Source organism: Lissotriton vulgaris, chromosome 5 (assembly GCF_964263255.1).
Source record: "Lissotriton vulgaris chromosome 5, aLisVul1.2, whole genome shotgun sequence".
Lineage (NCBI taxonomy): Eukaryota > Metazoa > Chordata > Amphibia > Caudata > Salamandridae > Lissotriton > Lissotriton vulgaris.
Genome location: NC_141693.1, coordinates 110,754,212 through 110,826,300, shown reverse-complemented (window position 1 = coordinate 110,826,300; position 72,089 = coordinate 110,754,212).

The following is a 72,089-nucleotide window of genomic DNA, read 5'->3' as shown; positions in this document are numbered from 1 at the left end:
TCTATAAACAAATGTACCCCTGCCATGTGTCCTCCACACCCCTTCCCTGCAGAATTGCCCTTGATGCTACCTCCCTTGCTGGCACTGAGGAGTACACAAAATGCCCTGCCTAACTTATCTCAAGGAAGCGCGAGAAGACTACCCCGCCAGAGGAAGATGAAGGCCATTTAAGAAAAAGTGCTACTCCTTCCTGACCCGAGGGATGGAATTTGCATTTTACAGTGACCAAAATCAGTTCCCCAAACTCAGCCTTGGATAGATGCTCGTATTCAGCCCTCATCCTTGATTGGCTGGCTCCTAAATCGTTGAAGCGTACTGCAGACAGCTGGAGCCAGGCCCACATACAGATGCCACATGAAACTGAATATGTGTTCTGCTCCTTTAAGCCAATACTTTCAGGAGCTAAAACAACCTGGATTGCATGGGCCTGCAGTATGCTGGATGCAGGAGCAGGAATTTTCCATCGTTTCACTGATGGGATCAAGTTTAGTTCATCACAAGAGGTCAGGCTACAGACAGTGTCTGCCTGCCACCAACAGGAAGCCCACCAGAGGACCCTTGCAGTACATGTGAATGATACCCCAGTAGTATTTAACAAAGCACATTGTGGTGACACTTCCCGGGAAGATATACTTTTAAGAACCAACAAACCTTTCGTCTGCCTCCACTTCCAGTACGACATTTCATTCCCTCAATCTCAGCTTTGGGACCAAATGCCATGGGCTGCTAAAGATGGTCAAGCACACCTTGAGGGTCCTTCCACCATCCTTCCTGGCTGTACCAAGGTAAGCAACTGTCCAGCACTGTATCTTGGCATTGTAAACACAACAATGAGATTGTAAGGCTCAACTCTCACTGTTGACCAATCCAACTGCAGATTACATTTGCCTACCAGAGGATCGGGCACCAGAACATCCCTCCCCCGCGCAACAACTTCAGCTACAAACCTCCATCAGTCTCAAGCTTTAGAGGCCCAATTACTAAAAGACAGACATCTTGGATCAGGCAAGTGCCTGTGAGATTCTCAAATGCCAACCAGTTTTTGAAACATTATATGCAAATTTAGTCTTTGTTGAACCCATTAGACAACTCGCGAATATGTGATGTGATGTTACAACGTGATCAAAATGATCGCAGAACGTTACATCGCAGTTTTTACACCGCAAGTTGTTACAAAGACTCGGGCTGGAGGGCGCTGGAATTAGGAATAGTATGGTTTACTATTCCAACACCAGTCTACGTACAGTAGGGAAGGTGTTGGAATAGTAAATCATACTATTCCTTTGGTAATAGCGCCATCCAGCGCAAGTCGTTGTAACAACTTGCATTGTAATACCCGCGATGTAAAGGCATTGCTATACAATGCCCGCGTGGTACTGGATGTTTCCCGTCTGTATCCCATGGTGAGGCCCGCTCTAGCCATAAGGTTCTAGGCATTTCGGGTACTAGCAAGAGGCCATCACTTTTTCACGGTAGCAAATGGGAACTGGAATCAATTGTTTCATAGTCACTTTTCATGTAAAACTATTGAACTTGGGCTTATTTCACACAATAAAAACCAGGTGAGAATTGTACTTGCCATCAGAATCTGCCCCACTTGGAATTGAGCTGCCTGTCTTCATGGTTCCAGACACAGCTCCGTGTTTAAATCTTTCAGCACCAGGGACAGCTCCACAGCGATCGGTGGGTCTGAGCTTTCATAGGCGAACAATGGTATATGTTGTCATGCCAGAGTTGCTTAGATTAAATGGTCTGCAGAAAAATCTGAATCAAGCTGTGACTCAACACCACAGAACAAAGACCTAATATGAAACTTGGTGTCCTTAACATATCTTACTCATCCCCCCTCCTCCTCCCCAATTCTCATCCCAAACCTTCTCCTACTTCTATGATCTCCAAACAAACACTTTCTAGACTCTTCCCTCTTCTATCCTGCCACTATCATTTTCAATCCAACTAAAAAACTCACATGTCCACCACTCAAATTAATTTCATATTTCCCTATACTAATTCACCACTAATCCTGGTTAGGTTCCGGTAGCGTGCTACTTGCAGATAAGCGATTTGATGCCTCATCAGGGGTAGCAAGCGCCATATAAATGTAAACCCTTCCCTCTTTTATCCCTCCACTATCCTTTTTCAAACCAAATAACAGACTCACATGTCCACCACTCAAATTCATTTCAGATTTTCCTATACTTATTGATCACTAATCCTTTTTGGGCTCCGGAGTAGCGTGCTACTGGTCGAGAGCACACAATTACAATCTGTTAAAAGTTGTGGATAGAGACCTAATTGGTCAATACCGTTTGGCCCCACAGCCTGTGACAGTGCAATTTAGTGCTGAACCTGTGAATTCTAACTCTGTGTTAGATTGTTTACAATTACTTTGAATCTATTGATTGTAACACCCATCAGTGAAATTCTGCCACTGCGTCAATGGAATCAGGTCCCTTACCCATTAGTTTAACACTGTTTCAGCGCATTGTGATAATTCTAATTTAAAACATTTCTAAAGCGCAGCGTACACCATGCGGTTTCTTGGCGCTAGTGGGCAGGATCGGCAGCTGAGGGAAAAGACCGGAGTGATAGGAATGAAGAGCTAAGCGGGGAAAGCCTGATTGAAGAGGAAGGTTTTTAAATCTTTGCGAAAGGAGAGGTACTGGGTAGCAGAACGGAGATGGTCAGGAAGGGAGTTCCAGAATGTTGGAGCCAAGGTGGAGAAGTTGGCCCCACCCCACTTTTTACGTGTGAAGCGGGGGATCTGAAGAAGGGACTTAGAGGAAGACCGGAGCTCTCTTGTGGGAACATATGGTTTTATTAAAGAAGAGATAAAGGCGGGGGCAGTGCCCTGGCGGGCCTGGAAGACCATGCAGCCAGTCTTGAAAAGGGAGCGTTCTTTTACGGGAAGCCAGTGAAGCTCCCTAAGAAGGGGGGTGGAGTGATGATAGCGTGGGAGGCCGTAAACCAGCCGGGCCGCCTGGTTCTGGATCGACTGGAGTCTTCGCAGGCTGTAAGCTGGAATGCCATGATAGAGGGCGTTGGCATAATCCAGCCTTGATATCACCAGGGCGGCCATGATAATCTTGAGTGCCAGAGGGGAGAAGAATCGGGAAACAGAGCGGATGGTGTGGAGAGTGAGGAAACAAGAGGAGACCACGGAGCTGATTTGTGAGTGGAGAGTGAGCTGATTATTCATTTTGACACCCAGTGTTTTGACAGTGGTTGAGGGGGAAGGTGCGGGCCCAAGAGAGGCGGGCCAGAAGAGGGAGTTCCAGGGGCTGGATGAACCACCGGTGAGAACCAATTCGGTTTTATCCGGGTTCAGCTTAAGGTGGTTGTGGTTCATCCAGTCCCTGATGAATGTCATTGTAGACTGGAAGTTAGAGACAGAAAGGGGAGAGGAGGACAGATCGAAGATGAGCTGGAGATCATCCGCGTAGTTGTACATGGTGACCTCCAGCTGCTGGAGCGCGAAGATAAGAGGGAAGATATAGAGATTGAAAAGCAGGGGGGAAAGAGAGGATCCCTGGGGAACACCACAAGTGACAGGGAGGGGAGTGGTAGAGAAGTCGCCTAGCCGCACTGCCTGGGTGCGGTCCCTCAGAAAGGAGGAGAGCCAAACCAGGGCTGATCCCCCAATTCCAGCCGCCCTGACACGGGACAGTAAGATGGTATGGTCCACCGTGTCAAAGGCGGCGGACAAGTCAAGGAGGACCAGTGCCTGGTGTTTGTTATCATCCATACCCTTTCTGAGGTTATCTAGGACTGAGACCACAACCGATTCGGTCGAGTGTCTGGGACGGAAACCGGCCTGGCGAGATGCCAGCCCCCCATTGGTCTCAATATGGGCGCTGAGTACCGCGGTGACGTGGCGTTCCATCACCTTGCCCAAGAAGGGCAGCAGGGAGATGGGGCGATAGTTGGCCGAGATGGAAGGGTCCGCGCCAGGTTTCTTCAAGATGGGTACTATAGTGGCTGCCTTTAGCGCGGGGGTCACTACACCCTGTGCTAGGGAGCTGTTGAGGAAAGCGATGGGGGGTTCAGAACAGCAGGAGTAAATTTGCTGCAGGATACGTGCCGGGCAGACATCCGCCGGAGACCCCGACTTCACTTTGGGAAGAATCTCCAGAAATGATTCCTGAGTAAGGGGGGGAATAGAGGTGAGAGGGCATTGAACGGTGGGGGGGGAAGGATCAACAAATGCAAGTGAAGGTGGTGGAATGTTGGCCTTGATGGTAACGATCTTATCCAGGAAATAGGCGTTGAGTTGATCACAAAGAAGCTGGGAGGGAGGGATTTGGGGTGAGGTTCGATCTGAGAATGCCAGGTCATTCACTATGCCAAAAATTTCCCTGGGTTTATTTTCAGCGGACGTTATTTTTGCAGAGAAATGGGTGGTTTTTGCGGCGAGGATTGCTGTTTTATATTTGGCCAGTGATGTGAGGAAGTGAGTTTTTGACAAAGGACAGTAGTTTTTCCTCCATTGCCTCTCCGCCCGTCGGACGCTCAGTTTAAGCTCTTTTAGGTGGTCGTTAAAACATCTGTTGGAGTCCTTAGGTCGACGGATGGAAATGCGACGTAGGGGAGCCACTGAATCACAGCCACCAGCCAGCCAGGTGTTTATGGCCTTGGCTTGAGAGGCAGATGATAAGCCAGAGAGGGTGGGAGTGGAGTTTCGAAGCAGGGAGGTCAGGGAGGGAAAATCCAGTCTGTTCCAGTTCCGCGCCCAGGTGTTTTTGGCATGCGGGGTTTTTGATACCGGGTTGCGGGGAATGGAGAGGGAGATGAGGGCATGGTCGGACCAGGGGCAGGGAGAGACTGCCGCCGAAGCCACTGGGAGGTTGAGGGACCAGACCTGGTCGAGTATGTGCCCATGGGAGTGAGTAGGGACAGTTATATGCGGTGCAAAGTTGAGAGACAGGAGAGATTCTGTGAATTCTTTTGAGGCCGTACACTCATGTGGGTCTGAGGGCCAGTAATTGAAGTCCCCCAGCACCAAGACGGAGGCGTAGTTGACCACCAAGTTGGCCAACAGATCTTGAAATGCCGGTAGGAATGAGGGCGAAGGCTGAGGAGGGCGGTACATTAAGAGGCAAGTGATAGGAGGGGAGGATAAAAGAGAACGGACTACCAAAAAGTCAGCAGGGGGGATAGGGGGAAAGGGGAGTGATTGGAAGTTCAATTCCGACCGAGCGATTAAGGCGACCCCACCACCAGCCCTACCTGCTGGGCGGTCGGCACGTAAGGCCACATAGGAGTGGGGTAGGGTGGCCAGGAGAACCGGGAAGGAGGAATCGCAATACCAGGTTTCGGTCAAGAGCAGTAGGTCAGGTTTCTCTGAATCGAGAAGGACGAACAGCTCGTGGTGGTGCTTGACCGCTGACCTGGTGTTGAGTAGGAATACAGACAAAGGCGGAGTGATGGGGTGAGGGTCGTGTGGGGGGGGACAAGGTGACGGGGGGGTATGCGACGGAGGGTGTGGAGTCGTGGGGGAGGAAGAGGAAGAAGCGAGGCCTAATGAGGAGACGAGCCTGCGGGTGGGATCGGGAAGTGGCCAGTGGCCTTGGAGGGCGATGAGTTCCTGTGAGGAATAAGATATCATTTTGGTATAGTGTCGTGCCCCTAGCCCCGTCCGGCTGCGGACGGGCGCAGACGGGCTTGCCTTAGGCGCGCCTTCGGCGCGCAAACGTCGCGCCCGCTACGCTCATCCGCTGCGCTTCCTACCCAGACACATGCTTTATGCCGGTGGGTCAGGAGGTTGGAGGGGGCGTGGCCAGCCGAGGGGGCGTGTCTCGCCTCGCCCTCGGGAATGGCGGCTGGAGGAAGGGGATCGTTGCAGCGAGTAGCGCTGTTTCTGGGAAGCCAAGAGATGCTGGTAGGTGGAGATGAGAGTTTAAAAACACAGTATTATATCACCAAAATTTTTAAAAAGTAGTTTGCCCCCGCTCCCGGCTTTTCGCCTCAGGAGCCAATCGTGAATGCGGCGCCTAGCGTCGGCGCGCTCTATTTGTAGGTTTGGCGGGGGGGCGTGGCCAGCCGAGGGGGCGTGTCTCGCCTCGCCCTCGGGAATGGCGGCTGGAGGAAGGGGATCGTTGCAGCGAGTAGCGCTGTTTCTGGGAAGCCAAGAGATGCTGGTAGGTGGAGATGAGAGTTTAAAAACACAGTATTATATCTCCAAAATTTTTAAAAAGTAGTTTGCCCCCGCTCCCGGCTTTTCGCCTCAGGAGCCAATCGTGAATGCGGCGCCTAGCGTCGGCGCGCTCTATTTGTAGGTTTGGCGGGGGGGCGTGGCCAGCCAAGGGGGCGTGTCTCGCCTCGCCCTCGGTAATGGCGGCTGGAGGAAGGGGATCGTTGCAGCGAGTAGCGCTGTTTCTGGGAAGCCAAGAGATGCTGGTAGGCGGAGATGAGAGTTTAAAAACACAGTATTATATCACCAACATTTTTAAAAAGTAGTTTGCCCCCGCTCCCGGCTTTTCGCCTCAGGAGCCAATCGTGAATGCGGCGCCTAGCGTCGGCGCGCTCTATTTGTAGGTTTGGCGGGGGGGCGTGGCCAGCCGAGGGGGCGTGTCTTGCCTCGCCCTCGGGAATGGTGGCTGGAGGAAGGGGATCGTTGCAGCGAGTAGCGCTGTTTCTGGGAAGCCAAGAGATGCTGGTAGGTGGAGATGAGAGTTTAAAAACACAGTATTATATCACCAAAATTTTTAAAAAGTAGTTTGCCCCCGCTCCCGGCTTTTCGCCTCAGGAGCCAATCGTGAATAGTGTTTGGGTTCATTCTTACCATGTATCAGTGCGTCCCATCATGTATCTGGCTATTCTGACAATGTATCAGGGCATTCCAACCGTGTATCCGTGTATTCTAATGACATATGGGGCATTGCGATACTGCTTTGGTTCATTCTAACCATGTATTAGTGCATTCTAACCATGCATTGATTCATTGTGAAACTGTTTGCATTCATTCTAACCATGTATCAGTACATTCTAATCATGCATTGCAATACTGTTTGGTTCATTCTAACCATGTATCAGTAGATTCTAACCATACATCGATGCATCTGAGCAAAACCACTAACCTGGTCAGTCTGACTGCCCTCCCCCTGAGCAGCTCCACCACTGAGTACTGTCCCTTGAACCCTGAACACTCTGTTGCAGTGTGTTCGAGGCCTTCCTCCTCCCGCAGGCTCCTGCCTGCACCTCATCCCTGGTTGTCCAGTGGGAGAGCACTTTGCTCTTCTGCTGTTCTTCCTCTCTTGCCTCTTTCCTCTTTTTATCTTTCCTACTCTGCCTCTTTTCTCTGTGCCCTCTTTTTCTCTTCCTTCTGTTTCTTTTTCCCTCTTCTTGTGCCGTTTTTCCCAATGCTTTTCCCCTGCCGCTGCTGCCCCCGCAACTCTTCTTTCTCCAGTGTATCCTTCACGTCTCCCGCCTCCCAACTGACCCGCCCTCCCCCGACCCCTGATGAATGACAGCTGCTGCCGAGCTGCGCCTCTGGCATGCCAAAGGTAGCCAGTCTGCGACCCGACCACAACCCGACCAACGCCAGGGACCTGTGTCCTCCGACCTGCCTCCACTACAACTCCAGCCGCCTCAACGATCTCAACCCCGGACGCATCAATAACTGCCAGCTCTCAATGCCCAACAACACCCAAGGCCCTCTCTCCTGTCTACACTGAGCGGCACCATCACCCACCTCTGCACCCCAGTGGCATCTCCCAGCCTACCGGACACCATCACTCACAAATCATTCTACTACATCCCCCCCAATGTGCGTTCCCTACACAAGCACACCGAAGAAATCTGGGACCTTTTCAACACTGACTCGTCCTAGGTCGCCTTCCTCACAGAAGCCTGGAGCCATCTCTGCACCCGACATCACCATCGCCATTTCTGACGGATATAAAATTCTGCGCAATGACCACCCCACCCGTCCTGGAGGAGGCATCACTATGATCTACAAAAGCATCCTCTGCTTGACCACCATCCTAGACGACACAGCGATCCTCATAGAGCACCTCCACTTCCAGATCCTAAAATGACGCACCGCGGGACCCTCATCTACATGCCACCCGGTCCCCACTCTTCCTTAACCGACACCATCACCTACCTCATCGCACCCCATGCCCTCACCTCAACAGACTACATCCTACTCGGAGACCTAAACTTCCACTTGGACAGCCACAACGACTCAAACAACGCCTTCCTCCTACAAAACTTGGCCAACATAGGACTGAAACAACTAGTCACCGCCCCCATCCAGACAGCGGGGGACACACTCAACCCCATCTTCACCGAATGAAACAGCGTCTCCTACAGCCACACCATGTAACTCCTCTGGACAGATCACCACTGCATCCACTTCTCCTTCAAAAAACCCACCGTACACAAGCATGACCACCGCCTAGCCCGCAGAAACTAGAGCAAGGTCACCAAAGACCAGCTCATCTCCGCACTCATCAGCACCCCACCTCCGACTACACCAGATGCAAACCCCGCAGCACACAACCTCTACCGCTTGATCACGAATTGCTCCAACACACTCACCCCCCTTCAAGAAAGCCACAGGAAGACACATCAAAAAAGCAAGCCGGTTCACTCCTGCACTGCAAGAATCCAAACGCTCCTGCAGATGACTCAAAAAGACATGGAGGAACAACAAAGCCCCAGAAACATACACTGCCTACAAAGCAGCCCCCACCACACACCACCATCTCATCAAATCCACATAGAAGAAATACCTCCAAGACAGAATCCTCAGCAACGCTCACAACACCAAAGAACTCTTCTCCATCATCAAGGAATTTGCCAACCCATGCAGCAAAACAACAGATGTCCCACCCTACCAAGATCTTTGCTGCAGACTCTGCACCTTCTTCCACCTTAAGATTAAGATGATCTATAACAACGAAGACCTCCTCACCGCACCAGCCCCCCCTCGATGCAATGCCATCTAAAAGACCCTGCTCAAATGGACCCCACTCATGACAGAATACACCTTGAAGACCATGAAAAGCATCTACTCCAGGGCACACTCAAAACCCCTGCCCACACCCGTTTTCCATAGAGCTGTCTCCGCCATCACACGAGAATTACGTCAGACGATCATCTGCTCCTTAGAGACCGCCACCTTACCTGAAAACTGGAAATACACCAAAGTCAACCCTCTTCTGAAGAAACCCTCTGCAGACCCAACGGACCTCAAAAACTTGAGGCCCATCTCCCTGCTTCATTTCTCAGCCAAGGTCATTGAAAAGGCTGTCAACACCCAGCTTGCAAATTCATCAAAGCTAACAACGCCCTGGACATTTCCCAATCCGGATTCTGCAGTAACCACAGCACCAAGACCGCCATACTGTAGTTCCGTAGTCTGTGGGTGAGGTTCGGTGGTTCCGAACCCGTTCAATAAAGATCGTCGGAAATAGACGATTTTGGTGTCAGCAGACCGCAAATCACGAGTGTAGTATGTTTGAGTGTTTTCGCATAAATCGATCAATGAGAACACTACGTATTTAGGGATTCCGTTTGAACCTTTGGGTTCCATTTTGTGTACGGCAGCCATTTTGTGTGGTTGCCCTCACATAGGCCGATGACTGTGGCGGAACACGTCTTTGGGACACGTACACCTTAGCTGACTTCTGAGTGACCTGGCCGAACTGACTCCCTGGCCCGAGGCTGACCTCGCTGAGCCAGTTCCTTGTTAAACAGCTGGTCAGATAAAGATCAAAGAGTAGGACATGGCGAAATTTATGGTACACTGCTCCACCCTTTCTATCTCACTTCCAATCTGTTTCTGCTCCTTCCTTTACGACATAATCACTGATTTGGGTTGAGGGTTTTATGATGGGTTTGTCCGGCCTGATCGAACAAGAATATTGGAATGTGCTTGGTCATTTCTGTTGGGCTGGACAACGGAAAGTGGGATTGTCGTCATATGCTACTTTCAAAATGTCACATTTCTATTGGTCAGTTTGTATGAACCCAATGCTAATTTGGAATGTTGCCTGAGGCTTGATTTTTGGCATAAAAGACCATGCTCTGCTCATTGAATTTGTGCAGTCTCTAGCGAACCACCCGTGTGTGCTTCGTAGACCTCTGTTCCTGGTTGCAGCCAATAAACTTTGGTCTTTGACGTCATCAAGAAGTGTCCCGTGTCTCTGTTTGCCAAGGCAGGGGAACTCGAAGGCATCGGGCGGTTTCCCTGACGCCGCTGGGTTCTAAAACCCGGTCCTTCAGTTGGCGCCCAACGTGGGGCGACTTCAGTGGTACCGGTCCAAGCCCGAAGATCGTGGAGAGCTTCGTGTGAAAATTCTGGAGGAAGGCCAACCACTTCATCGACCCCTGTATGTCGTCGTGGTCCAAAAGTCTTTGCTGCGAGGTTCCCCGCTTTCCGACGGCTACGAGGGACTGCTGCCCTGACTGTCGCCCTGTCTTGGAGCCTTAGACGTTTGTAGAGCGAGACGATTGACGGGTCTTCTAGTGACGCCATCGACATTTCAGTTAAGTATGAGTGGAGCGTCTCCTAGTCCTTAGTTTGTTTTAGTATCCCTTTAGTGGATCGCTTTGATTTGGTACCTGCAGGCCCCAAAGCCAAGGGACTCGTGTATTCGCGAGATTATCGTTTTGAGATTTCCCTTGTAGTTTGAAGCTAGACTAGTGAGCAAGATGCCTGGTCTTAGCAGACTTGGAAAGATATTTGGTTGTGGTTGTTCTAAGGATTCTCGGTTAGAGGATTCGTGTCCGGTTCCTCCAATTGGAACTCCTACATATGAATTGTACGTGAAACATAGTGTGGGCCCTATTAGTTATAATGAGATCTGGGTAAAGTATACGAGAAAAGACGGTGTCCTACAGTGGCCCCGTTACGGTAGTTTTGAAGCTGAGATTTTAGACAATCTCGAAGTGAAGTTGTTCAAGAAGAAAGCCCGGCCGGCAATGTTTGACTCTTTCCGCATATGGCGCAAAGAAGCCAAACAGAAAGAAATTAAATTAGCGAAGAAGAATAAACGAGAACGAGGTATGTCCATGGTACAAGCTGCTATTGCGTATAGGGATAATGAGGAAGAGCAAGAGAGCGAACAGATGCTTAGGGTGAAGAAGTTAGCGGTAGATAGATGCTACCCAGTTTTGCCGCTTAAAGAGCAGGACGAAAAGAAAGATCTTGCGAAAGATCCTTTAATGTCGCACCTATTGAGTTCGCCACCCCCTTATGCACAGAATACTACGGCACCACCGCCACCAGTTGTGGCTGTGCAACATCCAGTTGTTGTGCCACCTGTGATTCCTCCACAGCCAGCTCCTCTTCCGTTGGCTACTGTTCCTTTGGCACAGCCTCCTCAGGGGCCGCCAACTTTGCCTTCCCCTTTGTCTGCTACTCCTACGCCTGTCTATAATACTCCTTCTGTTCCGATTTTGGATTCTTCTACTATTGTTCCGTCTTCCCTTATTCTTCCATCTTCTCCTTCTACTAGACAGCGAATGACTGCTGCTGTTTCTGGTTTCTTTTCTCCTTTGTTGGGACAATTGGGTATGTCTCCTGTGAATGAGCAAAGACAATCACGTAGTCAATTGCCCGATACAGATGAGCATACAGTTTTGGATCACATGGCACGTAGATGGGTTACGTATACCTCCCAGTATGATCTTGAGGGTATTATGGATGTTTTCCGGCAATGGAAAGCACCGACACAACGGTACGTCTTTGAAATGATGTGTGTGTTCCTCCATGAACAATGGATTGACGAAGTAGGTAAAGCTCCTGAAGAATTGTATCATGTACGTTCCGAGTTTGTGAAAGGGACGATTGTGAGCCTTCTCCACATTGAGAGAGCAGTTGCGACGTTGTTGTCGTTCAGTAAAATAATGCTCCTTCTGAGCGATTGTTTGAGCCTGATTCGTCAGTTAGGAGACAAGCGCGTCAGTATCCGATGCGTGAGGTTCCTCCGGTGTGGAAGGAAGCAGTTCAGGCTAATGCTGCGTTGGGTATTGTAGCTGCGCCTGCGCACTTTCAGCAAGTATGGGTACATGTTCCTTGGAAGCGTGTTGAAGTTTTAGCAACTAAGCAGACTTTACCTGATCCGCGCAAAAATCAGGCGGGATATTATAAAGAGCTCACTCAAACTGTGGGTTCGTGCATCATGAATTTAGCTGATATAGACATGTTGTTTGGCAATGTTGTTCCACAGCCTATCTGGAATGTGATTCGACATACGGATCATGATAATGAATTGGGTGATACATGGGTTAATATTGTTGCTGCAAATGATAGACAAGTTGGAGGTGCTAAGCCTGAATATTTGATTGCTCAACTCCCTGGTAGAATTATTAACTATATGAAGACTTTGATGCCCGAAGTGCGTGTTCATTGGGACAAGTTGTCTGCATGTAAGCAGAAGACAGACGAGACTGTGTCTGACTTTTTCACGCGGTTTGAAGAGACTTTTGTAGATCATAGTGGTCAGGATATGGCTACCGAGGGTGGCCAGAGATTGTTCGTTGACAAGTTTGTGCATAATTTGCTTCCCGAATTGTGCACTAAGTTAAAGGATTCCGAGAGTGCTTGGGCCGTTTCCACGCAGCGCAGATTTTAGCTACGGCCCAGTACTATGAAAATAGGCGCAAAGATGAGTTAGAGAAAGCGGATAAGAAGACTAAGGAATTGAAGACTAAAGTTCTTCTACAACAAGCTTATCCACCCCGTACTAATAGTCAGCGCGATTATCAGCAACCTCAGCAATATTCGAGAAACTCGCAAAGGAACGAGCTTTCTCAACAGCGTTTTCCGTATGGGCCTAATCAGTGTGCATATTGCAAAGAAGAGGGCCATTACAAGAATAGTTGTCCGGTTCTGTTACAGTGTACGAATGGTGCTTCTGGTGTACGAGGCAGAGGTGCTCAACAAGCGCCTAGAGGTAGAGGTCGCGGACAGAACGTACGTTCTTTGCCTCCACAGAACTCGATGAATAGTTTTGATCAACAGCAAGGTTCGTCTTGTAGGACAGCACAGTACTATATGGATGATTACTATGTTGAAGGCGACAAAGTGAATGGTAATGATTGTTAGGACAGCCACGGACAAAAAGAGGGAGTTGTTTCAGTTCCAGTAGATCAGAGTGGACCCTATGTTAAAGTGATTGCATCAGGTGTGTCAGAACCTTTTTTGCTAGATACTGGTGCTACAAAGTGTTCTATTATGCACTCTAAACTCCCTGGCGCACCTTTGTCTGGCTTTGATAATGTTTCTGTAGGTTTTTCTGGCGCCCCCGTTACAAATCCGATTTCTGCTCCATTGTCTCTTTCTGTTGGACCTCGTAAGTTCAAAGCACCCCTTCTTTTGACTACAGGTTGTAATGAGAATCTGTTGGGATTGGATTTATTGAAGAGATTGTATGCGACACTGTATTGTTCTCCGTCAGTAGTACATCTTACCTTGGGTGAGAGAATGATCTCTCCGATGTACATATCGAAAGATAGTCTTCCACTTGAATTGTCTTCTTTGCCAGATTCATTGTGGGCTACTGGTCCGAATGATGTGTGCCTACTGGAAATTCCCCCATATGTTGTGACACTGAAGGCGAATGCTAAGTTACCACGCATTCCACAGTACCGTATCTCGAGTGATGGTGAGCGTGCACTTTTAGAAATTATTTATGATCTGATCGAAAAGGGTGTCATCGAGGAAACGAGAGGTAATGTGTGCAATAGTCCTGTTTTGCCTGTTCTGAAGAGAACTGATTCTTCACAGCCTCCTGTATATAGGTTTATCATTGATCTTCGCGAAGTGAACAAGATTGTTGTTCCACAATTTCCTGTTGTGCCTGATATTACTGCCTTGTTGACTCTGATTCCGGCTACTGCCACATGGTTTTTGGTGATTGACTTAAAGAATGCTTTCTTCAGTATTCCGATTGCCATGGAGAGTAGGGATATTTTGGGATTCTCTTTAGGAGGACGAAGTTTCCGCTTTAAGCGCGCTCCTCAAGGCTATTGCGAGAGTCCATCGATCTATAGTCAAGCTTTGAAGACACAACTTGATCTGTTGGTTTTACCTGATGGTGCAGCCCTTATTCAATATGTTGATGACTTGCTAGTGGCCGCTGATACTGAGGAGATTTGTAGGGAAGCCACTTTGTCATTGTTACGCCACTTGTCTGATTTTCATCACAAAGTTTCTCTCTCCAAGTTGCAATATTGTCGGCAAGAAGTAACCTACTTAGGTCACCTCTTATCGAAGGAGGGAAGGAAACTGACCCCAGAGAGAATTCAAGCTATTGCGCAAATGAGTGTGCCTACGACACAGAGAGAAGTACGTGCGTTTTTGGGTATTACGTCGTACTGTAGACAGTGGATCCCTAATTTTTCGTTGTTAGCGAAACCTTTGATAGCTCTTACTGTTAAGGTTACTCCAAATCCTATTCCTTGGACTGATGAATGTCAAAAGAGCTTTTCTGAATTACGCAATGCGTTGTGTTCGGCTCCTGTGTTGGGTACTCCCGACTACAGTAAGCCTTTCACATTGTATGTCCACGAGAGAGAGGGATGTGCATTGTCAGTGTTGACTCAGCAGTTTGGCGATAAGCAACGTCCATGTGCTTACTTTTCATCGACCTTAGATCCGGTAGCTAGAGCGTTGCCGAGTTGCTTGAGAGCTAGGTCGGCAGCGGCTGTTTCAATTCGACAGTCTGCTGGTTTGGTTATGGACAACACGTTAGTGGTAATGGTTCCACATGCAGTGGATGCTTTGTTGAACCGTACGAAGACACAGCATGTAACTAGTGCTCGGTTGTCGGGTTACGAGTTGACGTTATTAGCGAGACATGTGCACATTAAACGTTGCAACACGTTGAATCCAGCCACGTTGTTGCCAATTTCAGTTGAGACAGATATGGAAGAACAACATGATTGTTTTCTGAGAACTGAAGAAGAAACGAAAGGGAGAGTAGACTTAAGAGAAACTCCTCTTCTAGAGTGTGATGGTACTTTGTGGGTTGATGGTTCGTGCTTTAAGTTGCCGAATGGTGATACGACTGCGGCATATGCTGTTACGACTTTGCATACGACTGTTGAAGCTGCACGTATTCCACATAATTCAGCACAAGCAGCGGAGTTGATTGCATTAACGAGAGCATGTGTGTTGGCGAAAGGAAAACGGGTGAATGTGTATACTGACAGCCAATATGCCTTTGGCGTGGCTCATAGCTTTGGGCGTTTGTGGCGTGAACATGGGTTCTTGACTTCGCATGGAACGAAGATACAGCATGGGCAGTTGGTGAACGAACTTCTTGAATCTCTTACTTTGCCATTGCAAGTAGCAATTGTGAAATGTAGTGCCCATAAGAAAGTTACGGATGATGTTGGCCGCGGAAATGCGTTTGCGGATGAAGTCGCGAAAGAAACTGCGAGGAATGTGATGAGTCGAATGTATGTTGCAGGTCCGGTGAGATGGGTTCCAGAGAAGAGTATGTGTGAAGATACGAATGAGAGCGAGAAATCCATTCAAGCTGAAGCTACTGAGAAAGAGTTGAATGAATGGAGAGAAAGTAAGGGTATATTGGATTCGAATGGTTGTTGGACTGATTTGTCCGAACATCAGAGATGGTTGTTGCCTGACACATATGTGCTCCCAGTTGTTACAATGGCTCATGGCATGGCACATATTAGCGTAAGAGGAATTTGTAAGTTGTTGGCTCCGGTTTGGCAGAATGCGGGAATTCCAAAATGTGCAGAGAATTTGGTTAAGAACTGTATGGTGTGCTTGATGTATAATCCTGGTAAGGGAACTCCAACACCAGCTGGTCATTTTGCTCCTCCTACGTATCCGTTCGAGGCTTTGTAGCTAGATTTTATCCACATGGAGAGATGCAACAACTTGAAATATGTTTTAGTGGTTGTTTGCTCCTTTTCTAGATGGGTAGAAGCTTATCCCCTTAAGGACAATACTGCCTTGTCCACAGCGAAAGTCCTGATAAAATAATGTTTCCCTAGATTTGAAATGCCGGAAATTATCTGGAGTGACAATGGGAGTGAATTTGTGGGTCAAGTCATGAAGAGAGTATGTGAGGGACTAGGTATCCGGCAGAAGTTCCATGCTGCAAATCATCCCCAATCAGCTGGTTTAGTCGAGTGCTATAATGGCACTTTAAAGCTAAAGTTAGCTAAAATCCAAGCGAGCACTGGTTTACAATGGCGAGATGCTTTGCCTTTAGCGCTTTTGCCCACAAGAATGACTGTGCATTCAAGAATGGGTCTGAGTCCATATGAGGTGGTCTTTGGCCGCCCAGCGAATGTTTGGGGTGTACCAAGACCAACCAGGTTTAGCGAAATTGAGTACCCTGTGTTGCTTGATTACTTGCGCGAACTGACGACTAAATTGCGTGTTTTACACCAACAGGTGCATGATAGCCTACCACAAGCTTCTGAGGATCCAGGCCACGCTATTGAACCTGGAAGTTGGGTGTTTGTCAAGAATTTTCAGCAGGGCAAGAACGATCAGTCCCGCTGGACAGGACCCTATCAAGTGCTATTGTCCACACGTTCTGCAGTTCGAGTGCAAGGCAAGAAAAACTGGATCCACGGCGTACACTGTAAGCGAGCACCATTGCCCTTACCGTACGATCAGTGGGTCCAGGAGGGACTTCCAGACTCTGAAACCGAAACTGTTCCACGATTTTTGCCATTCAGTGATGCTCGTCTGATTGGTACGAACTCTGAGAGACAAAGTGACGATCTTTTACAAGAAGCTGTGCCTCCTTTGAATCGATTGAACACTACTGAGCCTGAACTCTTGTTTAAAGATCAAGAATTGCCTGGAAGAAGCCGCTATAATTTGCGACCGAGAGTCATGGACAAATAAAAATAAATAAAGTTTTTATGATTTTCTGTTTGCAGGTTAACTCTCCACCGAGGATCTACTCATTTTTGTTTTTCGAACCGCCATCCGGGTTCAGCTGTAGGGTCGCGGTTGCCGAAAGTCTGTGGAGTGCAAAACTGAGACACTAGGTCGAAGGTTCTGGTTGACCTAAGGGAGTTGCCCTGGGTTGACAGAGGCATTCCTTAGCATAGAACACCCTACCATTGCGAGCAGCATAATTAGTTAGGATGGATTTCTTCGAGTTGGAGAGACCTGCAAGGACAATGGTTTTTAGAAAGAAGATATGCAAACTGATTTCAAAAAAGAGTTTTTTAATACTGTGTTTATTTTTGTTATTGAGTTTAATGATATTTATAATTGGTTATGTGACATTCTCTTTTAAAGTGACGTTTGTTCCCACTGTGCAACCTACACCTCCACCTACTATTTCTTCTCATTCTTTTCATCCTTTGCCTGAACATGAGGTAGTTAGACGACTGGAATTTGCCAATAATTCCTTTATTCAACTTTTGCACCAACACAAGTTAGTGATGAACACGACAAACTGTTGGATCTGTGGTCTAATGCCCCATACAACTGATAAGGGTATTCCATACTTAGTTTTGCCTTTTAGTTTAAATGGTTTGATTTGGGCTTACAGAACAATGTTTATTTATGCCCATAGTGTCTATCCCCAACGTTCACCGAAGGACAATCCGAAGAATAGTGCTGTTGCTAGAGGCATAGTCGACATGGTTAAAGGGACTAATGCCGTTGAAACTATTCCAATAGATGAGAAGCAACCGTATAGTGGTTGGGATATTACTGGGTATGGAGTTAGTCTGAGTGTTAACCAGCGAGCGAAAAGTTCTCCACCAATTTGGATAGTGCCCCATCAGGGTCGCTATTGTCTGCAGGGTAATGGCAAGAATCCGAGAGCTCAGTTAGGGAAGAGCGTTTGTACTGATACTTACGTATTTACGTCCCAGTCTTCCCCAGCATTTTTAGTTGCTAAGTGTACCTACTTTGTTTGCTATGACAAAGCGAATACCTGGTTGCCCCCTGATTTTTCGGGCACATGTTTTGTTTCTTTCCTGTGGCCTCCCACTTTTACAGCTGCGGCAGATTACCATAAGACTAGAGTTGCTAGAGGTGTCTTTAGTCAAGAAGACACTGCAGGGCAAGATTTGGGAGATTTCTTTAAGGGTTTTCTGCCGTTCTGGGGACCAATGGCCAACATCAGGAATATTCGCCAGTTGACGAGAGTGGTTGAGTCCACCATAGTCGAAACTGCCGGTGCCCTTAGTAATTTGACTGCTGAGCTCCAGTCGGATAGACTTATGACACTGCAAAATAGAGTTTCCCTTGATATCATACTAGCAGATCGAGGTGGAGTATGTAAACTGATTCAATCGAGCTGCTGCGTTTTCATTCCAGACAACGCTCCGTCAGTCTTCCAGGCCATTTCCAAGCTACATAAGATCTCCGATTCTGTCCATTTGGACAAAGGAGATTGGTCGTTGATGGAATGGTTATGGGGATTGATATCCACCTGGGGTTGGAAGATTTTGATGGTCATTGGGATGGTCTTAGCTATCCTTTTCCTGTTCTGTCTTTGTGTACAGTGTGCTCCTGCTATTTGTGGCCTCTGTGCTACTTCGTGTGCAAGGAGACCTGTCCAGAGAGAGGTACTAAGTAATAGGATGATGCTACAGAAACATATCGATGATCTGATGAATATAGATCCAGATTCGGATTGACATGGGTTTGGGTCTGTTGCCTATGTAAGGGCAAAAGGAGGGTCTGTAGTTCCGTAGTCTGTGGGTGAGGTTCGGTGGTTCCGAACCCGTTCAATAAAGATCGTCGGAAATAGACGATTTTGGTGTCAGCAGACCGCAAATCACGATTGTAGTATGTACGAGTGTTTTCGCATAAATCGATCAATGAGAACACTACGTATATAGGGATTCCGTTTGAACCTTCGGGTTCCATTTTGTGTACGGCAGCCATTTTGTGTGGTTGCCCTCACATAGGCCGATGACTGCGGCGGAACGAGTCTTTGGGACACGTACACCTTAGCTGACTTCTGAGTGACCTGGCCGAACTGACTCCCTGGCCCGAGGCTGACCTCGCTGAGCCAGTTCCTTGTTAAACAGCTGGTCAGATAAAGATCAAAGAGTAGGACATGGCGAAGTTTATGGTACACTGCTCCACCCTTTCTATCTCACTTCCAATCTGTTTCTGCTCCTTCCTTTACGACATAATCATTGATTTGGGTTGAGGGTTTTATGATGGGTTTGTCCGGCCTGATCGAACAAGAATATTGGAATGTGCTTGGTCATTTATGGTGGGCTGGACAATGGAAAGTGGGATTGTTGTCATACGCTACTTTCAAAATGTCACATTTCTATTGGTCAGTTTGTATGAACCCAATGCTAATTTGGAATGTTGCCTGAGGCTTGATTTTTGGCATAAAAGACCATGCTCCGCTCATTGAATTTGTGCAGTCTCTAGCGAACCACCCTTGTGTGCTTCGTAGACCTCTGTTCCTGGTTGCAGCCAATAAACTTTGGTCTTTGACGTCTTCAAGAAGTGTCCAGTGTCTCTGTTTGCCAAGGCAGGGGAACTCGAAGGCATCGGGCGGTTTCCCTGACGCCGCTGGGTTCTAAAACCCGGTCCTTCAATACTCACAACCACCGACGACATCCGTTCCTTCTTTGACCAGGGCGAAATGACAGCCCTTAACCTCCTGGACCAGTCGGCTGCCTTCAACACCGTCTCCCACCGCACCCTATCCACCAGACTCCACAACGCCGGCATTCGCAAAAAGGCTCTCAACTGGATTTGCTACTTCCTCACAGCCAGAACTCAGCAGGTCAGACTTCCTCCCTACCTCCCGGAACCAATAGAGACCAACTGTGGAGTGCCAAAGGGCTCCTCCCTCAGCCCCACCCTCTTCAACTTCTACATGACCCCTCTCACAACCATCTTCAGGAACCACAGGCTCAACATCATGTCCTACACTGACAACACCCAACTGATCCTCTTCCTTACAAATGAACCCGACATCACAAAACACAACTCCAACAAGTGATAAAAGCTGTTGCCACCTGAATGAGGAGCAGCTTCCTTAGGCTCTACCCCCTCCACATGGGACAACTCTTGGTGGCCCCCACTCTCGTTAATCCCCCCACCCCGACAGACCACACACAAAACTGCAGCATCATACTAGACTCATCGCTCACAATGAACCCCCGGATAAACGCTGTATCCTCCACCTGCTTCAACACCCTCCACATGCTTCAAGAGAAGTTCAGATTGACCCCATCCAAATCCAGCAAAACTGTCACACACACTCTCATCAGCAGCAGACTGGACTACAGTAACGCTCTCTAAGCTGGGATCAAGAAGAACCCCTTTGCAAACTCCAGACAGTCCAGAACGCTGTAGCCAGACTGACTCTCAACTTCTCCCATCGCAGTCACATCACCCAACACCCCGCCACTTCCACTGGCACTTAATCGAAAGAAGAATAACTTTCAAACTCCTCACCCATGCATACAAGAGCAGAATGGTAAGAAAGTCCTTCTCCTATTTATTTATTTATTTATTGAGTTTATGAAGTGCGACAGCTACCCAATAAGGGTTTCCCAGTGCTAGCTCCTACCTCACAGCCAAAGCTTGGAACGACCACCTCCTCCCCCTCTCCACCTCCGGCAAGCTCCCAAATTGCCCTAGTCCAGGAAGGACCTCAAGACGTGGCTCTTCATATAACCCCAGCATTCAACGGACTGCCCCTCTTTTCCCCCACCACCCTGAGACCCTCTCGGGTGAGTAGTTGCACTTTACCAACCCTGGTTGATTGACTGATTGATGCATTGCGAAACTGCTTCGGTTCATCCTAACCATGGATCAGTACATTGGAACCATGCATCGATGCATTGCGATACCGCTTAGGTTCCATTCTAACCATATATAAGTGCCTTCTAACTAAGGATCTGTGCATTGAGTGCATTCTAATCATGCATCGGTGCATCGCAAGACTGTTTTGGTTCATTCTAATCATGTCAGTGCATTCTAATCATATAAACATACCTCATACATACATGACTCCGTCTAGGCTTTTCCAGAAGGAGTAAAACTGGCCAGGATTAAGGCACTCTGGGCCCTCCCCATTGGTGAGGGAGAAACTGATCAAATTGTTTCAGAAAAGTGCCCGAAGGGGGCAGATGTATTTATTCGGGGAGGGTGGCAGAAATCCAAGGAGCACAACACAGATTTCTGTCGCCCTTGCATCATGAGGGGGCCCCCACCCTTCATCAATGGGGGCCCTTCAGAGGGCTCCCACTCAGTCTATCGCTTAAGTATGTATGTACTATGCTGGATTCTCAGGGGCCTTTCATCACATTTTGCAGAGATGTTCCATTATTTTCTCTCCCACTACTGACCGAAAATCGGTATCGATTATTTGTAACCCTCTGCTGGGGAAATCTAGCTCCACGTCAGGGTATGACAAGCATAGTGTGTCTCGCCCGGTGTTCAGTGAAGCTACAAGCCAGTCTATAACGAAATATAATTCATGTATTACTTCATTGCATTGCTGCATCTAAACTTATATCAATGCATTCCAACTGTTCAAAAAAGTCGAATGGGGCATTCCAGCCCAGTGTTTAGTGAAATGACATGTCTGTATACAATGAAATTGTATTCATGCATTACTGTAGTTAAGCCTTGTATTTGAACAGTCTATTATGTATACATGCATTGTTACTGTCTCAATGAATTTGAACACAGCATTCTAATCAATTATCACTGCATTGTAATATTATTCTATAATTTGTCAGCCAGTTCTAAATCTATAACACTGCATTCTAAGCTTGAATGGGTGCATTCCAACCAAGCATCTTTGCTCTCTTATCTGGCATGGGTGCATCCTGAACCTATAACACTGCATTCTAACCTTGCATGGATGCATTCCAACCAAGCATCTTTGCTCTCTTATCTGGCATGGGTGCATCCTAAACCTATAACACTGCATTCTAACCTTGCATGGATGCATTCCAACCAAGCATCTTTGCTCTCTTATCTGGCATGGGTGTATTCTAAACCTATAACACTGCATTCTAACCTTGCATGGATGCATTCCAACCAAGCATCTTTGCTCTCTTATCTGGCATGGGTGTATTCTAAACCTATAACGCTGCATTCTAACCTTGCATGGGTGCATTCTAACCAAGCATCTTTGCTCTCTTATCTGGCATGGGTGCATTCTAAACCTATAACACTGCATTCTAAGATTGAATGGGTGCATTCCAACTAAGCATCTTTGCTCTCTTATCTGGCATGGGTGCATTCTAAACCTATAACACTGCATTCTAACCTTGCATGGATGCATTCCAACCAAGCATCTTTGCTCTCTTATCTGGCATGGGTGCATTCTAAACCAATAACGCTGCATTCTAACCTTGCATGGGTGCATTCCACCCAAGCATCTTTGCTCTCTTATCTGGTATGGGAGCATTCTAAACCTATAACGCTGCATTCTAACCTTGCATGGGTGCATTGCAACCGAGCATCTTTGCTCTCTTATCTGGCATGGGTGCATTCTAAACCTATAACACTGCATTCTAACCTTGCATGGGTGCATTCCAACCAATCATCTTTGCTCTCTAACCTTGCATGGAAGCATTCTAAAGCCATAACACTGCATTCTAACCTTGCATGGGTGCATTCCAACCAATCATCTTTGCTCTCTAACCTTGCATGGAAGCATTCTAAACCTATAACTCTGCATTCTAACCTTGCATGGGTGCATTCCAACCAATCATCTTTGCTCTCTAACCTTGCATGGAAGCATTCTAAACCTATAACACTGCATTCTAACCTTGCATGGGTGCATTCCAACCAAGCATCTTTGCTCTCTTATCTGGCATGGGTGCATTCTAAACCTATAACACTGCATTCTAACCTTGCATGGGTGCATTCCAACCAAGCATATTTGCTCTCTTATCTGGCATGGGTGCATTCTAAACCTATAACGCTGCATTCTAACCTTGCATGGGTGCATTCCAACCAAGCATCTTTGCTCTCTTATCTGGCATGGGTGCATTCTAAACCTATAACGCTGCATTCTAACCTTGCATGGGTGCATTCAAAACCAAGCATCTTTGCTCTCTTATCTGGCATGGGTGCATTCTAAACCTATAACACTGCATTCTAACCTTGCATGGGTGCATTCCAACCAAGCATCTTTGCTCTCTTATCTGGCATGGGTGCATTTTAAACCTATAACACTGCATTCTAACCTTGCATGGGTGCATTCCAACCAATCATCTATGCTCTCTAACCTTGCATGGAAGCATTCTAAACCTATAACACTGCATTCTAACCTTGCATGGGTGCATTCCAACCAATCATCTTTGCTCTCTAACCTTGCATGGAAGCATTCTAAACCTATAACACTGCATTCTAACCTTGCATGGGTGCATTCCAATCAAACATCTTTGCTCTCTTATCTGGCATGGGTGCATTCTAAACCTATAACACTGCATTCTAACCTTGCATGGGTGCATTCCAACCAAGCATCTTTGCTCTCTTATCTGGCATGGGTGCATTCTAAACCTATAACGCTGCATTCTAACCTTGCATGGGTGCATTCCAACCAAGCATCTTTGCTCTCTTATCTGGCATGGGTGCATTCTAAACCTATAACGCTGCATTCTAACCTTGCATGGGTGCATTTCAACCAAGCATCTTTGCTCTCTTATCTGGCATGGGTGCATTCTAAACCTATAACACTGCATTCTAACCTTGCATGGTTGCATTCCAACCAAGAATCTTTGCTCTCTTATCTGGCATGGGTGCATTCTAAACCTATAACACTGCCTTCTAACCTTGCATGGGTGCATTCCAACCAATCATCTTTGCTCTCTAACCTTGCATGGAATCATTCTAAACCTATAACACTGCATTCTAACCTTGCATGGGTGCATTCCAACAAATCATCTTTGCTCTCTAACCTTGCATGGAAACATTCTAAACCTATAACACTGCATTCTAACCTTGCATGGGTGCATTCCAACCAAGCATCTTTGCTCTCTTATCTGGCATGGGTGCATTCTAAACCTATAACGCTGCATTCTAACCTTGCATGGGTGCATTCCAACCAAGCATCTTTGCTCTCTTATCTGGCATGGGTGCATTCTAAACCTATAACGCTGCATTCTAACCTTGCATGGGTGCATTTCAACCAAGCATCTTTGCTCTCTTATCTGGCATGGGTGCATTCTAAACCTATAACACTGCATTCTAACCTTGCATGGTTGCATTCCAACCAAGAATCTTTGCTCTCTTATCTGGCATGGGTGCATTCTAAACCTATAACACTGCCTTCTAACCTTGCATGGGTGCATTCCAACCAATCATCTTTGCTCTCTAACCTTGCATGGAATCATTCTAAACCTATAACACTGCATTCTAACCTTGCATGGGTGCATTCCAACAAATCATCTTTGCTCTCTAACCTTGCATGGAAACATTCTAAACCTATAACATTGCATTCTAACCTTGCATGGGTGCATTCCAATCAAGCACCTTTGCTCTCTTATCTGGCATGGGTGCATTCTAAACCTATAACACTGCATTCTAACCTTGCATGGCTGCATTTCAACCAAGTATCTTTGCTCTCTAACCTTGCATCTATACATTCTGGCCTTGCATCAGTGTATTCCAGCCTCTCGGCCAGCGAGTTCTCACCTTGTATCTTTCTTTATACCTTCATATTAGTTTTCCTAGCCCTGCAGCAGTGATTTTCCTGCATTAGTGCATTTTTCTCTGCTCCTCTCTCCTGCTAGTGCATTCAGTCCATGTACCAGTATTTCTAAACCCTACTATGGCTCTAGCCAGCTCTAGTAATGTGCCCCATACTCCTGTACTTGAGTGTGCGCGAGACGCAGTCAGGCATGGGGCACCGAAATGTAAGTGCCTCCGATGTGATATAATGCAGACGAATGTGGCATAATAAATTCGTATTAAATTGCACGTCGCTACCATCAACATCACTGTTTCGTGATTTATTTCCATCAATTCCTAGGAGATGTTTTCCATTTGATGAACTATTTCTTTAGCTCAGGACACAGACGTCTTAGAATATCTGCTGACACCTTTTCATTGAACGTCTCTCTCTTGTCCTGCCTTTTCAGGTCTATGCCCCTTCATACTCATTTCATTCTTTTCCAAAACTTAGAAAATGAGGCCAGTTTGAGCTGGACTAAGTCTGTGAGAGTTCAGGAGTCTGTTAATCACTACATCTGAATGTGCCCTTTTAGGTTTTTCAAGATTCCTGAAAGAACAGGACTTTTGGTTTGATTGCATTTAATTTGTGTTCCATTGTGCTAGCTTGTCATCTTTTTCCACTGTACCGTACACAGGAGTCACAAGTAGGGTTGTGCAAAATAATATTAATAACTCTGCCAAATAATCTGCATCTTTTCTCCTTTTTTGGGTCTCGCGCCTAGCGTTGCAGTGCGCAGCACTGTCCGTGCAGTGAGAGACTTCTTGTAGGGGGTTTCAAAACGAACCTAGGAATCGCACATGCTCGTTCTTGTGCTTCTTGTTTTCTTCCAAGCTATACGCCTTTGTGTGCCTCTTTTTAACAAAGACAACACGCAATTGGCCAAAGGCGGGCGCATTGCTCCGCCCACGGCCTATTGGTGTTGGTTACCAGCATGGCCACCATGTGCCCAGACATGGTCGTGATAATTGAAAACAGAAGTCTCGCTGTAGCGCGCGCGCACCACTCGTTGGACCATGGAGCAGCGTGTATGCTTGGCTCCTAGTCTTTGTTGATACCAGTCGAGCTATAGTGTGAAAGCTGCAGATAATGGTGTTGCCAAAATCTCATGAATAGCACACACACAGCTTGGGTGTCAGGAGATAATTATTTTTTTCTAAGATTATAAGACAAAGTTTGAGAACTGGACAAACTTATTTATGTGCACTGTTAATGATAACGCGTTGTGTATGCTAAACCCAAATAGTTCACAGATGAAGAGGGAGATAGATGGAAAAGGGATATCATCGACATTTTCGAAGTTGCTATTCCATCCATTTAATCATTAGTAAATTACTATGATTGTCTTTTAATACTGTCAACCCCGGCTTTTCTGAAGCTTTAGTGGCGCCCAAGAGACTAAAGACCCTTCCTCACGGTTGCATGAGCAAGTCGCCCAAACTCAAAAACAATCTTCTGGGACACATTTTGAAGACTGACCAGTATGGGGCACCACCTAGTGGCAGTTGAGCTAACCGCCCTCATGATGAATCTAAATGACATACAGTCAGTCACATCACATGCATTTCTATGGAGTTAAGCGACGCAAGCCTGAAAAACCTCCTGTCTGTACATAAATGGTCCTTCGTGTCAGTTTTGAAAGTGGCAAGCTAACCATTCCTCCTGAGGCCGCGTCAGCCATATATACCAAGGACAATAAAGGGCCTTGCGTGTGCATGCTGATAAATGTAATCCTTGATCAGGTACACAGCGTTAGTGCAGTTCTGACCTCCTTTCACGATTCTTTAACCCAGTGCTGACCTTTTAGGCTGCAACACTTTGCATTCTGGGAGTTGTATTTTTGCTTCGCCCATTGCAGGCATGCTGTGTGTTAGACGCGGTCGTCGTGTTTGCCAGCCAAGAGCCCATGAGAACAGAAAATGGCGACAGCAATGACACAGATGCCCATTTCCCACCAAAGTGCCGATGTTTCCTTTCATTTTGACAGCAGGTCAATCTTGGTACCGCTGTGCTTGAGCCACACTGCCAGTCTTAAGTGGGAATTCGACGTCGTGGTCCAGAGTTTGGTTAACCACACCGCATGGACCTTAAGGAGGCAGGTGAAGCAGACCACGGGTGATGACCTGCATCAAACACTCTTTCTTCTATTAGGGGCTGTTCGTAGTCTTTCTTCACGTTTTGGAGATACTGAATGCACTCTTTGCAATTTGTGCTTGAGAGGTATACTAGGTATAGCTTAAGGACAACTCTAGCTCATGTGCTAGGTTTTCTAGCTAGCACACTGATGGTAATGCACAATGGCCGCTAAGGTGCCTCTCCACTATTCTTGTGCTGGTCTGTGCCTTACAGACGGTGCATACACTTGTGCATTAATTGCTAAGCTGCATATCCAAAAATAGTATTTATTTAGACGGCATGTTTTTAAAAGGGACATTTTTACATTACACATGTTTAAGATGTTTCATGTACACCACGCTTTGTAAACACTCTTTAGAAAGTTGTTATGGTTCAAGGGGACACATGGTTAAAACGTGCAGTGCATTCTTAACAATTAGAAAGGGCAGCGCTGTCCCGGGAAAACCTACACATTTAAAACATATTTCCATTTAAAGGCATGGTGCAAGAAGCCCATAATATTCAGGGAGCCCCCATTTCTTTAAAGGCCTATGAATATATGAGATATGGGATGTTGTGGGGACCCACTTATTAGGCAGGGAAGACTCATGGTTTTGTGTTCTGCCACTGGTCTCATTATTGTGAAAACGAGACAGCAATGTTCTCCTCATTTATACATCTTTGTTTGTGTGAACACATATTCACATCTGCTTATATATTAAATGTAGTCTGATTTTTTTGTCAGTCTGTTCTGCCTTTGGCATATTGACATTCCAATTCTCTTTAATAATTAAGGACACTCCAACCCTCTATTATGTTGTATTTTTTTGTATGTGTTGTCTTTATGGCCTACTTTGTAATCACATATCTTTTGTTGACCAAATACGTACTCCCATTGTCCTGGCATCTTTGTGTACATTATGTGCCATAGTAGCATACTTAGGTCTCGCATTACTAAAAATTAGAGCTATTGGTGTTGCATTATTATTTGCAACGCCAAAAGCTCAAACTTTTACAAATACGAGACCTATTGCATTGCAAATGCTTGTTTTAAATGTCATCTATTGCCACAATTTCCAACAATACTGTTCTTGCTGGAGATTTGTCTTGACATTTTCATACAGGAATGTTTGTGTGGCTTTCTTCTGATAAAACCAATTTGCTGAAGAATTTTTACCCAAAAAACTTGGTCAGTTAACGAAGTAGGAGAAACTGGTGTTTTAAAATATTCCCAGGGTTTACAAAGTCAAGTCAAGTCAAGTCAGAGAATTTATATAGCGCACTACATACCCAGTGGGTTTCAAGGCGCTTAGAAAGGGGAGGAGGATTACTTGTCAAATATCCACGTTTTAAGTTGCTTTCTGAATGCTAGGTGGTTCTGGGTAAGGCGAAGGTAAGTGGGGAGTGAGTTCCATGTTTTAGCAGCCAGGTATGAGAAGGATCTGCCTCCCATGGTGGTCTTGTTGATGCGAGGTACAGTGGCGAGGGCTTGGCTGGAAGAACGTAGTTGGCGGGAGGGGGTGTAGAAGGACAGTCGTGAGTTGAGGCATTCTGGTCCGATGTCGTAGAGTGATTTGTGTGCGTGGGTTAGCAGTCGGAAAGTGATCCTCTTATTGACGGGTAGCCAGTGGAGGTCTTTAAGGTGACCAGAGATGTGTTCGTTGCGTGGGATGTCTAATATGATCCTGGCTGAGGCGTTTTGAATTCGTTGGAGTTTCTTCTGGAGTTTAGCGGTAGTGCCCGCGTAGAGGGTGTTTCCGTAGTCCAGTCGGCTCGTGACCAGAGCGTGGGTGACTGTTTTCCTTGTTTCGGTGGGGATCCAGCGAAATGTTTTTCTGAGCATATGGAGAATGTTGAAGCAGGATGAAGAGACGGCGTTGGCCTGTCTGTTCATTGAAAGTGAGGAATCCAGGATGACGCCTAGGTTCCGTGCGTGGTCTGTCGGGATGGGTGCTTTTCCGAGGCCTTCCGGCCACCAGGAGTCGTCCCATGCAGAGGGGGATGTACCTAAGATGAGCCTACTTTGCAAATGATTCTCACCCGACTAGTAAGGTTTACCACCCGCTTTTATGCCTCTATTCTGGTAAGATTTGTGGAACTGCAGAGAGAGGTTTGGGCATCTTTTGCCACAGGCCTTCACATTGGGGCAGTGGGGTACTACAGGAGACTGAGGGGGTGTGGGTAAATTATCAGTGTTAGGTCAAACATACTTTGAAAATGTAAGTCTCCAGAGCTCTCCTAAATGATGGCATTGTGGTGGGCCGCAGTCACAGCCAGCATGGCTCGCAGGTGGGGGGACGGGGGGTTCGCGGGGCCCGGGGGGTCGTGCGGGTAGGGGGGAGTTTTAACTTAATAATAATAAATTCAAGCAAGCCGGGCTGAAGACGGCTGGAATGCCAGAAACTGGTCCTCGGAAGCTTGTTTCCGGTCCAGGGAAGGCATGGCTTGGCAGTTCGGGCCGGACTGTTCCCATGAGGCACAGGGTCAGACTGATTTGCATATAGCCATGTCTGAACTGGGGTGGCAGAGTGGGCTAAAGAACGGTGATGGATTAAACCCAGATTTTTTGACTGGGTGTGAGTGTTTGATTGGTTCAGATGCTCCGTCCATTACCACCCCCTTTTTTACAAGCTTGTTCACAGAGCAGAATGACCTCGAAATACTCTGTGGATTTCCTTCGAGAGGAATTTTGTATCGTGCTTGATGATGAGCGGGGCATGAAAAGAAGTCCACTCTGAGGCACTTTTGGGCATATTTACAAAGAAGTGACAGAGTGAGGCGTTAGCCCTATTGGCTTAATGTCTCACTCCGCCACTTTTGAAACGCAGTGCTGCATGGTATTTACAACAATATGGTGCAGTCCTGTGTTTCCCCCTGCACTAGTACTAATTTCAGCTGCCTAGCGCCAATGCAGGTACCCTTTACATCATAGTGCAAGGGTGCCTGCTTTGGCAGGAATGATTGTTTATGTTCAGGAAGATGTCCCTTCCTGCACATAAACAATCTTAGATGGCTATTTGTAACTTCTATGTGTGCTGTTTTGAGCCGCGCACATAGAAGTTGCAACTCATAATTTTTTTAATAATTGTTTATGTGCAGGAAGGGGAACCTTCCTGTACATAAACACTCATGCATGGCATTTTGCTGTTTCTATGCGTGCCCCACAATACAGACCCGACATTGCAACAGACTTTCTCAAGGCTTGCAGGGAGTCCACGGAATGAGCCTCTGTATTGCAGGAATCTAATAATACATCATCCGCATATAAGGCAATAAAGTGGGCATCCCGCCAAGCCACACTGCCTTTGTAAAAAATAAAACGAAAATGTACCTCTTTGCCGCGTCTCTCCTTGTCGTCCCTTCACTCCGGCCTGAAGCAGGAAGCAGCCAGGCTCCCCTGAGCAATTCACAATGCTGCAGTGCAGCGTTGTGATTGGGTTGAATGCCGTGCTTCAGTGCTCAGACGGGTACTCTGGGCCTAGGCATGATCTCCACCCAGGCTGTAATGCAGCCTGTGTGGAGAACATGCAAAGTGTGCATTACTGTTTGGCCGGCCCGAGATGGGCAGCCAAACATTTATACACAGTAACAGAGTGCCTGCCACTCCTCCCCCTGCTCTGACAGCAGAGCAGCCCCACTCCAACTGCAAGGCTTCTGCAACAGGAATGATTAAAATTATAATAACATTGAGTTTTCATTTCAATTTTTCTTTAATTTACACTGCGAAAAGCAGTGGGGTGACGCTCGTCCGCCTGAGCAGGGGAGCCGCCACTGACAGCACATAATATCCCTGCCTACTGCACCTGTGAACATGGGACCACATTAAGCCAGAAAGCTACATCGTGCACCAGTGACATGTGACTACATCACATCAGAATGCTGCCTCTTGCACCTGAAAATATGGGACCACATCACATCAGGCCATTGCCTAAAGCACCTGTGAACTTGGGATCACATCACGTCAGGCCACTACTTACTGCACCTGCAACCATTGGACCACATAACGTTAAAAGGCTACGCACTGCACCAGTGAACATGGGACCACATCATGTCAGAATGCTGCCTACTGCACTAGAGAACATGGAATCACAGCATATCAAAAACTAACTGTCTACTGCATCTGTGAACATGGCACCACATCATTTTAGACTGCTGCCTACTGCACCTGTGAATATTGAACCACACCACATCAGAGTGTGGCCTATTGCACCTTCAAGAGTGAAATGACATCACCTCAGGACGCTACCTATTGCACCGGTGAACATGGGACCACAGCTCACATTGGATCGCTCCCTTCTGCACCTGTGAACATGGGACCACATATCACATTAAATCGCTGACTACATCACCTGTGAACATGTTACCACCTCACGTTATATTGCTGCCTAATGCACCGGTGAAAAGGAGACCACAGCACGTTATATTGTTGCCTACTGCACCGGTAAACATGGGACCACTGCATGTTATATTGCTGCCTACTGCAATGGTGAACATGGGACCACAGCACGTTATATTGCTGCCTACTGCACCGGTAAACATGGGACCACTGCACGTTATATTGCTGCCTACTGCACCGGTGAACATAGGACCACAGCACATTATATTGCTGCCTAATACACCGGTGAAAAAGGGACCACAGCACGTTATATTGTTGCCTACTGCAATGGTGAACATGGGACCACAGCATGTTATATTGCTGCCTACTGCAATGGTGAACATGGGACCACAGCATGTTTTATTGCTGCCTACTGCACCGGTGAACATGGGACCACAGCACGTTATATTGCTGCCTACTGCACCAGTGAACATGGGACCACAGCACGTTATATTGCTGCCTACCTCACTAGTGAACATGAGACCACATCTCACATCGGATCACTGCCTACTGCCCCGGTGAACATGGGACCATAGCACGTTATATTGCTGCCTACTGCACTGGTGAACATGGGACCACATAACATAAGATCTCTGACTACTACAACAACAAATACGAGACAGCATCACGTTAGTGTACAGCCTACTACACTTGTGAACATGGGACCATATCACATCAGACTGCTAACAACTGCGCCTGCGAAAATGGTAGCACATCACGTCATATCGCTGCCTACTGCACCTGTGGACATGGGACCACATAACCTCTGATCGCTGACTACTGCACCAGTGAATATTGAACCACACCACAGCAGAACGTTGCCTATTGCACCTTCAAACGTGAAATGACATCTCATCAAGACGCTACCTATTGCACCGGTGAACATGGGACAACAGCTCACATTGGATCGCTGCCTTCTGCACCTGCGAACATGGGACCACATATCACATTGGATCACTGCCTACTTCAGCTGTGAACATCGGACCACCTCACGTTATATTGCTGCCTAATGCACCGGTGGAAATGGGACCACAGCATGTCATATTGTTGCCTACTGCACGGTGAACATAGGACCACAGCACGTTATATTGCTGCCTACTGCACCCGTGAAGATGGGACCACAGCACGTTATATTGCTGCCTACTGCACCAGTGAATATGAGACCACAGCATGTTATATTGCTGCCTAATGCACCAGTGAAAAGGGGACCACAGCACATTATATTGTAGCCTACTGCACAGATGAACATGGGACCACAGTACGTTATATTGCTGCCTACTGCACTGGTGAACATGGGACCACAGCACGTTATATTGCTGCCTACTGCACCAGTGAACATGGGACCACAGCATGTTATAGTGCTGCCTACTGCACCAGTGAACATGGGACCACAGCATGTTAAATTGCTGCCTACTGCAAGATGGGAACATGGGACCATAGCATGTTATATTGCTGCCTAATTCACCGGTGAACATGGGATCACAGCATGTTATATTGCTGTCTACTGCACCGGTGAACATGGGACCACAGCACATTATAATGCTGCCTAATGCAACGGTGAAAAGGAGACCACAGCACGTTATATTGCTGCCTACTGAACCGGTGAACATGGGACCACAGCACGTTATATTGCTGCCTACTGTTCCAGTGAACATGGGACCACAGCATGTTATATTGCTGCCTACTGCACCGGTGAACATGGGACCACAGTACGTTATATTGCTGCCTACTGCACCAGTGAACATGGGACCACAGCACGTTATATTGCTGCCTATTGCACCAGTGAACATGGGACCACATCTCACATCGGATCACTGCCTACTGCTACGGTGAACATGGGACCACAGAACGTTATATTACTGCTTCTGCACCGGTGAACATGTGACCACAGCACGTTATATTACTGCCTACTGCACCAGTGAACATGGAACCACATCTCACATCGGATAACTGCCTACTGCACCAGGTAACATGGGACCACATAACATAAGACCTCTGACTACTACACCAGCAAATATGAGATGTTATATTGCTGCCTACTGCACCGGTGAACATGGGACCACAGCACGTTATATTTATGCCTACTGCACCAGTGAACATGGGGGCACAGCATGTTATATTTCTGCCTACTGCACCGGTGAACATGGGACCACAGCTTGTTGTATTGCTGCCTACTGCACCAGTGAACATGGGACCACAGCATGTTATATTGCTGCCTACTGCACCATGAATATGGGACCACAGCACGCTATATTGCTGCCTAATGCACGGGTGAAAAGGGGACCACAGCATGTTATATTGTTGCCTACTGCACAGATGAACATGGGACCACAGTACGTTATATTGCTGCCTACTGCACTGGTGAACATGGGACCACAGCACGTTATATTGCTGCCTACTGCACCAGTGAACATGGGACCACAGCATTTTATATTGCTGCCTACTTTACCGGTGAACATGGAACCACAGCATGGTATATTGCTGCCTACTGCAAGAGTGAACATGGGACCACAGCATGTTATATTGCTGCCTAATGCACTGGTGAAAAAGAGAGCACAGCACGTTATGTTGTTGCCTACTGCACCGATGAACATGGGACCACAGCACGTTATATTGCTGCCTACTGCACCAGTGAACATGGGACCACAACACGTTATATTGCTCCCTACTGCACCAGTGACCATGGGACCACATCTCACATCGGATCACTGCCTACTGCCCCGGTGAACATGGGACCACAGAACGGTATATTACTGCCTTCTGCACCGGTGAACATGGGACCACAGCACGTTACATTGCTGCCTACTGCACCAGTGAACATGGGACCACAGCACGTTATATTGCTGCCTGTTGCACCACTAAACATGGGACCACATCTCACATCGGATCCCTGCCTACTGCCCCGGTGAACATGGGACCACAGAACGTTATATTACTGCCTTCTGCACCGGTGAACTTGGGACCACAGCACGTTATATTGCTGCCTACTGCACCAGTGAACATGGGACCACATCTCACATCAGATCACTGCCTACTGCACCAGTGAACATGGGACCACATAAAATAAGACCTCTGACTACTACACCAGCAAATATGAGACGTTGTATTGCTGCCTACTGCACCGGTGAACATGGCACCACTGCACGTTATATTGCTGCCTACTGCACCAGTAAACATGGGACCACAGCATGTTATATTGCTGCCTACTGCACCGGTGAACATGGGACCACAGCTTGTTATATAGCTGCCTACTGCACCAGTGAACATGGGACCACAGCTTGTTATATTGCTGCCTACTGCAGCGGTGAACATGGGACCACAGCACGGTATATTGCTGCCTAATGCACCGGTGAACATGGGACCACAGCACGTTATATTGCTGCCTACTGCACCGGTGAACATGGGACCACAGCACGTTATATTGCTGCCTACTGCACCAGTGAACATGGGACTACAGCATGTTATATTGTTGCCTACTGCACCGGTGAACATGGGACCACAGCATGTTATATTGCTGCCTACTGCACCAGTGAACATGGGACCACAGCAGGTTATATTGCTGCCAACTGCACCAGTGAAAATGGGACCACATCTCACATCGGATCACTGCCTACTGCCCGGTGAACATGGGACCACAGAACATTATATTACTGCCTACTGCACCGGTGAACATGGGACCACAGCACGTTATATTGCTGCCTACTGCACTGGTGAACATGGGACCACATAACATAAGACCTCTGACTACTACAACAACAAATATGAGACAGCATCACGTCAGTGCACAGCCTACTACACTTGTGAACATGGGACCATATCACATCAGACTGCTAACAACTGCACTTGCAAAAATGGTAGCACATCACGTCATATCGCTGCCTACTGCACCTGTGGACATGGGATCACATAACCTCTGATCGCTGACTACTGCACCAGTGAATATTGAACCACACCACAGCAGAACGTTGCCTATTGCACCTTCAAACGTGAAATGACATCTCATCAAGACGCTACCTATTGCACCGGTGAACATGGGACAACAGCTCACATTGGATCGCTGCCTTCTGCACCTGCGAACATGGGACCACATATCACATTGGATCGCTGCCTACTTCAGCTGTGAACATCGGACAACCTCACGTTATATTGCTGCCTAATGCACCAGTGGAAATGGGACCACAGCATGTTATATTGTTGCCTACTGCACGGTGAACATAGGACCACAGCACGTTATATTGCTGCCTACTGCACCAGTGAACATGGGACCACAGCACGTTATATTGCTGCCAACTGCACCAGTGAAAATGGGACCGCATCTCACATCGGATCACTGCCTACTGCCCGGTAAACATGGGACCACAGAACATTATATTACTGCCTACTGCACCGGTGAACATGGGACCACAGCACGTTATATTGCTGCCTACTGCACCAGTGAACATGGGACCACAGCATGTTATATTGCTGCCTACTGCACCAGTGAACATGGGACCACAGCATGTTATATTGTTGCCTACTGCACAGATGAACATGGGACCACAGTACGTTATATTGCTGCCTACTGCACTGGTGAACATGGGACCACAGCACGTTATATTGCTGCCTACTGCACCAGTGAACATGGGGACCACAGCATGTTATATTGCTGCCTACTTTACCGGTGAACATGGAACCACAGCATGGTAAATTGCTACCTACTGCAAGAGTGAACATGGGACCACAGCACGTTATATTGCTGCCTACAGCACCAGTGAACATGGGACCACATCTCACATTGGATCACTGCCTACTGCACCAGTGAACATGGGACCACATAAAATAAGACCTCTGACTACTACACCAGCAAATATGAGACGTTGTATTGCTGCATACTGCACCGGTGAACATGGCACCACTGCACGTTATATTGCTGCCTACTGCACCAGTAAACATGGGAGCACAGCATGTTATATTGCTGCCTACTGCACCGGTGAACATGGGACCACAGCTTGTTATATAGCTGCCTACTGCACCAGTGAACATGGGACCACAGCATGTTATATTGCTGCCTACTGCAGCGGTGAACATGGGACCACAGCACGTTATATTGCTGCCTAATGCACCGGTGAACATGGGACCACAGCACGTTATATTGCTGCCTACTGCACCGGTGAACATGGGACCACAGCACGTTATATTGCTGCCTACTGCACCAGTGAACATGGGACTACAGCATGTTATATTGCTGCCTACTGCACCGGTGAACATGGGACCACAGCATGTTATATTGCTGCATACTGCACCAGTGAACATGGGACCACAGCACGTTATATTGCTGCCAACTGCACCAGTGAAAATGGGACCACATCTCACATCGGATCACTGCATACTGCCCGGTGAACATGGGACCACAGAACATTATATTACTGCCTACTGCACCGGTGAACATGGGACCACAGCACGTTATATTGCTGCCTACTGCACTGGTGAACATGGGATCACATAACATAAGACCTCTGACTACTACAACAACAAATATGAGACAGCATCACGTCAGTGCACAGCCTACTACACTTGTGAACATGGGACCATATCACATCAGACTGCTAACAACTGCACCTGCGAAAATGGTAGCACATCACGTCATATCGCTGCCTACTGCACCTGTGGACATGGGACCACATGACCTCTGATCGCTGACTACTGCACCAGTGAATATTGAACCACACCACAGCAGAACGTTGCCTATTGCACCTTCAAACGTGAAATGACATCTCATCAAGACGCTACCTATTACACCGGTGAACATGGGACAACAGCTCACATTGGAACGCTGCCTTCTGCACCTGCGAACATGGGACCACATATCACATTGGATCGCTGCCTACTTCAGCTGTGAACATCGGACCACCTCACGTTATATTGCTGCCTAATGCACCGGTGGAAATGGGACCACAGCATGTTATATTGTTGCCTACTGAACGGTGAACATAGGACCACAGCACGTTATATTGCTGCCTACTGCACCCGTGAACATGGGACCACAGCACGTTATATTGCTGCCTACTGCACCAGTGAATATGGGACCACAGCACGTTATATTGCTGCCTACTGCACTAGTGAACATGGGACCACATCTCACATCGGATCACTGCCTACTGCCCCGGTGAACATGGGACCATAGCACGTTATATTGCTGCCTACTGCACTGGTGAACATGGGACCACATAACATAAGACCTCTGACTACTACAACAACAAATATGAGACAGCATCACATCAGTTCACAGCCTACTACACTTGTGAACATGGGACCATATCACATCAGACTGCTAACAACTGCACCTGCGAAAATGGTAGCACATCACGTCATATCGCTGCCTACTGCACCTGTGGACATAGGACCACATAACCTCTGATCGCTGACTACTGCACCAGTGAATATTGAACCACACCACAGCAGAACGTTGCCTATTGCACCTTCAAACGTGAAATGACATCTCATCAAGACGCTACCTATTGCACCGGTGAACATGGGACAACAGCTCACATTGGATCGCTGCCTTCTGCACCTGCGAACATGGGACCACATATCACATTTAATCGCTGCCTACTTCAGCTGTGAACATCGGACCACCTCACGTTATATTGCTGCCTAATGCACCGGTGAAAATGGGACCACAGCACGTTATATTGTAGGCTACTGCACAGATGAACATGGGACAACAGTACGTTATATTGCTGCCTACTGCACCCGTGAACATGGGACCACAGCACGTTATATTGCTGCCTACTGCACCAGTGAATATGGGACCACAGCACGTTATATTGCTGCCTACTGCACTAGTGAACATGGGACCACATCTCACATCGGATCACTGCCTACTGCCCCGGTGAACATGGGACCATAGCACGTTATATTGCTGCCTACTGCACTGGTGAACATGGGACCACATAACATAAGACCTCTGACTACTACAACAACAAATATGAGACAGCATCACATCAGTTCACAGCCTACTACACTTGTGAACATGGGACCATATCACATCAGACTGCTAACAACTGCACCTGCGAAAATGGTAGCACATCACGTCATATCGCTGCCTACTGCACCTGTGGACATAGGACCACATAACCTCTGATCGCTGACTACTGCACCAGTGAATATTGAACCACACCACAGCAGAACGTTGCCTATTGCACCTTCAAACGTGAAATGACATCTCATCAAGACGCTACCTATTGCACCGGTGAACATGGGAAAACAGCTCACATTGGATCGCTGCCTTCTGCACCTGCGAACATGGGACCACATATCACATTTAATCGCTGCCTACTTCAGCTGTGAACATCGGACCACCTCACGTTATATTGCTGCCTAATGCACCGGTGAAAATGGGACCACAGCACGTTATATTGTAGCCTACTGCACAGATGAACATGGGACAACAGTACGTTATATTGCTGCCTACTGCACTGGTGAACATGGGACCACAGCACGTTATATTGCTGCCTACTGCACCAGTGAACATGGGACCACAGCATGTTATAGTGCTGCCTACTGCACCGGTGAACATGGGACCACAGCATGTTAAATTGCTGCCTACTGCAAGATGGGAACATGGGACCATAGCACATTATAATGCTGCCTAATGCACCGGTGAAAAGGAGAGCACAGCACGTTATATTGCTGCCTACTGCACCGGTGAACATGGGACCACAGCACGTTATATTGCTGCCTACTGAACCAGTGAACATGGGACCACGGCACGTTATATTGCTGCCTACTTCACCAGTGAACATGGGACCACAGCATGTTATATTGCTGCCTACTGCATCGGTGAACATGGGACCACAGCACGTTATATTGCTGCCTACTGCACCAGTGAACATGGGACCACAGCACGTTATATTGCTGCCTATTGCACCAGTGAACATGGGACCACATCTCACATCGGATCACTGCCTACTGCTACGGTGAACATGGGACCTCAGAACGTTATATTACTGCCTTCTTCACCGGTGAACATGTGACCACAGCACGTTATATTGCTGCCTACTGCACCAGTGAACATGGAACCACATCTCACATCGTATCACTGCCTACTGCACCAGGTAACATGGGACCACATAACATAAGACCTCTGACTACTACACCAGCAAATATGAGATGTTATATTGCTGCCTACTGCACCGGTGAACATGGGACCACAGCACGTTATATTTATGCCTACTGCACCAGTGAACATGGGGGCACAGCAGGCTATATTTCTGCCTACTGCACCGGTGAACATGGGACCACAGCTTGTTGTATTGCTGCCTACTGCACCAGTGAACATGGGACCACAGCATGTTATATTGCTGCCTACTGCACCGTGAATATGGGACCACTGCACGTTATATTGCTGCCTAATGCACGGGTGAAAAGGGGACCACAGGACGTTATATTGTAGCCTGCTGCACAGATGAACATGGGACTACAGTACGTTATATTGCTGCCTACTGCACTGGTGAACATGGGACCACAGCATGTTATATTGCTGCCTACTGTACCAGTGAACATGGGACCACAGCATGTTATATTGCTGCCTACTTTACCGGTGAACATGGAACCACAGCATGGTAAATTGCTGCCTACTGCAAGAGTGAACATGGGACCACAGCATGTTATATTGCTGCCTAATGCACCGGTGAACATGGGATCACAGCATGTTATATTGCTTTCCACTGCACCAATGAACATGGGACCACAGCACATTATAATGCTGCCTAATGCACCAAGGAAAAAGAGAGCACAGCACGTTATGTTGTTGCCAACTGCACCGATGAACATGGGACCACAGCATGTGATATTGCTGCCTACTGCACCAGTGAACATGGGACCACAATACGTTATATTGCTCCCTACTGCACCAGTGAACATGGGACCACATCTCACATCGGATCACTGCCTACTGCCCTGGTGAACATGGGACCATAGAACATTATATTACTGCCTCTGCACCGGTGAACATGGGACCACAGCATGTTATATTGCTGCCTACTGCACCGGTGAACATGGGACCACAGCACGTTATATTGCTGCCTAATGCACCGGTGAACATGGGACCACAGCACGTTATATTGCTGCCTACTGCACCGGTGAACATGGGACCACAGCACGTTATATTGCTGCCTACTGCACCAGTGAACATGGGACTACAGCATGTTATATTGCTGCCTACTGCACCGGTGAATATGGGACCACAGCATGTTATATTGCTGCCTACTGCACCAGTGAACATGGGACCACAGCACGTTATATTGCTGCCAACTGCACCAGTGAAAATGGGACCACATCTCACATCGGATCACTGCCTACTGCCCAGTGAACATGGGACCACAGAACATTATATTACTGCCTACTGCACCGGTGAACATGGGACCACAGCACGTTATATTGCTGCCTACTGCACTGGTGAACATGGGACCACATAACATAAGACCTCTGACTACTACAACAACAAATATGAGACAGCATCACGTCAGTGCACAGCCTACTACACTTGTGAACATGGGACCATATCACATCAGACTGCTAACAACTGCACCTGCAAAAATGGTAGCACATCACGTCATATCGCTGCCTGCTGCACCTGTGGACATGGGACCACATAACCTCTGATCGCTGACTACTGCACCAGTGAATATTGAACCACACCACAGCAGAACGTTGCCTATTGCACCTTCAAACGTGAAATGACATCTCATCAAGACGCTACCTATTGCACCGGTGAACATGGGACAACAGCTCACATTGGATCGCTGCCTTCTGCACCTGCGAACATGGGACCACATATCACATTGGATCGCTGCCTACTTCAGCTGTGAACATCGGACCACCTCACGTTATATTGCTGCTTAATGCACCGGTGGAAATGGGACCACAGCATGTTATATTGTTGCCTACTGCACTGTGAACCTGGGACCACAGCACGTTATATTGCTGCCTACTGCACCTGTGAACATGGGACAACAGCACGTTATATTGCTGCCTACTGCACCGGTGAACATGGCACCACTGCACATTATACTGCTGCCTATTGCACCAGTAAACACGGGACCACAGCATGTTATATTGCTGCCTACTGCACCGGTGAACATGGGACCACAGCATGTTATATTGCTGCCTACTGCAGCGGTGAACATGGGACCACAGCACGTTATATTGCTGCCTAATGCACCGGTGAACATGGGACCACAGCACGTTATATTGCTGCCTACTGCACCGGTGAACATGGGACCACAGCACGTTATAATGCTGCCTACTGCACCAGTGAACATGGGACTACAGCATGTTATATTGCTGCCTACCGCACCGGTGAACATGGGACCACAGCATGTTATATTGCTGCCTACTGCACCAGTGAACATGGGACCACAGCACCTTATATTACTGCCAACTGCACCAGTGAAAATGGGACCACATCTCACATCGGATCACTGCCTACTGCCCGGTGAACATGGGACCACAGAACATTATATTACTGCCTACTGCACCGGTGAACATGGGACCACAGCACGTTATATTGCTGCCTACTGCACTGGTGAACATGGGACCACATAACATAACACCTCTGACTACTACAACAACAAATATGAGACAGCATCACGTCAGTGCACAGCCTACTACACTTGTGAACATGGGACCATATCACATCAGACTGCTAACAACTGCACCTGCGAAAATGGTAGCACATCACGTCATATCGCTGCCTACTGCACCTGTGGACATGGGACCACATGACCTCTGATCGCTGACTACTGCACCAGTGAATATTGAACCACACCACAGCAGAACATTGCCTATTGCACCTTCAAACGTGAAATGACATCTCATCAAGACGCTACCTATTGCACCGGTGAACATGGGACAACAGCTCACATTGGATCGCTGCCTTCTGCACCTGCGAACATGGGACCACATATCACATTGGATCGCTGCCTACTTCAGCTGTGAACATCGGACCACCTCACGTTATATTGCTGCCTAATGCACCGGTGAAAATGGGACCACAGCACGTTATATTGTAGCCTACTGCACAGATGAACATGGGACCACAGTACGTTATATTGCTGCCTACTGCACTGGTGAACATGGGACCACAGCACGTTATATTGCTGCCTACTGCACCAGTGAACATGGGACCACAGCATGTTATAGTGCTGCCTACTGCACCGGTGAACATGGGACCACAGCATGTTAAATTGCTGCCTACTGCAAGATGGGAACATGGGACCATAGCACATTATAATGCTGCCTAATGCACCGGTGAAAAGGAGAGCACAGCACGTTATATTGCTGCCTACTGCACCGGTGAACATGGGACCACAGCACGTTATATTGCTGCCTACTGAACCAGTGAACATGGGACCACGGCACGTTATATTGCTGCCTACTTCACCAGTGAACATGGGACCACAGCATGTTATATTGCTGCCTACTGCATCGGTGAACATGGGACCACAGCACGTTATATTGCTGCCTACTGCACCAGTGAACATGGGACCACAGCACGTTATATTGCTGCCTATTGCACCAGTGAACATAGGACCACATCTCACTTCGGATCACTGCCTACTGCTACGGTGAACATGGGACCTCAGAACGTTATATTACTGCCTTCTGCACCGGTGAACATGTGACCACAGCACGTTATATTGCTGCCTACTGCACCAGTGAACATGGAACCACATCTCACATCGTATCACTGCCTACTGCACCAGGTAACATGGGACCACATAACATAAGACCTCTGACTACTACACCAGCAAATATGAGATGTTATATTGCTGCCTACTGCACCGGTGAACATGGGACCACAGCACGTTATATTTATGCCTACTGCACCAGTGAACATGGGGGCACAGCAGGCTATATTTCTGCCTACTGCACCGGTGAACATGGGACCACAGCTTGTTGTATTGCTGCCTACTGCACCAGTCAACATGGGACCACAGCATGTTATATTGCTGCCTACTGCACCGTGAATATGGGACCACTGCACGTTATATTGCTGCCTAATGCACGGGTGAAAAGGGGACCACAGGACGTTATATTGTAGCCTGCTGCACAGATGAACATGGGACCACAGTACGTTATATTGCTGCCTACTGCACTGGTGAACATGGGACCACAGCATGTTATATTGCTGCCTACTGTACCAGTGAACATGGGACCACAGCATGTTATATTGCTGCCTACTTTACCGGTGAACATGGAACCACAGCATGGTAAATTGCTGCCTACTGCAAGAGTGAACATGGGACCACAGCATGTTACATTGCTGCCTAATGCACCGGTGAACATGGGATCACAGCATGTTATATTGCTTTCCACTGCACCGATGAACATGGGACCACAGCACATTATAATGCTGCCAAATGCACCAAGGAAAAAGAGAGCACAGCACGTTATGTTGTTGCCAACTGCACCAATGAACATGGGACCACAGCACGTGATATTGCTGCCTACTGCACCAGTGAACATGGGACCACAATACGTTATATTGCTCCCTACTGCACCAGTAAACATGGGACCACATCTCACATCGGATCACTGCCTACTGCCCTGGTGAACATGGGACCACAGAACGGTATATTACTGCCTTCGGCACGGGTGAACATGGGACCACAGCACGTTACATTGCTGCCTACTGCACCAGTGAACATGGGACCACAGCACGTTATATTGCTGCCTATTGCACCAGTGAACATGGGACCACATCTCACATCGGATCCCTGCCTACTGCCCCGGTGAACATGGGACCACAGAACATTATATTACTGCCTCTGCACCGGTGAACATGGGACCACAGCATGTTATATTGCTGCCTACTGCACCGGTGAACATGGGACCACAGCACGTTATATTGCTGCCTAATGCACCGGTGAACATGGGACCAAAGCACGTTATATTGCTGCCTACTGCACCGGTGAACATGGGACCACAGCACGTTATATTGCTGCCTACTGCACCAGTGAACATGGGACTACAGCATGTTATATTGCTGCCTACTGCACCGGTGAATATGGGACCACAGCATGTTATATTGCTGCGTACTGCACCAGTGAACATGGGACCACAGCACGTTATATTGCTGCCAACTGCACCAGTGAAAATGGGACCACATCTCACATCGGATCACTGCCTACTGCCCAGTGAACATGGGACCACAGAACATTATATTACTGCCTACTGCACCGGTGAACATGGGACCACAGCACGTTATATTGCTGCCTACTGCACTGGTGAACATGGGACCACATAACATAAGACCTCTGACTACTACAACAACAAATATGAGACAGCATCACGTCAGTGCACAGCCTACTACACTTGTGAACATGGGACCATATCACATCAGACTGCTAACAACTGCACCTGCAAAAATGGTAGCACATCACGTCATATTGCTGCCTGCTGCACCTGTGGACATGGGACCACATAACCTCTGATCGCTGACTACTGCACCAGTGAATATTGAACCACACCACAGCAGAACGTTGCCTATTGCACCTTCAAACGTGAAATGACATCTAATCAAGACGCTACCTATTGCACCGGTGAACATGGGACAACAGCTCACATTGGATCGCTGCCTTCTGCACCTGCGAACATGGGACCACATATCACATTGGATCGCTGCCTACTTCAGCTGTGAACATCGGACCACCTCACGTTATATTGCTGCCTAATGCACCGGTGGAAATGGGACCACAGCATGTTATATTGTTGCCTACTGCACTGTGAACCTGGGACCACAGCACGTTATATTGCTGCCTACTGCACCTGTGAACATGGGACAACAGCACGTTATATTGCTGCCTACTGCACCGGTGAACATGGCACCACTGCACATTATACTGCTGCCTATTGCACCAGTAAACACGGGACCACAGCATGTTATATTGCTGCCTACTGCACCGGTGAACATGGGACCACAGCTTGTTATATAGCTGCCTACTGCACCAGTGAACATGGGACCACAGCATGTTATATTGCTGCCTACTGCAGCGGTGAACATGGGACCACAGCACATTATATTGCTGCCTAATGCACCGGTGAACATGGGACCACAGCACGTTATATTGCTGCCTACTGCACCGGTGAACATGGGACCACAGCACATTATAATGCTGCCTACTGCACCAGTGAACATGGGACTACAGCATGTTATATTGCTGCCTACCGCACCGGTGAACATGGGACCACAGCATGTTATATTGCTGCCTACTGCACCAGTGAACATGGGACCACAGCACGTTATATTACTGCCAACGGCACCAGTGAAAATGGGACCACATCTCACATCGGATCACTGCCTACTGCCCGGTGAACATGGGACCACAGAACATTATATTACTGCCTACTGCACCGGTGAACATGGGACCACAGCACGTTATATTGCTGCCTACCGCACTGGTGAACATGGGAACACATAACATAAGACCTCTGACTACTACAACAACAAATATATGACAGCATCACGTCAGTGCACAGCCTACTACACTTGTGAACATGGGACCATATCACATCAGACTGCTAACAACTGCACCTGCGAAAATGGTAGCACATCACGTCATATCGCTGCCTACTGCACCTGTGGACATGGGACCACATAACCTCTGATCGCTGACTACTGCACCAGTGAATATTGAACCACACCACAGCAGAACGTTGCCTATTGCACCTTCAAACGTGAAATGACATCTCATCAAGACGCTACCTATTGCACCGGTGAACATAGGACAACAGCTCACATTGGATCGCTGCCTTCTGCACCTGCGAACATGGGACCACATATCACATTGGATCGCTGCCTACTTCAGCTGTGAACATCGGACCACCTTACGTTATATTGCTGCCTAATGCATCGGTGGAAATGGGACCACAGCATGTTATATTGTTGCCTACTGCACTGTGAACATAGGACCACAGCACGTTATATTGCTGCCTACTGCACCCGTGAACATGGGACAACAGCACGTTATATTGCTGCCTACTGCACCAGTGAATATGGGACCACAGCACATTATATTGCTGTCTAATGCACCAGTGAAAAGGGGACCACAGCACGTTATATTGTAGCCTACTGCACAGATGAACATGGGACCACAGCACATTATATTGCTGCCTACTGCACCAGTGAACATGGGACCACAGCATGTTATAGTGCTGCCTACTGCACCGGTGAACATGGGACCACAGCATGTTAAATTGCTGCCTACTGCAAGATGGGAACGTGGGACCACAGCATGTTATATTGCTGCCTAATGCACCGGTGAACATGGGATCACAGAATGGTATATTGCTGTCTACTGCACCGGTGAACATGGGAGCACAGCACATTATAATGCTGCCTAATGCACCGGTGAAAAGGAGAACACAGCACGTTATATTGTTGCCTACTGCACCGATGAACATGGGACCACAGCACGTTATATTGCTGCCTACTACACCGGTGAACATGGGACCACAGCATGTTATATTGCTGCCTACTGAACCGGTGAACATGGGACCACAGTACGTTATATTGCTGCCTACTGCACCAGTGAACATGGGACCACAGCATGTTATATTGCTGCCTACTGCACCAGTAAACATGGGACCACAGCACGTTATATTGCTGCCTACTGCACCAGTGAACATGGGACCACAGCACGTTATATTGCTGTCTATTGCACCAGTGAACATGGGACCACAGCATGTTATATTGCTGCCTACTGCACCAGTGAACATGGGACCACAGCACGTTATATTTCGGCCAACTGCACCAGTGAAAATGGGACCACATCTCACATCGGATCACTGCCTACTGCCCCGGTGAACATGGGACCACAGCACGTTATATTGCTGCCTACTACACTGGTGAACATGGGACCACAGCACGTTATATTGCTGCCTACTGAACCGGTGAACATGGGACCACAGCACGTTATATTGCTGCCTACTGCACCAGTGAACATGGGACCACAGCACGTTATATTGCTGCCTACTGCACCGGTGAACATGGGACCACAGCACGTTATATTGCTGCCTACTGCACCGGTGAACATGGCACCACTGCACGTTATATTGCTGCCTACTGCACCAGTAAACATGGGACCACAGCATGTTATATTGCTGCCTACTGCACCGGTGAACATGGGACCACAGCACGTTATATTGCTGCCTAATGCACCGGTGAACATGGGACCACAGCACGTTATATTGCTGCCTACTGCACCGGTGAACATGGGACCACAGCACGTTATATTGCTGCCTACTGCACCAGTGAACATGGGACGACAGCATGTTATATTGCTGCCTACTGCACCGGTGAACATGGGACCACAGCATGTTATATTGCTGCCTACTGCACCAGTGAACATGGGACCACAGCACATTATATTGCTGCCAACTGCACCAGTGAAAATGGGACCACATCTCACATCGGATCACTGCCTACTGCCCGGTGAACATGGGACCACAGAACATTATATTACTGCCTACTGCACCGGTGAACATGGGACCACAGCACGTTATATTGCTGCCTACTGCACTGGTGAACATGGGACCACATAACATAAGACCTCTGACTACTACAACAACAAATATGAGACAGCATCACGTCAGTGCACAGCCTACTACACTTGTGAACATGGGACCATATCACATCAGACTGCTAACAACTGCACCTGCAAAAATGGTAGCACATCACGTCATATCGCTGCCTACTGCACCTATGGACATGGGACCACATAACCTCTGATCGCTTACTACTGCACCAGTGAATATTGAACCACACCACAGCAGAACGTTGCCTATTGCACCTTCAAACGTGAAATGACATCTCATCAAGACGCTACCTATTGCACCGGTGAACATGGGACAACAGCTCACATTGGATCGCTGCCTTCTGCACCTGCGAACATGGGACCACATATCACATTGGATCGCTGCCTACTTCAGCTGTGAACATCGGACCACCTCACGTTATATTGCTGCCTAATGCACCGGTGGAAATGGGACCACAGCATGTCATATTGTTGCCTACTGCACGGTGAACATAGGACCACAGCACGTTATATTGCTGCCTACTGCACCCGTGAAGATGGGACCACAGCACGTTATATTGCTGCCTACTGCACCAGTGAATATGAGACCACAGCATGTTATATTGCTGCCTAATGCAGCGGTGAAAAGGGAACCACAGCACGTTATATTGTAGCCTACTGCACCGGTGGAAATGGGACCACAGCATGTTATATTGTTGCCTACTGCACTGTGAACCTGGGACCACAGCACGTTATATTGCTGCCTACTGCACCCGTGAACATGGGACAACAGCACATTATATTGCTGCCTACTGCACCGGTGAACATGGCACCACTGCACATTATATTGCTGCCTATTGCACCAGTAAACATGGGACCACAGCATGTTAAATTGCTGCCTACTGCACCGGTGAACATGGGACCACAGCTTGTTATATAGCTGCCTACTGCACCAGTGAACATGGGACCACAGCATGTTATATTGCTGCCTACTGCAGCGGTGAACATGGGACCACAGCACGTTATATTGCTGCCTAATGCACCGGTGAACATGGGACCACAGCACGTTATATTGCTGCCTACTGCACCGGTGAACATGGGACCACAGCACGTTATAATGCTGCCTACTGCACCAGTGAACATGGGACCACAGCATGTTATATTGCTGCCTACTGCACCAGTGAACATGGGACCACAGCGCGTTATATTACTGCCAACTGCACCAGTGAAAATGGGACCACATCTCACATCGGATAACTGCCTACTGCCCGGTGAACATGGGACCACCGAACATTATATTACTGCCTACTGCACCGGTGAACATGGGACCACAGCACGTTATATTGCTGCCTACTGCACTGGTGAACATGGGACCACATAACATAAGACCTCTGACTACTACAACAACAAATATGAGACAGCATCACGTCAGTGCACAGCCTACTACACTTGTGAACATGGGACCATATCACATCAGACTGCTAACAACTGCACCTGCGAAAATGGTAGCACATCACGTCATATCGCTGCCTACTGCACCTGTGGACATGGGACCACATAGCCTCTGATCGCTGACTACTGCACCAGTGAATATTGAACCACACCACAGCAGAACGTTGCCTATTGCACCTTCAAAAGTGAAATGACATCTCATCAAGACGCTACCTATTGCACCTGTGAACATGGGACAACAGCTCACATTGGATCGCTGCCTTCTGCACCTGCGAACATGGGACCACATATCACATTGGATCGCTGCCTACTTCAGCTGTGAACATCGGACCACCTCACGTTATATTGCTGCCTAATGCATCGGTGGAAATGGGACCACAGCATGTTATATTGTTGCTTACTGCACTGTGAACATAGGACCACAGCACGTTATATTGCTGCCTACTGCACCCGTGAACATGGGACAACAGCACGCTATATTGCTGCCTACTGCACCAGTGAATATGGGACCACAGCACATTATATTGCTGTCTAATGCACCGGTGAAAAGGGGACCACAGCACGTTATATTGTAGCCTACTGCACAGATGAACATGGGATCACAGTACGTTATATTGGTGCCTACTGCACTGGTGAACATGGGACCACAGCACATTATATTGCTGCCTACTGCACCAGTGAACATGGGACCACAGCATGTTATAGTGCTGCCTACTGCACCGGTGAACATGGGACCACAGCATGTTATAGTGCTGCCTACTGCACCGGTGAACATGGGACCACAGCATGTTAAATTGCTGCCTACTGCACCGGTGAACATGGGACCACAGCATGTTATAGTGCTGCCTACTGCACCAGCGAACATGGGACCACATAAAATAAGACCTCTGACTACTACACCAGCAAATATGAGACGTTGTATTGCTGCATACTGCACCGGTGAACATGGCACCACTGCACGTTATATTGCTGCCTACTGCACCAGTAAACATGGGAGCACAGCATGTTATATTGCTGCCTACTGCACCGGTGAACATGGGACCACAGCTTGTTATATAGCTGCCTACTGCACCAGTGAACATGGGACCACAGCATGTTATATTGCTGCCTACTGCAGCGGTGAACATGGGACCACAGCACGTTATATTGCTGCCTAATGCACCGGTGAACATGGGACCACAGCACGTTATATTGCTGCCTACTGCACCGGTGAACATGGGACCACAGCACGTTATATTGCTGCCTACTGCACCAGTGAACATGGGACTACAGCATGTTATATTGCTGCCTACTGCACCGGTGAACATGGGACCACAGCATGTTATATTGCTGCATACTGCACCAGTGAACATGGGACCACAGCACGTTATATTGCTGCCAACTGCACCAGTGAAAATGGGACCACATCTCACATCGGATCACTGCCTACTGCCCGGTGAACATGGGACCACAGAACATTATATTACTGCCTACTGCACCGGTGAACATGGGACCACATAACATAAGACCTCTGAATACTACAACAACAAATATGAGACAGCATCACGTCAGTGCACAGCCTACTACACTTGTGAACATGGGACCATATCACATCAGACTGCTAACAACTGCAGCTGCGAAAATGGTAGCACATCACGTCATATCGCTGCCTACTGCACTTGTGGACATGGGACCACATAACCTCTGATCGCTGACTACTGCACCAGTGAATATTGAACCACACCACAGCAGAACGTTGCCTATTGCACCTTCAAACGTGAAATGACATCTCATCAAGACGCTACCTATTACACCGGTGAACATGGGACAACAGCTCACATTGGATCGCTGCCTTCTGCACCTGCGAACATGGTACCACTTATCACATTGGATCGCTGCCTACTTCAGCTGTGAACATCGGACCACCTCACGTTATATTGCTGCCTAATGCATCGGTGGAAATGGGACCACAGCATGTTATATTGTTGCTTACTGCACTGTGAACATAGGACCACAGCACGTTATATTGCTGCCTACTGCACCCGTGAACATGGGACAACAGCACGCTATATTGCTGCCTACTGCACCAGTGAATATGGGACCACAGCACATTATATTGCTGTCTAATGCACCGGTGAAAAGGGGACCACAGCACGTTATATTGTAGCCTACTGCACAGATGAACATGGGATCACAGTACGTTATATTGGTGCCTACTGCACTGGTGAACATGGGACCACAGCACATTATATTGCTGCCTACTGCACCAGTGAACATGGGACCACAGCATGTTATAGTGCTGCCTACTGCACCGGTGAACATGGGACCACAGCATGTTATAGTGCTGCCTACTGCACCGGTGAACATGGGACCACAGCATGTTAAATTGCTGCCTACTGCACCGGTGAACATGGGACCACAGCATGTTATAGTGCTGCCTACTGCACCAGCGAACATGGGACCACATAAAATAAGACCTCTGACTACTACACCAGCAAATATGAGACGTTGTATTGCTGCATACTGCACCGGTGAACATGGCACCACTGCACGTTATATTGCTGCCTACTGCACCAGTAAACATGGGAGCACAGCATGTTATATTGCTGCCTACTGCACCGGTGAACATGGGACCACAGCTTGTTATATAGCTGCCTACTGCACCAGTGAACATGGGACCACAGCATGTTATATTGCTGCCTACTGCAGCGGTGAACATGGGACCACAGCACGTTATATTGCTGCCTAATGCACCGGTGAACATGGGACCACAGCACGTTATATTGCTGCCTACTGCACCGGTGAACATGGGACCACAGCACGTTATATTGCTGCCTACTGCACCAGTGAACATGGGACTACAGCATGTTATATTGCTGCCTACTGCACCGGTGAACATGGGACCACAGCATGTTATATTGCTGCATACTGCACCAGTGAACATGGGACCACAGCACGTTATATTGCTGCCAACTGCACCAGTGAAAATGGGACCACATCTCACATCGGATCACTGCCTACTGCCCGGTGAACATGGGACCACAGAACATTATATTACTGCCTACTGCACCGGTGAACATGGGACCACATAACATAAGACCTCTGAATACTACAACAACAAATATGAGACAGCATCACGTCAGTGCACAGCCTACTACACTTGTGAACATGGGACCATATCACATCAGACTGCTAACAACTGCAGCTGCGAAAATGGTAGCACATCACGTCATATCGCTGCCTACTGCACTTGTGGACATGGGACCACATAACCTCTGATCGCTGACTACTGCACCAGTGAATATTGAACCACACCACAGCAGAACGTTGCCTATTGCACCTTCAAACGTGAAATGACATCTCATCAAGACGCTACCTATTACACCGGTGAACATGGGACAACAGCTCACATTGGATCGCTGCCTTCTGCACCTGCGAACATGGTACCACTTATCACATTGGATCGCTGCCTACTTCAGCTGTGAACATCGGACCACCTCACGTTATATTGCTGCCTAATGCACCGGTGGAAATGGGACCACAGCATGTTATATTGTTGCCTACTGCACGGTGAACATAGGACCACAGCACGTTATATTGCTGCCTACTGCACCCGTGAACATGGGACCACAGCACGTTATATTGCTGCCTACTGCACCAGTGAATATTGGACCACAGCACATTATATTGCTGCCTACTGCACTAGTGAACATGGGACCACATCTCACATCGGATCACTGCCTACTGCCCCGGTGAACATGGGACCATAGCACGTTATATTGCTGCCTACTGCACTGGTGAACATGGGACCACATAACATAAGACCTCTGACTACTACAACAACAAATATGAGACAGCATCACGTCAGTTCACAGCCTACTACACTTGTGAACATGGGACCATATTACATCAGACTGCTAACAACTGCACCTGCGAAAATGGTAGCACATCACGTCATATCGCTGCCTACTGCACCTGTGGACATAGGACCACATAACCTCTGATCGCTGACTACTGCACCAGTGAATATTGAACCACACCACAGCAGAACGTTGCCTATTGCACCTTCAAACGTGAAATGACATCTCATCAAGACGCTACCTATTGCTCCGGTGAACATGAGACAACAGCTCACATTGGATCGCTGCCTTCTGCACCTGCGAACATGGGACCACATATCACATTTAATCGCTGCCTACTTCAGCTGTGAACATCGGACCACCTCACGTTATATTGCTGCCTACTGCACCAGTGAACATGGGACCACAGCATGTTATAGTGTGCCTACTGCACCGGTGAATATGGGACCACAGCATGTTAAATTGCTGCCTACTGCAAGATGGGAACATGGGACCATAGCATGTAATATTGCTGCCTAATGCACCGGTGAACATGGGATCACAGCATGTTATATTGCTGTCTACTGCACCGGTGAACATGGGACCACAGCACATTATAATGCTGCCTAATGCACCGGTGAAAAGGAGAGCACAGCACGTTATATTGCTGCCTACTGCACCGGTGAACATGGGACCACAGCACGTTATATTGCTGCCTACTGAACCAGTAAACATGGGACCACGGCACGTTATATTGCTGCCTACTTCACCAGTGAACATGGGACCACAGCATGTTATATTGCTGCCTACTGCATCGTTGAACATGGGACCACAGCACGTGATATTGCTGCCTACTGCACCAGTGAACATGGGACCACAGCACGTTATATTGCTGCCTACTGCACCAGTGAACATTGAACCACATCTCACATCGTATCACTGCCTACTGCACCAGGTAACATGGGACCACATAACATAAGACCTCTGACTACTACACCAGCAAATATGAGATGTTATATTGCTGCCTACTGCACCGGTGAACATGGGACCACAGCACGTTATATTTATGCCTACTGCACCAGTGAACATGGGGGCACAGCAGGCTATATTTATGCCTACTGCACCGGTGAACATGGGACCACAGCTTGTTGTATTGCTGCCTACTGCACTGTGAACCTGGGACCACAGCACGTTATATTGCTGCCTACTGCACCTGTGAACATGGGACCACAGCATGTTATATTGCTGCCTACTGCACAGGTGAACATGGGACCACAGCACGTTATATTGCTGCCTGCTGCACCAGTGAACATGGGACCACAGCACGTTATATTGCTGCCTATTGCACCAGTGAACATGGGACCACATCTCACATCGGATCACTGCCTACTGCTACGGTGAACATGGGACCACAGAACGTTATATTACTGCCTTCGGCACTGGTAAACATGTGACCACAGCACGTTATATTGCTGCCTACTGCACCAGTGAACATGGAACCACATCTCACATCGGATAACTGCCTACTGCACCAGGTAACATGGGACCACATAACATAAGACCTCTGACTACTACACCAGCAAATATGAGATGTTATATTGCTGCCTACTGCACCGGTGAACATGGGACCACAGCACGTTATATTTATGCCTACTGCACCAGTGAACATGGGGGCACAGCATGTTATATTTCTGCCTACTGCACCGGTGAACATGGGACCACAGCATGTTATATTGCTGCCTACTGCACCATGAATATGGGACCACAGCACGTTATATTGCTGCCTAATGCACGGGTGAAAAGGGGACCACAGCACGTTATATTGTTGCCTACTGCACAGATGAACATGGGACCACAGTACGTTATATTGCTGCCTACTGCACTGGTGAACATGGGACCACAGCACGTTATATTGCTGCCTACTGCACCAGTAAACATGGGGACCACAGCATGTTATATTGCTGCCTAATTTACCGGTGAACATGGAACCACAGCATGGTAAATTGCTGCCTACTGCAAGAGTGAACATGGGACCACAGCATGTTATATTGCTGCCTAATGCACTGGTGAACATGGGATCACAGCATGTTATATTTCTTCCCACTGCACCGGTGAACATGGGACCACAGCACATTATAATGCTGCCTAATGCACCGATGAAAAAGAAAGCACAGCATGTTATGTTGTTGCCTACCGCACCGATGAACATGGGACCACAGCACGTTATATTGCTGCCTACTGCACCAGTGAACATGGGACCACAACACGTTATATTGCTCCCTACTGCACCAGTGAACATGGGACCACATGTCACATTGGATCAATGCCTACTGCCCCGGTGAACATGGGACCACAGAATGGTATATTACTGCCTTCTGCACCGGTGAACATGGGACCACAGCACGTTACATTGCTGCCTACTGCACCAGTGAACATGGGACCACAGAACGTTATATTACTGCCTTCGGCACTGGTAAACATGTGACCACAGCACGTTATATTGCTGCCTACTGCACCAGTGAACATGGAACCACATCTCACATCGGATAACTGCCTACTGCACCAGGTAACATGGGACCACATAACATAAGACCTCTGACTACTACACCAGCAAATATGAGATGTTATATTGCTGCCTACTGCACCGGTGAACATGGGACCACAGCACGTTATATTTATGCCTACTGCACCAGTGAACATGGGGGCACAGCATGTTATATTTCTGCCTACTGCACCGGTGAACATGGGACCACAGCATGTTATATTGCTGCCTACTGCACCATGAATATGGGACCACAGCACGTTATATTGCTGCCTAATGCACGGGTGAAAAGGGGACCACAGCACGTTATATTGTTGCCTACTGCACAGATGAACATGGGACCACAGTACGTTATATTGCTGCCTACTGCACTGGTGAACATGGGACCACAGCACGTTATATTGCTGCCTACTGCACCAGTAAACATGGGGACCACAGCATGTTATATTGCTGCCTAATTTACCGGTGAACATGGAACCACAGCATGGTAAATTGCTGCCTACTGCAAGAGTGAACATGGGACCACAGCATGTTATATTGCTGCCTAATGCACTGGTGAACATGGGATCACAGCATGTTATATTTCTTCCCACTGCACCGGTGAACATGGGACCACAGCACATTATAATGCTGCCTAATGCACCGATGAAAAAGAAAGCACAGCATGTTATGTTGTTGCCTACCGCACCGATGAACATGGGACCACAGCACGTTATATTGCTGCCTACTGCACCAGTGAACATGGGACCACAACACGTTATATTGCTCCCTACTGCACCAGTGAACATGGGACCACATGTCACATTGGATCAATGCCTACTGCCCCGGTGAACATGGGACCACAGAATGGTATATTACTGCCTTCTGCACCGGTGAACATGGGACCACAGCACGTTACATTGCTGCCTACTGCACCAGTGAACATGGGACCACAGCACGTTATATTGCTGCCTGTTGCACCAGTGAACATGGGACCACATCTCACAACAGATCCTTTCCTACTGCACCAGTGAACATGGGACCACATAAAATAAGACCTCTGACTACTACACCAGCAAATATGAGACATTGTATTGCTAAATACTGCACCGGTGAACATGGCACCACTGCACGTTATATTGCTGCCTACTGCACCAGTAAACATGGGAGCACAGCATGTTATATTGCTGCCTACTGCACCGGTGAACATGGGACCACAGCTTGTTATATAGCTGCCTACTGCACCAGTGAACATGGGACCACAGCATGTTATATTGCTGCCTACTGCAGCGGTGAACATGGGACCACAGCACGTTATATTGCTGCCTAATGCACCGGTGAACATGGGACCACAACACGTTATATTGCTCCCTACTGCACCAGTGAACATGGGACCACATGTCACATTGGATCAATGCCTACTGCCCCGGTGAACATGGGACCACAGAATGGTATATTACTGCCTTCTGCACCGGTGAACATGGGACCACAGCACGTTACATTGCTGCCTACTGCACCAGTGAACATGGGACCACAGCACGTTATATTGCTGCCTGTTGCACCAGTGAACATGGGACCACATCTCACAACAGATCCTTTCCTACTGCACCAGTGAACATGGGACCACATAAAATAAGACCTCTGACTACTACACCAGCAAATATGAGACATTGTATTGCTAAATACTGCACCGGTGAACATGGCACCACTGCACGTTATATTGCTGCCTACTGCACCAGTAAACATGGGAGCACAGCATGTTATATTGCTGCCTACTGCACCGGTGAACATGGGACCACAGCTTGTTATATAGCTGCCTACTGCACCAGTGAACATGGGACCACAGCATGTTATATTGCTGCCTACTGCAGCGGTGAACATGGGACCACAGCACGTTATATTGCTGCCTAATGCACCGGTGAACATGGGACCACAGCACGTTATATTGCTGCCTACTGCACCGGTGAACATGGGACCACAGCACGTTATATTGCTGCCTACTGCACCAGTGAACATGGGACTACAGCATGTTATATTGCTGCCTACTGCACCGGTGAACATGGGACCACAGCATGTTATATTGCTGCATACTGCACCAGTGAACATGGGACCACAGCACGTTATATTGCTGCCAACTGCACCAGTGAAAATGGGACCACATCTCACATCGGATCACTGCCTACTGCCCGGTGAACATGGGACCACAGAACATTATATTACTGCCTACTGCACCGGTGAACATGGGACCACAGCACGTTATATTGCTGCCTACTGCACTGGTGAACATGGGACCACATAACATAAGACCTCTGACTACTACAACAACAAATATGAGACAGCATCACGTCAGTGCACAGCCTACTACACTTGTGAACATGGGACCATATCACATCAGACTGCTAACAACTGCACCGGCGAAAATGGTAGCACATCACGTCTTATCGCTGCCTACTGCACCTGTGGACATGGGACCACATAACCTCTGATCGCTGACTACTGCACCAGTGAATATTGAACCACACCACAGCAGAACGTTGCCTATTGCACCTTCAAACGTGAAATGACATCTCATCAAGACGCTACCTATTACACCGGTGAACATGGGACAACAGCTCACATTGGATCGCTGCCTTCTGCACCCGGAACATGGGACCACATATCACATTGGATCGCTGCCTACTTCAGCTGTGAACATCGGACCACCTCACGTTATATTGCTGCCTAATGCACCGGTGGAAATGGGACCACAGCATGTTATATTGTTGCCTACTGCACGGTGAACATAGGACCACAGCACGTTATATTGCTGCCTACTGCACCCGTGAACATGGGACCACAGCACGTTATATTGCTGCCTACTGCACCAGTGAATATGGGACCACAGCACGTTATATTGCTGCCTACTGCACTAGTGAACATGGGACCACATCTCACATCGGATCACTGCCTACTGCCCCGGTGAACATGGGACCATAGCACGTTATATTGCTGCCTACTGCACTGGTGAACATGGGACCACATAACATAAGACCTCTGACTACTACAACAACAAATATGAGACAGCATCACATCAGTTCACAGCCTACTACACTTGTGAACATGGGACCATATCACATCAGACTGCTAACAACTGCACCTGCGAAAATGGTAGCACATCACGTCATATCGCTGCCTACTGCACCTGTGGACATAGGACCACATAACCTCTGATCGCTGACTACTGCACCAGTGAATATTGAACCACACCACAGCAGAACGTTGCCTATTGCACCTTCAAACGTGAAATGACATCTCATCAAGACGCTACCTATTGCACCGGTGAACATGGGACAACAGCTCACATTGGATCGCTGCCTTCTGCACCTGCGAACATGGGACCACATATCACATTTAATCGCTGCCTACTTCAGCTGTGAACATCGGACCACCTCACGTTATATTGCTGCCTAATGCACCGGTGGAAATGGGACCACAGCACGTTATATTGTAGCCTACTGCACAGATGAACATGGGACCACAGTACGTTATATTGCTGCCGACTGCACTGGTGAACATGGGACCACAGCACGTTATATTGCTGCCTACTGCACCAGTGAACATGGGACCACAGCATGTTATAGTGCTGCCTACTGCACCGGTGAACATGGGACCACAGCATGTTAAATTGCTGCCTACTGCAAGATGGGAACATGGGATCATAGCATGTAATATTGCTGCCTAATGCACCGGTGAACATGGGATCACAGCATGTTATATTGCTGTCTACTGCACCGGTGAACATGGGACCACAGCACATTATAATGCTGCCTAATGCACCGGTGAAAAGGAGAGCACAGCACGTTATATTGCTGCCTACTGCACCGGTGAACATGGGACCACAGCACGTTATATTGCTGCCTACTGAACCAGTGAACATGGGACCACGGCACGTTATATTGCTGCCTACTTCACCAGTGAACATGGGACCACAGCATGTTATATTGCTGCCTACTGCATCGGTGAACATGGGACCACAGCACGTTATATTGCTGCCTACTGAACCAGTGAACATGGGACCACGGCACGTTATATTGCTGCCTACTTCACCAGTGAACATGGGACCACAGCATGTTATATTGCTGCCTACTGCATCGGTGAACATGGGACCACAGCACGTTATATTGCTGCCTATTGCACCAGTGAACATGGGACCACATCTCACATCGGATCACTGCCTACTGCTACGGTGAACATGGGACCTCAGAACGTTATATTACTGCCTTCTGCACCGGTGAACATGTGACCACAGCACGTTATATTGCTGCCTACTGCACCAGTGAACATGGAACCACATCTCACATCGAATCACTGCCTACTGCACCAGGTAACATGGGACCACATAACATAAGACCTCTGACTACTACACCAGCAAATATGAGATGTTATATTGCTGCCTACTGCACCGGTGAACATGGCACCACAGCACGTTATATTTATGCCTACTGCACCAGTGAACATGGGGGCACAGCAGGCTATATTTCTGCCTACTGCACCGGTGAACATGGGACCACAGCTTGTTGTATTGCTGCCTACTGCACCAGTGAACATGGGACCACAGCATGTTATATTGCTGCCTACTGCACCATGAATATGGGACCACTGCACGTTATATTGCTGCCTAATGCACGGGTGAAAAGGGGACCACAGGACGTTATATTGTAGCCTGCTGCACAGATGAACATGGGACCACAGTACGTTATATTGCTGCCTACTGCACTGGCGAACATGGGACCACAGCATGTTATATTGCTGCCTACTGCACCATTGAACTTGGGACCACAGCATGTTATATTGCTGCCTACTTTACCGGTGAACATGGAACCACAGCATGGTAAATTGCTGCCTACTGCAAGAGTGAACATGGGACCACAGCATGTTATATTGCTGCCCAATGCACCGGTGAACATGGGATCACAGCATGTTATATTGCTTCCCACTGCACCGATGAACATGGGACCACAGCACATTATAATGCTGCCTAATGCACCAAGGAAAAAGAGAGCACAGCACGTTATGTTGTTGCCAACTGCACCGATGAACATGGGACCACAGCACGTGATATTGCTGCCTACTGCACCAGTGAACATGGGACCACAATACGTTATATTGCTCCCTACTGCACCAGTGAACATGGGACCACATCTCACATCGGATCACTGCCTACTGCCCTGGTGAACATGGGACCACAGAACGGTATATTACTTCCTTCGGCACGGGTGAACATGGAACCACAGCACGTTACATTGCTGCCTACTGCACCAGTGAACATGGGACCACAGCACGTTATATTGCTGCCTATTGCACCAGTGAACATGGGACCACATCTCACATCGGATCCCTGCCTACTGCCCCGGTGAACATGGGACCACAGAACATTATATTACTGCCTCTGCACCGGTGAACATGGGACCACAGCATGTTATATTGCTGCCTACTGCACCGGTGAACATGGGACCACAGCACGTTATATTGCTGCCTAATGCACCGGTGAACATGGGACCACAGCACGTTATATTGCTGCCTACTGCACCGGTGAACATGGGACCACAGCACGTTATATTGCTGCCTACTGCACCAGTGAACATGGGACTACAGCATGTTATATTGCTGCCTACTGCACCGGTGAATATGGGACCACAGCATGTTATATTGCTGCCTACTGCACCAGTGAACATGGGACCACAGCACGTTATATTGCTGCCTACTGCACCGGTGAACATGGCACCACTGCACGTTATATTGCTGCCTACTGCACCAGTAAACATGGGACCACAGCATGTTATATTGCTGCCTACTGCACCGGTGAACATGGGACCACAGCACGTTATATTGCTGCCTAATGCACCGGTGAACATGGGACCACAGCACGTTATATTGCTGCCTACTGCACCGGTGAACATGGGACCACAGCACGTTATATTGCTGCCTACTGCACCAGTGAACATGGGACTACAGCATGTTATATTGCTGCCTACTGCACCGGTGAACATGGGACCACAGCATGTTATATTGCTGCCTACTGCACCAGTGAACATGGGACCACAGCACGTTATATTGCTGCCAACTGCACCAGTGAAAATGGGACCACATCTCACATCGGATCACTGCCTACTGCCCGGTGAACATGGGACCACAGAACATTATATTACTGCCTACTGCACCGGTGAACATGGGACCACAGCACGTTATATTGCTGCCTACTGCACTGGTGAACATGGGACCACATAACATAAGACCTCTGACTACTACAACAACAAATATGAGACAGCATCACGTCAGTGCACAGCCTACTACACTTGTGAACATGGGACAATATCACATCAGACTGCTAACAACTGCACCTGCAAAAATGGTAGCACATCACGTCATATCGCTGCCTACTGCACCTGTGGACATGGGACCACATAACCTCTGATCGCTGACTACTGCACCAGTGAATATTTAACCACACCACAGCAGAACGTTGCCTATTGCACCTTCAAACGTGAAATGACATCTCATCAAGACGCTACCTATTGCACCGGTGAACATGGGACAACAGCTCACATTGGATCGCCGCCTTCTGCACCTGCGAACATGGGACCACATATCACATTGGATCGCTGCCTACTTCAGCTGTGAACATCGGACCACCTCACGTTATATTGCTGCCTAATGCACCGGTGGAAATGGGACCACAGCATGTCATATTGTTGCCTACTGCACGGTGAACATAGGACCACAGCACGTTATATTGCTGCCTACTGCACCCGTGAAGATGGGACCACAGCACGTTATATTGCTGCCTACTGCACCAGTGAATATGAGACCACAGCATGTTATATTGCTGCCTAATGCACCAGTGAAAAGGGGACCACAGCACGTTATATTGTAGCCTACTGCACCGGTGGAAATGGGACCACAGCATGTTATATTGTTGCCTACTGCACTGTGAACCTGGGACCACAGCACGTTATATTGCTGCCTACTGCACCCGTGAACATGGGACAACAGCACGTTATATTGCTGCCTACTGCACCGGTGAACATGGCACCACTGCACATTATATTGCTGCCTATTGCACCAGTAAACATGGGACCACAGCATGTTAAATTGCTGCCTACTGCACCGGTGAACATGGGACCACAGCTTGTTATATAGCTGCCTACTGCACCAGTGAACATGGGACCACAGCATGTTATATTGCTGCCTACTGCAGCGGTGAACATGGGACCACAGCACGTTATATTGCTGCCTAATGCACCGGTGAACATGGGACCACAGCATGTTATATTGCTGCCTACTGCACCAGTGAACATGGGACCACAGCACGTTATATTGCTGCCAACTGCACCAGTGAAAATGGGACCACATCTCACATCGGATCACTGCCTACTGCCCGGTGAACATGGGACCACAGAACATTATATTACTGCCTACTGCACCGGTGAACATGGGACCACAGCACGTTATATTGCTGCCTACTGCACTGGTGAACATGGGACCATATAACATAAGACCTCTGACTACTACAACAACAAATATGAGACAGCATCACGTCAGTGCACAGCCTACTACACTTGTGAACATGGGACCATATCACATCAGACTGCTAACAACTGCACCTGCGAAAATGGTAGCACATCACGTCATATCGCTGCCTACTGCACCTGTGGACATGGGACCACATAACCTCAGATCGCTGACTACTGCACCAATGAATATTGAACCACACCACAGCAGAACGTTGCCTATTGCACCTTCAAAAGTGAAATGACATCTCATCAAGACGCTACCTATTGCACCTGTGAACATGGGACAACAGCTCACATTGGATCGCTGCCTTCTGCACCTGCGAACATGGGACCACATATCACATTGGATCGCTGCCTACTTCAGCTGTGAACATCGGACCACCTCACGTTATATTGCTGCCTAATGCATCGGTGGAAATGGGACCACAGCATGTTATATTGTTGCTTACTGCACTGTGAACATAGGACCACAGCACGTTATATTGCTGCCTACTGCACCCGTGAACATGGGACAACAGCACGTTATATTGCTGCCTACTGCACCAGTGAATATGGGACCACAGCACATTATATTGCTGTCTAATGCACCGGTGAAAAGGGGACCACAGCACGTTATATTGTAGCCTACTGCACAGATGAACATGGGATCACAGTACGTTATATTGGTGCCTACTGCACTGGTGAACATGGGACCACAGCACATTATATTGCTGACTACTGCACCAGTGAACATGGGACCACAGCATGTTATAGTGCTGCCTACTGCACCGGTGAACATGGGACCACAGCATGTTATAGTGCTGCCTACTGCACCGGTGAACATGGGACCACAGCATGTTAAATTGCTGCCTACTGCACCGTTGAGCATGGGACCACAGCATGTTATAGTGCTGCCTACTGCACCAGCGAACATGGGACCACATAAAATAAGACCTCTGACTACTACACCAGCAAATATGAGACGTTGTATTGCTGCATACTGCACCGGTGAACATGGCACCACTGCACGCTATATTGCTGCCTACTGCACCAGTAAACATGGGAGCACAGCATGTTATATTGCTGCCTACTGCACCGGTGAACATGGGACCACAGCTTGTTATATAGCTGCCTACTGCACCAGTGAACATGGGACCACAGCATGTTATATTGCTGCCTACTGCAGCGGTGAACATGGGACCACAGCACGTTATATTGCTGCCTAATGCACCGGTGAACATGGGACCACAGCACGTTATATTGCTGCCTACTGCACCGGTGAACATGGGACCACAGCACGTTATATTGCTGCCTACTGCACCAGTGAACATGGGACTACAGCATGTTATATTGCTGCCTACTGCACCGGTGAACATGGGACCACAGCATGTTATATTGCTGCATACTGCACCAGTGAACATGGGACCACAGCACGTTATATTGCTGCCAACTGCACCAGTGAAAATGGGACCACATCTCACATCGGATCACTGCCTACTGCCCGGTGAACATGGGACCACAGAACATTATATTACTGCCTACTGCACCGGTGAACATGGTACCACAGCACGTTATATTGCTGCCTACTGCACTGGTGAACATGGGACCACATAACATAAGACCTCTGAATACTACAGCAACAAATATGAGACAGCATCACGTCAGTGCACAGCCTACTACACTTGTGAACATGGGACCATATCACATCAGACTGCTAACAACTGCACCTGCGAAAATGGTAGCACATCACGTCATATCGCTGCCTACTGCACCTGTGGACATGGCACCACATAACCTCTGATCGCTGACTACTGCACCAGTGAATATTGAACCACACCACAGCAGAACGTTGCCTATTGCACCTTCAAACGTGAAATGACATCTCATCAAGACGCTACCTATTACACCGGTGAACATGGGACAACAGCTCACATTGGATCGCTGCCTTCTGCACCTGCGAACATGGGACCACATATCACATTGGATCGCTGCCTACTTCAGCTGTGAACATCGGACCACCTCACGTTATATTGCTGCCTAATGCACCGGTGGAAATGGGACCACAGCATGTTATATTGTTGCCTACTGCACGGTGAACATAGGACCACAGCACGTTATATTGCTGCCTACTGCACCCGTGAACATGGGACCACAGCACGTTATATTGCTGCCTACTGCACCAGTGAATATTGGACCACAGCACGTTATATTGCTGCCTACTGCACTAGTGAACATGGGACCACATCTCACATCGGATCACTGCCTACTGCCCCGGTGAACATGGGACCATAGCACGTTATATTGCTGCCTACTGCACTGGTGAACATGGGACCACATAACATAAGACCTCTGACTACTACAACAACAAATATGAGACAGCATCACGTCAGTTCACAGCCTACTACACTTGTGAACATGGGACCATATTACATCAGACTGCTAACAACTGCACCTGCGAAAATGGTAGCACATCACGTCATATCGCTGCCTACTGCACCTGTGGACATAGGACCACATAACCTCTGATCGCTGACTACTGCACCAGTGAATATTGAACCACACCACAGCAGAACGTTGCCTATTGCACCTTCAAACGTGAAATGACATCTCATCAAGACGCTACCTATTGCTACGGTGAACATGAGACAACAGCTCACATTGGATCGCTGCCTTCTGCACCTGCGAACATGGGACCACATATCACATTTAATCGCTGCCTACTTCAGCTGTGAACATCGGACCACCTCACGTTATATTGCTGCCTAATGCACCGGTGGAAATGGGACCACAGCACGTTATATTGTAGCCTACTGCACAGATGAACATGGGACCACAGTACGTTATATTGCTGCCTACTGCACTGGTGAACATGGGACCACAGCACGTTATATTGCTGCCTACTGCACCAGTGAACACGGGACCACAGCATGTTATAGTGCTGCCTACTGCACCGGTGAACATGGGACCACAGCATGTTAAATTGCTGCCTACTGCAAGATGGCAACATGGGACCATAGCATGTAATATTGCTGCCTAATGCACTGGTGAACATGGGATCACAGCATGTTATATTGCTGTCTACTGCACGGGTGAACATGGGACCACAGCACATTATAATGCTGCCTAATGCACTGGTGAAAAGGAGAGCACAGCACGTTATATTGCTGCCTACTGCACCGGTGAACATGGGACCACAGCACGTTATATTGCTGCCTACTGAACCAGTGAACATGGGACCACGGCACGTTATATTGCTGCCTACTTCACCAGTGAACATGGGACCACAGCATGTTATATTGCTGCCTACTGCATCGGTGAACATGGGACCACAGCACGTTATATTGCTGCCTACTGCACCAGTGAACATGGGACCACAGCACGTTATATTGCTGCCTATTGCACCAGTGAACATGGGACCACATCTCACATCGGATCACTGCCTACTGCTACGGTGAACATGGGACCTCAGAACGTTATATTACTGCCTTCTGCACCGGTGAACATGTGACCACAGCACGTTATATTGCTGCCTACTGCACAAGTGAACATGGAACCACATCTCACATCGTATCACTGCCTACTGCACCAGGTAACATGGGACCACATAACATAAGACCTCTGACTACTACACCAGCAAATATGAGATGTTATATTGCTGCCTACTGCACCGGTGAACATGGGACCACAGCACGTTATATTTATGCCTACTGCACCAGTGAACATGGGGGCACAGCAGGCTATATTTCTGCCTACTGCACCGGTGAACATGGGACCACAGCTTGTTGTATTGCTGTCTACTGCACCAGTGAACATGGGACCACAGCATGTTATATTGCTGCCTACTGCACCATGAATATGGGACCACTGCACGTTATATTGCTGCCTAATGCACGGGTGAAAAGGGGACCACAGGACGTTATATTGTAGCCTGCTGCACAGATGAACATGGGACCACAGTACGTTATATTGCTGCCTACGGCACTGGTGAACATGGGACCACAGCATGTTATATTGCTGCCTACTGTACCAGTGAACATGGGACCACAGCATGTTATATTGCTGCCTACTTTACCGGTGAACATGGAACCACAGCATGGTAAATTGCTGCCTACTGCAAGAGTGAACATGGGACCACAGCATGTTATATTGCTGCCTAATGCACCGGTGAACATGGGATCACAGCATGTTATATTGCTTCCCACTGCACCGATGAACATGGGACCACAGCACATTATAATGCTGCCTAATGCACCAAGGAAAAAGAGAGCACAGCACGTTATGTTGTTGCCAACTGCACCGATGAACATGGGACCACAGCACGTGATATTGCTGCCTACTGCACCAGTGAACATGGGACCACAATACGTTATATTGCTCCCTACTGCACCAGTGAACATGGGACCACATCTCACATCGGATCACTGCCTACTGCCCTGGTGAACATGGGACCACAGAACGGTATATTACTGCCTTCGGCACGGGTGAACATGGGACCACAGCACGTTATATTTATGCCTACTGCACCAGTGAACATGGGGGCACAGCAGGCTATATTTCTGCCTACTGCACCGGTGAACATGTGACCACAGCACGTTATATTGCTGCCTACTGCACCAGTGAACATGGAACCACATCTCACATCGTATCACTGCCTACTGCACCAGGTAACATGGGACCACATAACATAAGACCTCTGACTACTACACCAGCAAATATGAGATGTTATATTGCTGCCTACTGCACCGGTGAACATGGGACCACAGCACGTTATATTTATGCCTACTGCACCAGTGAACATGGGGGCACAGCACGTTATATTTATGCCTACTGCACCAGTGAACATGGGACCACAGCATGTTATATTGTTGCCTACTGCACAGATGAACATGGGACCACAGTACGTTATATTGCTGCCTACTGCACTGGTGAACATGGGACCACAGCACGTTATATTGCTGCCTACTGCACCAGTGAACATGGGACCACAGCATGTTATATTGCTGCCTACTTTACCGGTGAACATGGAACCACAGCATGGTAAATTGCTGCCTACTGCAAGAGTGAACATGGGACCACAGCATGTTATATTGCTGCCTAATGCACCGGTGAACATGGGATCACAGCATGTTATATTGCTTCCCACTGCACCGATGAACATGGGACCATAGCACATTATAATGCTCCTAATGCACTGAGGAAAAAGAGAGCACAGCACGTTATGTTGTTGCCTACTGCACCGATGAACATGGGACCACAGCACGTGATATTGCTGCCTACTGCACCAGTGAACATGGGACCACAACACGTTATATTGCTCCCTACTGCACCAGTGAACATGGGACCACATCTCACATCGGATCACTGCCTACTGCCCTGGTGAACATGGGACCACAGAACGGTATATTACTGCCTTCGGCACGGGTGAACATGGGACCACAGCACGTTACATTGCTGCCTACTGCACCAGTGATCATGGGACCACAGCACGTTATATTGCTGCCTATTGCACCAGTGAACATGGGACCACATCTCACATCGGATCCCTGCCTACTGCCCCGGTGAACATGGGGCCACAGAACATTATATTACTGCCTCTGCACCGGTGAACATGGGACCACAGCACGTTACATTGCTGCCTACTGCACCAGTGAACATGGCACCACTGCACGTTATATTGCTGCCTACTGCACCAGTAAACATGGGACCACAGCATGTTATATTGCTGCCTACTGCACCGGTGAACATGGGACCACAGCACGTTATATTGCTGCCTAATGCACCGGTGAACATGGGACCACAGCACGTTATATTGCTGCCTACTGCACCGGTGAACATGGGACCACAGCACGTTATATTGCTGCCTACTGCACCAGTGAACATGGGACTACAGCATGTTATATTGCTGCCTACTGCACCGGTGAACATGGGACCACAGCATGTTATATTGCTGCCTACTGCACCAGTGAACATGGGACCACAGCACGTTATATTGCTGCCAACTGCACCAGTGAAAATGGGACCACATCTCACATCGAATCACTGCCTACTGCCCGGTGAACATGGGACCACAGAACATTATATTACTGCCTACTGCACCGGTGAACATGGGACCACAGCACGTTATATTGCTGCCTACTGCACTGGTGAACATGGGACCACATAACATAAGACCTCTGACTACTACAACAACAAATATGAGACAGCATCACGTCAGTGCACAGCCTACTACACTTGTGAACATGGGACCATATCACATCAGACTGCTAACAACTGCACCTGCAATAATGGTAGCACATCACGTCATATCGCTGCCTGCTGCACCTGTGGACATGGGACCACATAACCTCTGATCGCTGACTACTGCACCAGTGAATATTGAACCACACCACAGCAGAACGTTGCCTATTGCACCTTCAAACGTGAAATGACATCTCATCAAGACGCTACCTATTGCACCGGTGAACATGGGACAACAGCTCACATTGGATCGCTGCCTTCTGCACCTGCGAACATGGGACCACATATCACATTGGATCGCTGCCTACTTCAGCTGTGAACATCGGACCACCTCACGTTATATTGCTGCCTGATGCACCGGTGGAAATGGGACCACAGCATGTTATATTGTTGCCTACTGCACTGTGAACCTGGGACCACAGCACGTTATATTGCTGCCTACTGCACCCGTGAACATGGGACAACAGCACGTTATATTGCTGCCTACTGCACCGGTGAGCATGGCACCACTGCACATTATACTGCTGCCTATTGCACCAGTAAACATGGGACCACAGCATGTTATATTGCTGCCTACTGCACCGGTGAACATGGGACCACAGCTTGTTATTTAGCTGCCTACTGCACCAGTGAACATGGGACCACAGCATGTTATATTGCTGCCTACTGCAGCGGTGAACATGGGACCACAGCACGTTATATTGCTGCCTAATGCACCGGTGAACATGGGACCACAGCACGTTATATTGCTGCCTACTGCACTGGTGAACATGGGACCACAGCACGTTATAATGCTGCCTACTGCACCAGTGAACATGGGACTACAGCATGTTATATTGCTGCCTACTGCACCGGTGAACATGGGACCACAGCATGTTATATTGCTGCCTACTGCACCAGTGAACATGGGACCACAGCACGTTATATTGCTGTCTATTGCACCAGTGAACATGGGACCACAGAATGTTATATTGCTGCCTACTGCACCAGTGAACATGGGACCACAGCACGTTATATTTCTGCCAACTGCACCAGTGAAAATGGGACCACATCTCACATCGGATCACTGCCTACTGCCCCGGTGAACATGGGAGCACAGCACGTTATATTGCTGCCTACTACACCGGTGAACATGGGACCACAGCACGTTATATTGCTGCCTACTGAACCGGTGAACATGGGACCACAGCACGTTATATTGCTGCCTACTGCACCAGTGAACATGGGACCACAGCATGTTATATTGCTGCCTACTACACCGGTGAACATGGGACCACAGCACGTTATATTGCTGCCTACTGCACCGGTGAATATGGCACCACTGCACGTTATATTGCTGCCTACTGCACCAGTAAACATGGGACCACAGCATGTTATATTGCTGCCTACTGCACCGGTGAACATGGGACCACAGCACGGTATATTGCTGCCTAATGCACCGGTGAACATGGGACCACAGCACGTTATATTGCTGCCTACTGCACCGGTGAACATGGGACCACAGCACGTTATATTGCTGCCTACCGCACCAGTGACCATGGGACTACAGCATGTTATATTGCTGCCTACTGCACCGGTGAACATGGGACCACGGCATGTTATATTGCTGCCTACTGCACCAGTGAACATGGGACCACAGCACGTTATATTGCTGCCAACTGCACCAGTGAAAATGGGACCACATCTCACATCGGATCACTGCCTACTGCCCGGTGAACATGGGACCACAGAACATTATATTACTGCCTACTGCACCGGTGAACATGGGACCACAGCACGTTATATTGCTGCCTACTGCACTGGTGAACATGGGACCACATAACATAAGACCTCTGACTACTACAACAACAAATATGAGACAGCATCACGTCAGTGCACAGCCTACTACACTTGTGAACATGGGACCATATCACATCAGACTGCTAACAACTGCACCTGCGAAAATGGTAGCACATCACGTCAAATCGCTGCCTACTGCACCTGTGGACATAGGACCACATAACCTCTGATCGCTGACTACTGCACCAGTGAATATTGAACCACACCACAGCAGAACGTTGCCTATTGCACCTTCAAACGTGAAATGACATCTCATCAAGACGCTACCTATTGCACCGGTGAACATGGGACAACAGCTCACATTGGATCGCTGCCTTCTGCACCTGCGAACATGGGACCACATATGACATTGGATCGTTGCCTACTTTAGCTGTGAACATCGGACCACCTCACGTTATATTGCTGCCTAATGCACCGGTGGAAATGGGACCACAGCATGTTATATGGTTGCCTACTGCACTGTGAACCTGGGACCACAGCACGTTATATTGCTGCCTACTGCACCCGTGAACATGGGACAACAGCACGTTATATTGCTGCCTACTGCACCGGTGAACATGGCACCACTGCACATTATATTGCTGCCTATTGCACCAGTAAACATGGGACCACAGCATGTTAAATTGCTGCCTACTGCACCGGTGAACATGGGACCACAGCTTGTTATATAGCTGCCTACTGCACCAGTGAACATGGGACCACAGCATGTTATATTGCTGCCTACTGCAGCGGTGAACATGGGACCACAGCACGTTATATTGCTGCCTAATGCACCGGTGAACATGGGACCACAGCACGTTATATTGCTGCCTACTGCACCGGTGAACATGGGACCACAGCACGTTATAATGCTGCCTACTGCACCAGTGAACATGGGACGACAGCATGTTATATTGCTGCCTACTGCACCGGTGAACATGGGACCACAGCATGTTATATTGCTGCCTACTGCACCAGTGAACATGGGACCACAGCACGTTATATTACTGCCAACTGCACCAGTGAA